A 72,089-nucleotide genomic window follows, 5' to 3' on the forward strand; every position below is an offset into this window, starting at 1 on the left:
ACATTCTTATATATTTGCAATCATAGGGTAGTTTCAGTATCCTCTCAAAACATGCCAAAATTTTGTGCTGCAAATCTAAGTTAATAGTCTTACAAGCACCACATCATGAAACATTTAGGCTTCTCAAAGAACCAGACAAACGCGAACGAAGCATGTTCATGTTCGCTCATGTAACTCAAACGACAACAAACAATCGAAGAGGAAAAACTAAATGAACAAGAGTTTCTTGTTCGTGTAGAAGATGAATCAAATTATTCTCTTTTTGGCCAATATTGTTGTCTAAAATTTCAATTTTTGGTATCGTAAACTAAACGAAATCCAAATTTTACTATCGCAAATGTCGGTAACATAACGAGTCACTACTAACTGAATCACAATTGTATTCCCGCCGCAACGCGCGGGCACTCTTACTAGTGTAGAAAATCAGGAAATGATACCTCACTTGGATTTTTGTTATATGGCTAGCTAAGGCCGTCTTCGTGCGTGTATTGTTTAGCCTACACAACCAAAAAAATCTTATGAGTTTAACATTCTAATCCCTATCATTTAGCTGAGTATGAACAACATGGCAAATAATCCTGGTTTTGAGGTTGAAGTGAGGAATCCTTTAATTTAATTTCATTTCTGATCCGCATAGATTATGGACGCTTCAAACCGAAAAAATGGATATGAAAATATAACCAAAAGGCCCAATTTTAAGCAAAACTTACACAACATAGATTTGAAATGCATGAGGCAAGTACAAAAAACTTTGAACCATGTTTGTCTGTCGAGTATAACTCCTTGTAAAGTGAATTTACAGAAAATTAACAACATCATGAAGAGTGTGTCCATAAATTCAAATTTAAGGAGATAACGATAATCGGTTTATGGGAATCTAAAATCTTTCTAATACCACATCAATGGTGACCAGATTGATGACCCATATTGAAAACTAGAGATGCTGTTGGCAGATTGAAACTCAATAGAACACATCAACATAACACACATATAGTAGCGATGATACTAACATGTCTTGTAACATCCCGAAATTTCTAAGAATAATATTATATATATTATTTGTTTATGATGGAAAAGTTTACTGGAATTAGTAGAGAAATAATAAAAGATTAAGGATAGGTGGAATAGGCTAATTATATGAAATTAAATATGGACCAAAAATGAAAAAATGGGCCTTAGGTTCATGGGTTTAAGGGAGTTTAAATACCCCTTAAACCCTAATCCTTTCCATTATTATCCATCTCTACACCATAGCTTACACTTTGAAAAACACACACAAACACTATCCTATAACCCGAGCCAAGATCCGAAGGTGGAAACCCGAACCCGTTGGTGCTAGATTGTTGTGACGAACCAAAACGACATCAAAACTAGACCATGTTCGTAAACCTACTCGTTTAAGGTACGTTTATATCGAGAACTTGTTCGTTTAAGTTCGGATTTAGGTTGTGTTTGTTTTTGCTTATAAGGTCTGCAAGGAGCCTATGTCTGCGGGCACACAGACATAAGCTCTTGAAGACAGTTTGTTTTAAAAAAAAAAATCTGAAAACTGCTTTTATGGTCTTAAAAAATAAGTTTTTTTCACCATCTTCACACTTCTTAACATCATACCAAGTACCAACACCCAATGTCCAACACCACCACCACCCACCGTCCGCCACCACCACCACCATCCACCGTCCGCCACCACCACCACCCACCGTCTGCCGCCACCACCACCGTCCACCACCACCATCACCACCACCCACCGTCTGCCGCCACCACCACCGTCCACCACCACCATCACCACCACCCACCGTCCGCCACCATCACCATCAACCAATCACCACCACCACCGTCAACCATCCATCACCACCACCACCACCACCCCCGTCGGCCACAACCACCGTCCACTACCACCACCACCGTCCGCCGCCGCCACCACCCACCACCACCGTCCGCCGCCACCACCACCACCCACCGTCTGCCACCAGCCGCCACCGTCCACCACCACTACCACCACCCACCGTCCGCCGCCACCACCATCAACCACTCACCACCACCACCGTTAACCACCCACCACCACCGTCCATTACTACCACCACCCCCGTCGGCCACAACCACCCTCCACTACCATCACCACCCCCCCCCCCCCGTCCGTCGCCACCACCACCCACCACCACCTGCCACCACCCACTGTCTGCCGCTACCACCACCCCCGCCACAACCATCCACCACCACCCACCACCACCGTTCATCACCACAACCACCCATTGTCAGCCACCATCACGGTCCACCACCCAACACCACAATCGTCCATCACCACCACCCACCGTTCACCGCCTACCATAATTGTCTACCACCACCACTTCCATAGTTCGTACACCACTACCAATTATTTTAGCAGTCTACAAATGTTAAATGGCTTTTATCTACTGTAATATATATGATAGGTAACTACTTTTCAGCTTATGCAGACGAATCCAGTTTATAAAACAAACAGTATTATATTTTCAGATTGCAGACCTTCAGACCACATCTTCAGTTGCAGATATTAAATCAGATGAAATCAGATTGCAGAAAATTTTTGTCTTCAAAAACAAACAGCACCTTAGTCTAGAAATCGTAGATCTGTTTTAGTATGGTAAAAACAAATCCAATGAAGCAAAACTTACTGAAATTGATTAACGTTTGATAGGTTAATTGTTAACCTAAAGAAACCCGTATTATAGAGGCTTAAATCACACCCTATAAAACGTTATAATGAGATAATTGAATGGTTAGGGTTTGTAGGTGCTGGGATTCCGAATCCAACGATACCAGATTCATGAGTTTTCGTTAAGTATAGAAGGTTTAATTGCGGATCTGGTATGAGTTGACTTTTCTGTGTTCATATCGATTTTGACTTTGACCTCAGGGTCAAAGTCTGGATAAGACTGACGTGATTCGTTAAGGTAAAGTAACGAACTAATTAGCTAATTCTTTCTGGCAAGATAACGAATCATTTCACCAATTCGTTACGGCAAGATAACGAATTAGTTCACCCATTCATTATGTCCAGATAACGAATCAGCTTAACCAATTCGTTATGTTTAAATAACGAATCTAGTCATGTCCAGATAACGAATCAGGTGATTCGTCACTTGCCAATTCGTTATGAAAAGATAACGAACAAGACGGCGAATCAAGTTGTGATGAGATAACGAACCAGAATAACGAATTAAGCTAACAAATCAGGACATCGAAGCAGATAACGAATTGGACTGTGATCGGTAACGAATTAGACTTAATTCATTATAGTAAGTGAGATGGCGAATTAGATAGTAATTTCAAAGCCTAATGGAAAATGTGTTAAGACAGTTATTGAAAATAAAATTTTTCCATGCTGACATGGCAGCTCGACCCCAGCCAGGGGCTCTGCCCCTTGGACCCTGCAAGGGGCTGCCGCCCCTAGAACCCCGCTGTCAGGGGCGCTTCCCCCAAACCCCTGTTCGATGAGGGTTATAATTAGACCAGGAACGTGTTATGGGTAGTGATAGTTAATTGATACGTATAATTGTTATACAGTTAGTCGCGCACAGCTAAAGAGAAGGACAACCATTAACAGTGAACTTAACCGAGTTCAGGTGAGTTTCTAGCCCCATTCCTTGTTATGTTTTCGGGGCTGTGTGCATACTCGTTGTGATTAGTTAATACACTTGCATTAAGTGGTAAGTGTATGCTATATATGATATGTGATAGATATGAATGATTATTTGTCAGAACGTGAATGATATTCGGATATTGCGAGTACTGTCAGGTTATAAATAAAGGTATGAATGCTATATGTAATGTAGGGGTGATGTATGAGCGTTATAGATGAATGCTTGTCGGGGCGTGAACGATATTCGGATATTGCACGTATCGACAAGGAGTATGATTGTTAAATGAATGATGTGAAGAACGTCTAGAGTGTTCTTATGCTACGATGTGATTATTGTATATGCAAGTAAGTGTATGCAGGTACGGGAATGGCAAATGAGTTCTATATCTTACTTAGTAGGTTAGGATGGCAAATCCCTCTAACTTCCGTGGACATAGACTTGGCATGTGATGGCGTAATTAAGGACGGCGGGCCTTATCGAGTTATATACGATAGATGAGAACATAGTTAAGGACTGTGGACCTTATACGTGCTTATGAAATATGAGTCAGCATAGGAAAGGACTGCGGACCTTATACTTGCTGTAATTGTGTTGTGATAGCATAGGGGGGGGGGGACTGCGGACCTCTTACGTGCTAAGAAATAAGTTGCAACACAGGGAAGGACTGCGGACCTTGCACGTGTTGTTAATATAGGACGGTACAAGGAAGAACTGCGGACTTTGTACGTACCATAAATGGTGAACATAGGTAAGGACGGCGGACCTTTTTCATGTTCACGGCCTTGAGTATAGGTATAGACGGCGGATTATGAACATACTCTCGGTGGATTGAGGTAGATAGTAGTAAGTATGTATGTAGAACAGAAGGTTAACTGGTTAAGTATGAATATGTATCTTCGGATACGTAAGTATGTATGATATGTGTATGTATTGTATGTTACCTGATTAACTAGAACTCACTCAGCGTAGCTGACTTTTAGTATGCACGCAGGTATATATGTTTATCGAGATGGCATGAGGATGGCACATGGCATGGATTGAACGGCTGACATTTGTAGATGGAAGAAATGATGTTTTAAATAAGATGTTTTATGTTATGGTTTTAAAAGAAAGATTAAATGTTTTGTAATGAATGATTGATGTTTTATATTCCGCGAAATACTCTGATTTGTAGAACTTTGTTTATGAGTAAATCCGACGTTAAAGTAGGGCTACCGGGAACGGAGCCTTACATGTCTCCAATCACGATAATGATGATGATGATGATGACGACGATGATGACACAAGCGATGATGATAATGAGAGCATTGTAGCCATGTCGATGCAGACAGATGACGATGGGGGTGCCCTAGTATGTATGTGTGTGTAGCTGCATAGATAGAGTTGGAGGGAACAGGTTTATTCAGGGTTGTAGTTAATTTGAATTAAATAAAAAAATATCTATTATTAAGTGACTTGTACGTTGATGCGTCTATAATTTGTACATTGTTATCGGTATATCAATATTCAACAAAATTTATATCATAACGTAAAAAAAATAAGCACATCGTAATGGTATGCTTAAAATTTATAAAAAATTAATATATTACAAGATATAAAAGGAAAACAAAATAAAAAGAAAATAGAGGAATATGTGGGGAAACTTAGAGGGGGAGAAGAGTATTTATTATTGATATTTACAAAATTTGAGTATAGTATAGGGGTAAAAGTTATAACTATAATTTAACAATGGAAAGTTTCGTGAAAATGCATGGACCAAAAGACTCTAATACCCTCCTAACTTCTTTATTACATGCAATAAGGGTAGTACTTTGAACATAAAGTCTTGTACCTCTTAAATTTTAAGAGGTCCCCGACTCCTTCATTATATATAGTAAAGATAAAGATATAACGAGTAAATAATTAAATTCTAAACAAGAAGAAACTATAATTTAATTCTTAGGTTTACAAGGGAACGTGAAACGTAATAAAAGAGTATTGGATGAACGTCTAGTAAGGTGAGTTTCTAACATTTTCAAAATTGAGATGTGTGTGTGTGTGTGTTTTAACTATTATTATTTAAATTTATTGAGTTTACTTGAAATGAATTATTAATATGTTGATATAAATCTGGTTTAATTCCACGGGAATAGCATATATATATATATATATATATATATATATATATATATATATATATATATATATATATATATATATATATATATAATTAGCGCTATTATTATTCCGGGACGAACAGAACTAGGTAATGGATAAATTTCCATTTATTGTTTTACAACGCGGGATAAAAGTTTTTGTTATATATATGACTTACGATCCGCATGATGTTCTGTGTGAACTAAGAATTTGGAATTTTTTATCTGCATTAATATGTAAATTTTAAGTTAAGGATTTGTCATATTTTGAACTATGTTTGTTTATGAACTCACCATTGTAAAATGACGTTATTTTATTTTGAGCACATCTCAGGGAACAAGTAGTAAGAGATTCGAGAAACCAAAGGACGAAAGTTGTAAAAAATACTCTTACTTAATATAAGGTGGAAAAGAAGAAATGAAAGTTATATATTTGTCATCTAAGTTTAAGTAGACTCTGTTCATATTCAGTCTAGGTTTCTAAACTAACCTTAAGGGTGTGAATATATAATGTTTTACTCCTCTGTAAATTATCTTATATCAATCAGTTATGATAACCCGGCTTGAGCGGGTGTGATAAGTCGGTATCAGAGCCAAAGATTTTAGCAAATTATAAATTTACTAAAAATGTATTGACAATACAATAGTATATGATATAGGAGATGTCAGGCTCAAGAGGTAGTCAAGGAAGTCGAAGAAATCGAGAAACTAGGAATAAAGAAATGGCTCATGACGAAGAATCGGTCATTTATATGCAATGACCTGAATTAAATATACCACAACCACCCCGATAAAATTTAGGATATGATCCAAACATAGGATTTAATCAAGAGTCATGATTTGGGACAAAAAAAAATAGGAATAGAATATGACCCTTCCAATTACTTACCTGAAACAAGTTTCCAACCTGACTTTCTTTCTGACACCACCACCTGAGATAAATCCTACACCAAACACTCAACAAGATGCCGAAAAGGCAGAATACCTTCCTGAACATTTTTCTAGCTCTCCATGTGAACAATATCTTGATTTTAGCAGCCAAAGAGCCGTAGAAGAATCCAACCTAAAATTTTACCAACTCATGCCTATATATGAACCCTCTGAACATTCATCAATACACCCTTTTGTGAATCAACATAGGATTATCCAGGAATCTAAGCAACCTGGTGAAGGGCCAAGTTGACCGAACATTGATGAAATCCAAGGACCCCTTAATGAGAGAGAGAGAAAAGGAGGAATTAATAAGATTAAGAGAATACACTAGAAATCTAGAAAAGAGATTAGCAATGGTTGAGAAAGAACTTACATTAATAGTAAATAAACAATTACATCTGTTTAGCTTCGCTTATATTTCTTGTCTGAATAAATAAATAAGTATTTTTGGACATATTTGATTATTACAACTACTTTGATAGTTTATTTATGCTTATAGAATGGAAGAAATTTCTTTACATAATAAATCATTGCAACGATCACAAAATGAACAACTTGGAGCAAACTATTATGTTATGAGATGTTGGATGGCAGACAAGATCGCCAACGCAATTCCCAAAATAACATGATTCGAAGAAGCTAAGAAAGCTGATAAAGAGGAAAATCGACGTGAAGAAAAGAACATTTACCCCCCCCCCCCCCAACACACACACAATACACAGAAGAAAGCAGTTACCAAAGAGAAGGAAGTAGCCGCTGACGAACTCCTGAACACAAAGAAACTATATATATGAAAAGAAAAAGTGTTCTTACAAAACATTGAAAACATGCAAACCTCCATCTTTCGATGGAAAAGGGGATGCTATGACCACATATCAATGGATACGAGAAATGGAAGTAGTTATTAAGGTCAGTGAATGTGCTAAAGATCAAAAGATAAAACTTGCAATAAGTTCATTAAAATCAGAAGCTTTATTTTGGTGGGATATAGTAGTTCAGGCCATGGGAGAAGAAGCAGTTGACAAAATGAAGTGTGATGAATTCAAAAAACTAGTATTTGAAAAGTTTTGTTCAAAAAATGAAATAGATAAGGTTGGAAAAGAATTTTTGAAATTTGAAGCTGGGATAATGATACACGATGAGGACACAACAAAGTTCAATTAAATGGCCGTTTAGTACTGTAGTCTGCAAGAAGTCTGTATGAGAAAAGGTGGACCAAACCACTGTAGTCTGCAAAAAGAAGATTGTTTGTTTTTTTTACGTCTGCAGACTATTAAAATAAACCGTTTTTTTTTAACTTAAACACGCCAAAATCATGATCCTGATACAACTCCGTATACCCTAATAATTATTATATCATTCTACTACTTAATTAACTAATAACAAAACACATATAATCAACACATTACTTAACATAAGAAACAAAATTGTTACCTTCTAAGTTCTAAGCATTATGATATAAGAAACAGAAACACATTTTCCAAAAGAAAACCTAAATTCATTGAAACTCAAATCTCACTCCTTAGTAAAGAGAATCCTCAGTAAAGAGAAATTTGAAACATGTAGCGTAATACATGATTTTGTCAAACTGGCCAAAATGTTTTCCAAACTCTAATAAAATAACAAAAAATAAAATAAATAAAAATATATATAGAGCTTGTCATGGTCTTCATCATTATCACCTCTTCCTCCGTTAAAACAACCATAATAATATGGTAGCAAACAACCACCACTTCTTTAAGCTTCTCATCATACTCCTCTTTCTCGTCCAACTGATTATCAGCCCGTCGTAATGGAAAATCAAATGATTCTTGTTTAAGGTTAATAGAAACCTGGATTGGTGGTAGGGGCGGCAACAGAACTGTGCGGGAGCGGCAGAGGAGGAGTGGGGTGGCCGGCGTGGAGCTGTGTGGTGGCCGGCATAAGCGGGGGTGGAGGGGCAGCGGGGTGTGACGGGAAGAGAAGGGGTGGTTGTGTTTGAAAATAATGAAATAAAATATGAGAGGAGGGCAGAAAATGTGAAAAGAGGTTAGTCCATCAGACTTTTTTTTAATGAAATGTTTTTTGAAAAACAAACAGTAGATCTTCTCTAAAAAAGCAAACACCCCCTTAGGCTCTCTTCCATAGACTCATTTAGCAATAGAAAGGAAAAGAAAGTGGATGACATAAGGAAGTGAAGGTGTTCCACGTATTTTTTAAGGAGAAAAAGCATGATAAAAGAAAAGAAAGTGATAAAAATTTATGCCAATTTCTTTCATTCCAAATCGGAAGGAACAGGTGAGAAAGGAAAAGTTGACATCCTGATCAAACTTAAATTACTATCAAACTTAAAATTACTATGTTGTCCTCTTCTTTTTGTATTAGGTCATGCATTTGTTTCATATTTCTCTAAACCTAAGCTGCCGTCACAATGTCTTCTACTCAACACTCCGAGCAACCCTTCCTTAATCAGGTATTATCATTTGTTTTATAACACTTTGTTTTGATTTTTACATGTTATTCGATTGTAGCAGTCGAGTTAGTAATGATTTCTCTTGTGTTGAATTAATTAAGCTTGCTAAAGAATTTTCAAGCAACTGATAATAATGTTATGCACCAAAACAACTTCAAATCTTTATTTGTTGCATATACTTACTTTCTATTGATCAAATCTGTTACAATTTTTTTTTTGAAAATGTATAAAAATAATTAAAAACTTGTATAAATTGATTAATAGATATTAAACGAGCCGAACCCGAGCTAAAAAAACAACTCACGAGCCGAGCTAGAGCTTTAAAAGAGTAACTCGAATCGGCCGAGCTCGAGTCGAGCTCGGGCTCGGCTCGTATGCGCCCCTATTATCACGTTAACCGCTAAATGAGCATTTATTATTGATGTTATTTAGTATTATTTATATATCATAGTTATAATTTTAGCATTTGCAGTTCAATTTTTTTAGCAATGTATCCTTTTATTTTTGTTATAATGTAGGAAGTTATCATGAGCAAACAAGAAGGCATTAAAAACATTGGTAAGAAGGAACACTTCAAATGGACAGAGATGATGGATGATGCATTCGTTCAAGCGATGATAACACAAAAAGATAAGGGCAATAGGATAAACGGAACATTCACCCCACAAGCATACACTAGTATGATTGAGGAGCTAACTACAAAGCTTCAAATACAGTTTACCAAAAGTCATTTAATGAATCGTTTGAAAACATTGAAAGGCCATTTTTCTCAATGGTACGATATGTTTCAAGGAACTTCATTGAGTGGGTTCTCTTGGAATTATGAGACTCGACTAATTGAGGCTGAGGACGAAGTTTGGGCTAAATTAATAGATGTAAGCTTTCTAGTTGTTTTCTTAAACAATTACTTAATCGATTATAATAATACTAATTATCTTTTTTTTTGTAAACAGTCAAAGCCTGAGGCTATAACGTTGAAGACGAAAAAAGTGTCAAACTACAATGAAATGCTAGAACTATTTGGAAGAGATAGGGCATCCGGTGCACATGCTGAAATTGCTAAAGAACGAAATGCTCGATTGCTGAAAAATGACAACATTAAAGTAGAAACAATTTTTGAATTGGATGACTTACTAGCTTCCAAAGAAGTGACTCTAGAGAACCAATGCAACTTTGATGATGATATTCAAGTGTTAGATTATGTGGTTGCTCCACCTAAGCCGTCTTTAAATGCAAAAAAATGTAAAAGTAAAAAAAGGAAACTAGAATAAGAAGATGAAGCTGGAGCGTTTAACTCGAAGCTTGTGAATTGCCTTGACAGTGTGGCTTATGCTATTTCAGAAGGCAATAAAATATTTGCAGAAACGAACGAAATATTTGATCGAGCTTATCATCGTGAGTTTACATGTGAGGAAATTTGTAACGAATTGGAGCCAATGGGTTTGGAACCTAATGAAATACCGGACACTTTAATTTATTTAACTAACAATCAAGCAAAAGCAAGGACATTATTTAGTTGTCCTCTTCAAATGCGTGTGGGTATTTTGAAAGGTATGATGAAGGATGGTAAGTAGTAAGCAAGTTTAGGAAATGGTGTCATCTTCATATGCCGTGTGTTTTTTTGGTAATTCAGGAAAAAAATGACACTGTTAGTAGATGTTGGTTATGTATTTGATAATGTTATTAGTTGCCATCTTTAGATGCCATGTGTTTTTTTGTTATTCATGCAAAGATGACATTGTAAGTTGTTATGGATCTTGTGAACAATTATCTTTTGGTTATGGTGAAGTGATTACTTTTATGCATTTATTGATTCTTGGCTTTGCTATGTTTAGTGTTAACAAGAACATACTGTAATTTCTGTTTCTTGTGAATTGTGATACTAGTGCAGCTAATTTTGGCCCATAAATGGGTTAACTTGGGTCAAACTAAAGTTGAAACTAAACATGTAGTGTATTTTCTTAATGTTGTTTTAGTAGTAAAAACTAATAATTATGCATTAATTATAGTGTGCAGCAGAGGTTATGATTTAGCATATAATGGAGTGTGCAGCAGACATAGTCTGCTGATCTCATGGATAAATTTAAGTTTTTGTGTAGTAATATTATCAATATGACATGTTATTTTAGTGATCCTAGTAGCACTGTGCAACAACCAGCAGGTATTAGTGCATAAAAAATGCAAACGGTTCTTGCCACAAAAACTTGGGCCCGTTCCCGCATAACCGTGAAAAAAAGTCATTACTAGTCTTCAAATTTCAGAATTTGTTCGTAGCATCCATTTGTCTAGTTATTAAAGCTATAAACTGTTATATGCTTGTTACAACTATAAACTGGTATATGCTTGATCAAAAATACATAATGTGTTATTCCAGAATGTGGATGTGTGATCTGTCTTTGTTTGTTGCAGGGTATAAAGCCTGCTGATCTTTTGAAAGTCAAAGATCCAAAAGTTGTGAAAGAGTTCATAGAGAAGTGTTTGGTCCATTACTAAAAGGGTATAATAGTAAAAATGTAATTTTCTTTTCCTTTCCTTCAATCCCAGGAACACATAAAATGCTTAAAAATTTTTCTTTTCCTTTCAGTTTCATTAAACTCGAGAACATGAAAGAAAATCTTAACTTTTCCTTCCTTTTCCTTTCCTTTGTATTCTAATTTTATTTCCTTTATTTTCTCGTGTTAAATGAAACTCGGGGTTACTTTAGAAAATGTTACATGCTTATTCGTAGGGGTGTTCTTCAGGTTAGTTTTTCGGATCGGGTTCTTCGGGTTTTAAAGTTTTAAATCCAAACCCAAAACCGAGCCCAAATCTCTCACGGTCTCTTAGGGTTCGGATAATCTGGGTTTTGGTTTCTTCGGGTTGGATTAATCAGGTTTCAAGTGTCCTAGGAAAAAAAACTACATTGCTAAATTTAAATGTATCATGTCTTCTTTTGTAATATACGAGAATTTGAAAGCCTAAAACATTAAATATCGAATTAATATAACGCATCGGTAAAAAAAAAAGTGATCGAATATCAATGATAACTAACCGAATATGATATATTAATTAATGTTACTCAATCGATATGCTATAACAATAAGTTTAGGGTGTTTAAAAATCTATTCTAGACTAGAAGGGCTATTCTTGCCAATTAACTAAAGTAAAATTTGAAAACCATGCTTATCTTCTTCTTCCCGACTTTTCCGACGAGAGAACGTGGTAGACTCAACAACAAACTATTGTTGATTTCGCGAATTCAGGGGGTCGACTAACATAAATACAAAGAACGATTATTGTTTTCTTTTAAAAACCATTTATCTGTATATCTCCTTGCCATATTCACACCGCCGACGCCACCTATAAGTTGCCGGAAACCACCACCAGCGCCGTTGGTTGTCTGAAGAAAGCCGCCCTATTCGTCGGAGCCGAAGCTAGCCATCGCTACGCGAGTCCTCTCCGGCGCCACTGCTATCTTTGTCACCGGAGACGCCGCCGCCACTTCTAGCTCTACTTATTTTGAGCCGCCGCCACCGGGAAACTTGACTGAGTACCGCCGCCACGAATCTGCCACAAAGGTAACAGCCTAACACGTGATTGAATTATGTTCTCTGTTTTGTTTCTACCGTTTTGAACGAATTACCCAAAATATAAAGTTAATGTGTTAAAAGATGCATGGGGCAAGGTTTAATAATTTTTGGAAACAGTTTTCACCCCATGATCATTTGTTAATTCATTTGTTTTCAAACTGAATGCTACATGTTAAAACCACACTTCTCGAACCAAACTGATTGTCTCTAAAAATAAATAAAGAGTCTTGGACTCTATAACCAACCTTTAAATGTTTTGGAAAAGTTGACAAAGCACCAGTGATAATATAGATAAATGGAAAAGTTGACAAAGCACCAGTGATAATATAGATAATATAGAAGGGGGGGTTCCTCCTTGTGACCACCCTCCTTCTCAGTGACAAGCTTACGGTGTCTGTTTTGCAGGTTATCAGAAGAACCATCTTCTCAGGGTCTAACCCCTCGTGGGAAACATCTATCTAACCCCCAGGTTACTCGTAATCTGTCGTGGGTCCGGTTAGTGTTTCTTCATTGGCGCCATCCGTGCATAAAGCTAGAACTTTATTCTTCTCCAGTTTTTTCAAACTTCCAAGATGGTTAAAGAAACTCCGGTAACCACAACCCCAGCTACTGGGGGGAATACCGGCAACACAGTTTTTACAAACACTACCCCGGCTACCCAAGCCGGGGCAAGTGAAGTAAACTTTACGAACACTACCCCAGCTACACAAGCTGGGGCAAGTGCAGTAAATAATCGCTCACTGGGATTCACGAATACCCAGTTAGAGAAACGAACAAGACTCCCCCGCCAAACACTCGATGAAGTAAAGGCATGGGCGGAGGCACGTCAGAGGGAATTCCAAGCCGAGTTGGACGAACGCTTGCGCAACGTCCAACAGGCTGACGAATTCGAAGATTACTTGGATGACTCGACGCGAACCCGACTCCGACGCGAACCCTCGCCATAGGGCAAAAGGGAAGCGTAAGGAAACGGATTCCCAACCGAGAAGGCATTTTGGACAAGCCTTCAAACCAAAAAGCACAGGTGGAAGTCCACGAGACTTCTCCAAAACATTCAGACCAAACGTTGCAAATGCGGGAACGTCCAAATTTGCAAGGGACATTGCGGAAGCAATCGCCCCAAAAAGTGCTAAACAAATGTCCAGCATAGGCACATATGATGGTATATCTGATCCAGACGATCATTTGAACAGGTTCATAGCGGGGGCAACCGTCAGTAGTTGGACGGAACCTACATGGTGTTACATGTTCCAAATGACGCTGGTCGGGGCTGCTAGAGCATGGTTCGACCGTCTACCGGTCAACCACATCTACGACTGGGCTGACTTCCAACAGAAGTTTAGCCAACACTTCAGCAAGCAAAGAAAGTATACCGAGGAGCAATGGACAATCCTCAAGTGCATTCGAGAAAAAGATGAATCTTTGCTGGACTTCATCACTCGCTTCAACTCGAAGAAGCTAAGTCTGGGTAATATCAGCGAAGATCTTGTTCGCGCTGCCTTTATCCAGGGCGCGAACGACCCAGAGCTCATCCGCACCTTAACGGGTAAAGATGGCATGCCATCCACATGGGATGCCATCATGACAGCAGCTAAACGCTTTGCGGAAACGGAAAAGCAACTGGGTAGAGATCTCCCACAGAGCACAAACCTCTACACCCAGAAAACAAGGGAAGAGAATGTCCTGACCGCCCGATTAAACAAAAAGCGGAAGCTAGGCATTTGGCAGTCAAGGGTAAACTTTGACACCTCATCCGGCTTGCAGCATCGGTTAGGCGGAAGGGATAACGTACAGTCCAACAAGAACTCCAGATGGACGCCGCTCACCAAAAGCGTCACCGAGATATTCGCCACCGAGGAGCTCCCATGGCCAAAGCCTCAAATAATCCGACATCGCCACAATGCTGATCGGAGCAAGTACTGTGACTTTCACAAGACAAAAGGCCACAACACCGAAGAATGCATAGACGTGAAGGACATGGTCGAAGCATTCGTCAGAGATGGGACGCTCGCGCACCTCGTGGCGCAATGAACGCTGAGCAGGCTGATGCGTGTAGAACCCCAGCTGGGGAAAACACGAATAAAATTCCAGCTACAATGTAGAGACTACATGCTGCGTAAAGAACGAGATCCCGAACCAGGTGCGTATCGGCTCGATGGCACTCCCATCCCAACAACATGGAAGGGAGCTCATTTACACAGTTTGCATGTAAATCAATTCCAAATTTGTAAAGAAAAGGCCAAGAGCCACTTCTAATGGAAACGATTCTCCTTAAAACATTGACGCTGATGATTTTACATTTTTATGAACTATCAACACGGATATGCCGGTTTTCACCGCATAAATACGTGGAAGGTCGTTGCGTGGGGAAGGCGGCAAAACCCGCATAAACCCAAAAAACGACAAACCTTCACGCAGGTCAGTCGAAGGGGAAAAGTTCAGTCCTCCCATTAAATGAAAGTGCTGGTCTATCCGCATGAATCATGAAAAAGGGAACTGAACACTAACCTATTGACAACTGCGCGTCGAACGGTTTAAAACAGAATTTTTAATAAAAGATAAGGAAAACCTACACGCAGGTCAGATGGTAAAGTTTAGCCATCCTACTACGTGCAAGTGACGGTCCTACCCGCACAATCACGGAAGAGGAAGCAAAACTTCACACCTATCTACCACGTTCAAAGGTTAACTTATCCTAAAAAGATAAGGAAAACCAACACGCAGGTCAGATGGTAAAGTTTAGCCATCCTACTACGTGCAAGTGACGGTCCTACCCTCACAATCACGGAAGAGGAAGCAAAACTTCAACCTATTATCTACCACGTTCAAAGGTTAACTTATTCTAAAACACTTGGAAAATTGCTAATTTAAACTAAAGTATGCAAGTCATACAACGTTTACAAAGCAAGGAACCCAACGAAAGTAGCGGTCTTACCCGCAAAAAGATTTATATTTCACAATGGTTGATTACAAGAATGGCCGGGTAACTACCCGCCTACAAGAAAATAAATCTATACAAGCTAAATCTATCCTAGCAGCGGGAAGGGATCTTCAGGATCAGGCTTCAGGGCCACCTCCACTTGGACCAGCCCCATCAGCAGAGCGTGGCAGTTCAAGGAAAGCTTTGAGGATAGCTAGCCCATCATCAGCAGCAGCAACTTCGTTTACCTTCTCCACCACCGGATGCGGGAAGGCGGCGTATTGATTTACTGCTTGGTCATATATGGCTTCAGTATCTACATCGAATAAAGGGAAGTTGGAAGGCGGGATGCCTTTCTCAACGAACCCTAGACCAAGCAGGAAGCCGGCCTTTTCCCCATCCTCGTGAGAAGCGTTGAGGGCTGCGCTCATAGCATCGTCGTAAGATGTCTCTGAGAAGACCCGATGCACAACCTACAAAGAAAAATACAAGTGTCAGAACCTTTTCTATTTATAAGGAAAAGCGTGAAGACATGAAGTTAGACTTACCTGAGACAACGCTTCTCGAAGAAGCCATTCCTTGGCAACCAGAGCCTCTTGAAGGGCAGCTTGGGCTTTGTTACGGGCGCGTTCGGCTTCATTCTTGTTGAGGTTGGCAAGCAACACTTCTTTAGCCGCAGCCTCTTCGACGCCCTTTAGCTTACGCTCGGTATGGTCAAGCACCCCCCTCTGGTCCAAGATTTCTTGAAGCTTCTTAGCATCCTCCATCGCCAAGGCATCATGAGCCTGCTGGAGAGCCTCTAATTTGGCTTTAAGTTCTTCATTCTCCACGCGCAGAGGCTCAGCAACAGCTTCAGCCTTGGTGGCCCTCTCGGTTGCGTTCCTCGCAGTTTCCTTAGCCAGCCGAAGCTGTTCATTAACAGCTTGGGCAGCCTTGGAACGGGCCTCGAGTCGTGCCTGAACTTCAACCTCAAGGGCCTTGAAGGCCTTCTCCTTTTCCGCAGCTATAGCGGAAAGCCTTTGGTTCTCCTCCCGGATGGCCCGCGCCTGAGCAACTTCTTTAAGGCGAGCTGCTTTTAACTTGTCGTTTTCACGACAAAGCAGCTCGACGCGCGGCTGCATCCGAGCAAGGAGAACCCGAAGCTCATTGGTTAGCCTACCCTCCTGGTAGCTAGCCATGGCTTCCCCCAACGCACCACTAGGAGCAGCGTGACGAGCCCATTCCACGCACTCCACAGGGGTGCGAAGGGTTGTTCCTCGGCGAATGTTCCATCGTGGAACATACACTTCATTGGAATCCGACACTGTAAAAAACAAAAAGCAGTTAGGAAAAGATGATAAAAAATATATGTAAAAAAATGGGCCAAAAGAACCCTACGCACCTGTAGGGTCAATTACAGGCCGATAGCCGCCGAACCCATCACCTGAACCCAACGGAAATCCATCCAAGAGGTCAGGCAGATGGGAAGGTGGCGGAGAGATGCGAGAACCCCCATGCGTACCTGATGGATCGGCCGTCGTTGCCGATGGCGGGGGCATCGTAGCAGCCGCCGCGGAATCCGCAGCAATAGTAACCGCCGGCTCGGTGAAGGATGCTGTAAAAATCGCACTCACGGCCGGCGGTGACGTCATCTCGGCTGGAACAGTCGGCTCAAAGGAGTGAGCAACTGAACCAGCGGGCGCATGCGCAGCCGCCTGGGTCGTCGCCTCAGGTAGGCTGACCGGGCCTACCGTCATTGGCGTGGAGGTACCACTCTGCGCTCCACCCTGGAATGCGTCAACATCCACGCCTGCGTAAAGAAGATAAGTGTTAACGATATTAAGCTATGAATAAAAGCAAAAGAAAATTGTACTTACGGGTTTTCTTGAGCCTGAAGGTACGGAGAGGCGGGGACGAACCCGATGGAGCCGGCCTCTTTGCGCCGGTTACCGTCGTCTTCTTGGGCTCTCCGGAGGTGACAGTCACAGCCTCCGGAGCAGTGGTCTTATCACCACCGGGATTCCCCGCCACCTCTTCGCTCTCGGTCTCCGAATCAGACCGAGGCGCTGGATCGGCAGTGGAGGCCTTCTCCTTCCCCTTCCCGCCGACAGCCTTCTTCTTCCGCACCAACGGAGGACCATCTGCGGATTCCTCATCAGAACATACGATTAGAGGAATTCCAGCAGAGGTTTCAACATTGAGGGGTTGAGGGTCGAAGAGCGCCTTACCTGGCCGACGGGCGCTAAGGATCTCATGGCCTAGCGGATAGACCTCCACGAACCGATCCGCCGTTTGTTCTAGGATGGGCAACTCGTTCTCATCTAGAGCACGAGTACCCATCCGTGCGGGACCGTCAGCCTCCCGCGGGTTTAGGAGCGACTGCAGGTCGTTCCCCTCTGAAATAAACAGGAAAGAAGTTAGAAGAAATCAATAATCAACAAAAGGGAAAAAGGCATACCGTAAGGAACAGAGTTCGAACCGTATTCGAGGACGATCGGAATCTTGCGCGCATCAGCCTCCTTCCACACCCGGCTCATCCCCAGCATCACCATCCCGGACTCCGCAAACCGGTAAACCGGAGATTGGACCCGAGATATCTTCGCAAACCATTCTGCCTCCTGGTAGCTGGAGGCGTGAAGGCTTGGGAGAGCTTGCCCATTCTTAAACTTCATGGCAATGGGGATAGCGCGAGCGGATATGAAGAAGAACTCCCTCTTCCACGAGCGAAGGCTGCGCTCGGTCGCGCAAATCTTCAAACCCTTAATCCGGGTTGTCAACGTGTACCACCCCTGGATGCACCTCCAAGTGTAGAAGGTCATCAGGCGGTCAACGTAGGGCTCAACGCCCAGTATCCGGCACACCCACTCAAAGTGGCGAATCTTGGCGATCGCCATGGGGTGCAACTCGGTCAAATGAACACCGTGCCTCTCAAGGACACGGTAAACAAACTTTGTCAATGGGAACCTAAGATTCCCATAAACAAAGAATGCTGCATAAACCCCGATCTTGCCTCTGGGGGCATCGTACACAGTATGATGGGGTTCAGGAAACTCAGGCTCGAGAGACTCGAGCATGAACTTCCTGACGACATACCGGTACAGATCGCCAGGCAGAGCACACTGGCACTCACCAGCAGTACTCTTGTCATCGGCTGTGGATTCAACGTCACGAGACGACATCTTGTGAAGGAAAGAAGAAAACGATTTCGGGAGAATGCTTGCCTGAAAAGGGGAGTATTCGCCGGAAATCGCTTAAAGAGATGAAGAGGAGTGAAAGTGTGGATTACAAAGAACCCTCTCCCCCTTTATATACTAATCGCAATTAATGCGATGAAATTAATGCGGAGGAGAGAGAAATCGAAGGTGCAATGAAACTATGACACGTGGCAAAAAGCAAGCTGGCAACAGCTGTTGACAGGACGCGTACCATTAATTTCGCGGCCACGCGCCCGAAAAATCGCGCCCACGCGCCTGAAAAAGCGTCTGGAATGACCATGTACTGTCACGTCACCATAACTTCCTGCACGATCTGACACAGTCAGAAGAAACCGTCGCACGACGTTTCAGATGTTTGGACTGTTCTTATCTTTCCACCAACTCTTCGAATTTCAAAATTCAAAATTCAAAAAGATCAAATAATAGGCGGGAAAATACCCCTTACCTTGGCAAACAAGTAACCGTAAGACGGGTGCGGGTACAGTGTTAAGGCAAAACCCTTCACATACCTAACACCCGCAGGGAATTGAAGCCAAGAAAACCTTGGCAAACAAGTAACCGTAAGACGGATGCGGGTACAGTGTTAAGGCAAAACCCTTCACATACCTAGCACCCGCAGGGAATTGAAGCCAAGTATACCTCGGCAACCAAGTAACTATAAGACGGGTGCGGATACAGTGTAAAGGCAAAACCCTTCACATACCTAGCACCCGCAGGGAATTGACGCCAGGAATACCTTGGAAGTAAAGTAACCGTAAGACGAGCGCGGGTACAGTGTTAAGGCAAAACCCTTCACATACCTAGCGCTCCGCTGGGAATTGAAACCAAGAAGGATCTTCTGGGCAATGCTTGCGGAAACGGAAATAACATCCCCGCATAGCGGGAACGTCGAGAACTACGTTGTTTGAAGCTCCAGGATGGAATTGGTGGTTTTAACATAATTGATCACTATGTTCAAAACTACCAAAACCTCATGGAGAATCTACACAAGTGGGACTCAACGCTCCTGACTTGCGAGGAGGTTACAGACCTACCCGCATCATACCCAAAGACCAAGCAGGAAACTCGGGAATTTCTGCAAGTGACAATGACTTCCGCGGGAGGAATCCCCATGGAAAACCTTAAAAAACCCTTTTCAAAACCCTTTGCTTAAGTCCAAAAGTTCACCTCACTTTATTAAACACTCATGAGAAGAACATTGGACTGGGGGGACTTGAAGAGGTAGGTCCCAGCAGAGACCAGTTGGACCCGAAAGACTCACCTTGAAGAGGAACGTCTGCGCAGAAACCAACTGGATCCGCAGGACCAACCATGCTCAGAGACGTGACGTCCTTACGCGCAGTACGCAAGCTGTTCCCGCAGGAAATGCCTCCCAGTGGTGAAGGACTCCGCCTGTCCCCGCAGCCTCGGATACAAGCCATCAGGGAAGGCCACCCGCGCAGCAAGGCTACACGCACAAGGCACTTAGCTCTCAATCACTCAGTGTCACCTGAAGGAATGAGCAAAGCCGGGAACAATCCCGCACAAGGGCGGGAGGGGGAATACTCCCGCCCAAATAAGCCAGTCCGTACGATACGGGAAGATCTTCTGTACTGTACCTGACGAGGTATGGGAAAAAGATCTGACTAAAGATACAACAGCTTATTGACAACAGTATGGCGAGCAGCATGCTCCTGTACTGTATGTCACTATTAGCCGCTGCCTACTCACCAACTACTGCCATACCACGTGCGTAGCCGGCAGTTGGTGGAAAAGGAATAGTACACAGCAGGCCTGGTCACTATTAGCCGCTCCCTACCCACCAACTACCAGCAGGGCACGTGCGTAGGCCACTGTTGGTAGAACAGGAACACTGTTGCAGCCGGCCACACCTCCTTGGAAACCTACCTTCGGCTATAAATACCACAAATGGTATGACCATCTCATCTTATCTTATATCATCATATTATACCTGATATATGCTCTAGCAATCTCTTAATATACATTTATATTTAAAGAGCAATCTAGTCTGATTCTCACACCGGAGGGTGGTCACAAGGAGGAACCCCCCCCTTCTCAGTGACAAGCTCACGGTGTCTGTTTTGCAGGTTATCAGAAGAACCATCTTCTCAGGGTCTAACCCCTCGTGGGAAACATCTATCTAACCCCCAGGTTACTCGTAATCTGTCGTGGGTCCGGTTAGTGTTTCTTCACGAACCAAACTGATTGTCTCTAAAAATAAATAAAGAGTCTTGGACTCTATAACCAACCTTTAAATGTTTTGGAAAAGTTGACAAAGCACCAGTGATAATATAGTGCTTAATTTTATGTAAAAATATACAAATGAAGTATTAAATAAACAGTTTCTAAAATATCTTTTGAAAACTCAAAGATGCAATCCCAGTTAAACTGTATAACATAACTACTAGATTGATTAGCTATAGTGTAAATCGATACATATACAGTAAACATCACCAAATATTTAATTAGTACATGAATGCCAAAATATAATCTAAGTTGCAATGAAATATTGTAGGATCGCGTGTCAGTTAAGAAGTACTTATTCACTGTGTTTGTACTCATCGTATAAGGTATGGATTCCGTGTTTCTCTTCTTTTAGCTTTATTTGTTTTCACCGTTCTCGTAGTGTACGGATTCTGTGGTCTTTTACTTGTAGCGTAAACATTGTTTTCATCATTCTCATAGTGTACGGGTTTCGTAGCCTTGCACTAGTAGTGTCATATTGTGTCTTCGTTTTCATAGTATATGGTTCTTGGTTCATTAATCATATCGTAATATTGTGGATTTGTTTCATAGTATCGTGTCACCGTTATATATTGCTAATTGTCTTATTGGTCATTGTTTATTTGATAAGTGAAATTGCCATGCATGCTATATAATATATTTATTGCAATCATTATCGCAGGTTCCTAATAGTCCATTGTATATTGACTTATTGTTATTGAGACATATTATATCGATATTAACCATTGTTATTGTATTTTATTGACCTCAATACCCGAGCATTTATCCACCTATGGGGACGTAGGGCGTCAATCGAGGTACCTTTGAAGTGCTCTATCTGTGGCGGAGCGATTAGTCCACAGCGTCTCTATTTTATTGTGCGATGAGAGCATATACTGATTATTGAGAGGCGTATGGATCGATCCTAGGTAAACTGTTACTGGAATGAGATGGTTAGGTATGTGTCCACATTCCTATCTCACTTAATTACTGGTGCATTAGTCTGCAGCTAATGTACATGCTGTTACTGTTACTGGCTCACATGGGTATTTCCAATATATTGTTATTGTACTGATTCATAACTGATCGTTCAGCGTATTGTTAGTGTTATCGGCTCGTAGACTGTACTTGTTTCTCCTGTGATCGTTTATAGTATTGCATTGTTCTTCACCGTTTGTTACTGCTATTTTCCTTCGTTACTGGGCAATTTTTGGCTCATCCGTGTTTATTTGTTTTGTGTTTTCTATAATTTGTTACAGGTACTCAAGGGAATCCGGGGAACGTGTTATAAGAGATTAAAAGTAAAAGTCTTAAGTTGGAATATGAGGAACTTAAATAATTTCTTTTGAGTGAAACAACTTTATTTATTTTCGTTGTCAATGATATTTAACCTTTTTAGTATTAAATGATTTTGAACTTTTGAATTTGGATTTTTAATTATCGTATCAAGTGACACGTCGACCCTAACCGAGCCGGGATGTTACATCTTTACTCGTATTGTAAATATGAATTTTTACATATATCCCCTCCCCCTCCTCCTCCTTTGGTTAAATCTTTATTACATATTATTTCTCATATTTACATGCTAAAATACCCAGTCGTCTGCCTCAAATCCCCAAATCCTTTGCTGATCAATTCATCCCCTCCGTTTGATTCATCACCGACGTCCAAACAAGAACATCACCTGCCGTTCGATTCTTCCGGCAGCACAACATCACCTTTGCCATTCGATTTAGGGCCACTTTGTTAGTTTGGTATGTAATCAACCACTGTAATTGATCTTTTGTGTCGTTCAATTAAGGGCCTATTTGTTAGGTTAGATTATAACCACTGTTATTTAATAATTATTTGTTTCAACTCTCGTATGCCATATACTTTGAACAAACTTACAGAATATGAACTTCAATATTGCAAGTAAAGAACCAAAGATTCAAAGGCAGCATATTATATCCAAGATATTGTGAGGCCATTGGGACTGTCTGTAACCAATAAACCAATAACAAAACAAAATTAAAACGATAAAACATAAGAATAAAATTTAACAAAGTTCAACCATAATAAACAAGACCGACATTACTCATAAATTGAACCATTAATAAACATTAAGCAATTGATTCATAATAGGTGGAATTCGATTTGGACTACTGTATAAGGCTTAGTTTTCATCATCGGAGAGTTGTTCTTTCTTCTCTTCTCTTCTCTTGTTGATTAATCAGTCAGTCAGTCAGTCAGAAGAGAATATGATCAAACGACGAGCAGCGCCTGATCCCGTGGCTGTACTGAGAGGCCACCGTGCTTCCGTCATGGATGTTTGCTTCCACCCTTGTCACAACCTGCTCTTCTCAGGGTAAAATTAACACAACTCCATACCAACTTCAATTATTATATAATAATCTTATTCAAAAACTTCAGATCCTCAGATGGTGAGTTAAGAATCTGGGACAGTCTCCAACATAGAACTATCTCATCAGCATGGTATGTATGCCTGCAAATTCTTCATTTTTTTTCATCTTTTTTTTTATTTAACATTTAATGCAGGGTGCATAGTGCCGCACATGGGATTATAACTGTTTCAACCAGCCCTTCAATTGGGGACAACAGAGTTATCAGGTTTTTTTATATTTTCTTATATCCTAGTGTGTGTGATTTATTTAATAAATAAGTAAATACTGAAAATTCCTATAACTGCAGCCAGGGCAAGGACGGAACCGTTAGGTGTTGGGATATTGAACACGGGGAGCTATCGAGGTATATATTCAGTTCTATACGAGTTATGATCATCATCGTAGTTAAGAATTATACGAATGACTCACTAAAGATACAAATTTAAGTCTCACTGATATTAATGAAAAACACCTATGTAGAATATGATGGTTTTTTTTTGTCTAAACAGGATACCTTCGGTTTCAATTGATGCAAATTTCTATCACTTTTGCAAGCTTTCATTAGTGAAGAGGCAACCGACATCTAATCGTGTGAAAGAAGTCATAGAAGCTACCAGTGAAGAAATTTCTCATGGCAACCAAGAGGCAGAAAATTGTGAAACATTGAAAAGTAATTTTTTAATTTTCTTGACCACTTGTAGATGGTTTAATAGAGGTGTCAAGATGGGCCGGTTGGGCAAGTTGGGTGATGGGTCAAAATGAGCTAGGGTTGAAATGGGCTATTCTTACTTCTTAGTATAGGTCGAAACGGGCTGGGTTGGGTTTGCCCTGTGTGAGATAAACCACAACCCAAACCAAACCATTCATAAGTCCCAATTCGGTCCAAAAATTGGACCTTATAATTTAATGCTATTCAATTTTGTTTTAATTTTTTGAATCGCAATCGGACCTTGGTTTTCTCATTGATTTATTATGTTTACGTTTAATCATTTGTGTTTGACGTTACGTATAAAGTTTCCATTCTGAATAATCCCGATTAATCTCCAGTCTGTACCCAACGCCCGACTAGTGAGTTCCACAACGTTGATAAGTACCAACGACAGATGCCATTTTTATAGTTTATTTTATATTAACGTCTAATAATGGCATATCGAGGCTTACTGATCAGCATTTCATATAATTTTTGATATCAGATGATGTCTGTCAGGAAGGACGTCCGTATGTGGCCATGGCTGGTGGTGAGCGCTCAGAGGTATGCACATCACCATCATTCATAATTTAATTTTTATTTTTTAATATGTTTTCTATATTCGTTTTACCTCATGGTTCTTACTTGAAATATTAATTAAAAGGTTGAAATATGGGATCTCAATGCTGCAGAAAGAATTGCAACATTACCGCATTCTTCTGTTTCCTCTACAAATGATTTTACCAAAGGAAAAGGTACTTGCGTGTTACATTATTTTGTTAATAGCCCCTTATTAATCGAAACAATAGTGTCTTTTTTGGTCATTATACTTATTAATTCCAATTACAAAATATTTGACCTTTTCCACAATAGTGTCTTTTTGGTCATTATACTTATCAATTCCATATATATTAAAAAAACGCAGTGCGCTGAAGTATCTGATTATTTGATTATTGCAATTACAAATGCATATAAGTATATTATTTCACAGGTATGTGCATGGCAGTTCAAGCGTTTTTGCCTTACGAATCACAGGGATTTCTGCATGTCTTAGCGGGGTTTGTTCTTAATCCCGTTTATCCTAATGGTTTTATTATTATTTTTTCAATTATCAAAGCAATTTCACTTCATGTAGAATTTCAATATCAAATAATCAAAATTTGTTCATTTTGCACATAAATCACTCCTGATGAGATCTCTATAGGTGACCCACAACCCATATATGAATATGCTACTTGTATATCTAAAAAAATGAGCGGGTTGCGTCCCGAATCAATTTGTTAATATTTATACAAGACATCTTTTGTCTGTAATTTTGAAATTTGTAACAAATAAGCAGTGTGTATAATACGATATCCCAGTTATATTTTCTCAACAGATATTGTTTTGATAAAATGAAACCGGGGATTTTATGCAGGCCTGCAACGAACCAGACGTTCAGTAATCATTCAACTAGAAGTCCGTGTATTTAGTAAATGAACAAACATGAACAATTTTTTTGTCCATTTAGTTAAACGAACCAACGCCGGTCTCGTTCGTTCATTTATGTTCATGAATGTTCGTGTAAGTTCATTCATTTATCCTCTTTTGTTTACGTTTATTTATGTTCTTACGTTTTTTAAATTTGTTTGGTTACATATTCGTCTAAATTTTTACGCTCGTAACAATTTAGTTTAGTTTCAAAATTGCCTATTGCAGTTTTGTCTAGTTTTAATAAATCTTAGGCCCAACACATTTATAGTCATGCTCATGTTTACTTTTAATTGGTGTTCACTTTGTTATGTTTGTTTCATTCGGTTATGTCTATGAACCTTTCATTTATATTGTTAACAGACTAACATAAACGAACACAAGACAAATACACTCATTTTCTTTGCTTTACCGAATTTAATTAATTTACTCTAATCTCTGTATATAATTATCGATTATTCTGGTTCTGATTGTTTATCTGATTTTGTTATTGTTTACTATTATAATATGTTTCTTATATTATGTTTTTGCTTTGCTTTGGATATTTTGGGGTTTTGTACTTTTGGTATTGGTTAATATTTGGTAATTGAACTTTGTTATTCAAGTTGTAGGATATATAATATATTTAAAAAAAAAAATTCATTGTGCACATTTTTTTTTCTGGCCCTAGCTCTTTTTGCGCCTAGGCCCGTCTTGAGTGCGCCTAGCACATTTGATAACTATGGAATAAACACGGACAAGAAAACATTGTTCGTTTACTTGTTCGTGTTTAATCAATTGTTCGTGTTTAACATGAACATGCTTCGTTTGTGTTTTCTCGGTTCGTTTACAGGCCTAATTATTAAAAAAAAATACACTTTGGCCCATTTTTGGTTGTTTGGTGTGTTTCCTTTTTATCTTATATTTTTACAACTTCATCTATTTGACCTGTTAGAAATAAAACATAAACGAGTTGACCGTTTTGTATGCAGTTATGAGGATGGAACAATGGGGTGGTGGGATTTAAGGAATCCCGCGTTCCCGTTAACTTCTGTAAGGTTTCATTCAGAACCAGGTTTGTAATAAGATTACCAATTTGATAACCAAATGCTCGTTTTTGTGGCCATATTGTTTTATATGATTATACTAATATAAGGGTTTCTTTGTTGTATCAGTTTTAAGTCTGTCTATTGATGGGATGTTCAACGGGGGCGTTTCAGGAGGCGCAGATGACAAAATCTCCATGTTTACTTTGGATCATTCGTTGGTATGAAAGCACGTATTTATTATATTTTTCTCTAACATGTGACACGAGTAAAATAAACTTTTTTGAAAGGAAGCATGTTAAATGGATTAAAAATTAGTGTCTTATCTGGATCATGTTTTCAGTTTTTTAAAATAATATAAATTTGGTACACTGTTTGTAAAATATTGAAGTTGAACAAATAATGTTATTGGTAAATCCAACCTGTTTTGACTGGTACCAAAAGAAACAACTTACATTTTGCCACCTCTACTAGTATATTATTCTGTTTCTATTGATTTATGAAAATATGAACATATTACTGTATAAACATGTTTATATTAGTCTCACCTTTTGGCATAGGTCAAAGCAAAGTTACTTATTTGCCCATTTGTCATGATTACAACTTTTTCTTTTTCTTTTTGAGTTGTAATATGATAAATCTATATTCATCTTTAATATCATGGGGTTGAAAAGTTTCTATCCATGCCAAATTCTCAACTTATAATATTGTAAACATACGTGTTAGGGTTCTTGTGTGGTGAAGAAAGAAATCAGCTTGGAGCGACCTGGCATAGCTGGAACTTCAATCCGCACAGATGGCAAAATTTTTGGGACTGCTGGTTGGGATCACAGGTTAGTACTAGAGTACAAAATTTTTACTTGTTTATATGAAAACAGGTCAATTTGGGTTGTGAAGTTGTGATTAATCAATAACCGGTCAAGCGAGTAAATTGGAAAACTACTTGAATGAAAACTCTCAAATGTGTCAAACTCACGTAAAGTGCGTCCGAATTATTACAAAACCCTTCATTGTTTCATTTTAAAATGTTAGATAATTATTTTAATAATGCGGTTTTTCATCATCTTTATTTATAGAATAATAAAAACCCTGATGGGTCAACCGGAGTACCGGACTGTCACGTTTTGGTCCATATATACAACTACTAAGTTTTACATCGATTGAAAATTGTAAAAGCGAATACTGATACCAATGTTGTTCGGTCGGTATTGGTTCGGTTCGTCACGCTACCGGTATGTAATGACACTTTGTATGGTTTACGATACTAAAATAACTGCTGCAATATTTCAAATAAAACTTTGTTTTTTAATAATATTTTTATTGGAATGTTGAGAAAAAAAATGACAACCGCGCATGTAGTGTATTTAAATAGTTAATGAATGTGATAAGATCTAATATTCAAGCAGGCAACTTTTATTCAAAATGAGATAAAACAGCCCTATTCGAGAGGGGCAATGTCTCCAATTACAAACTACTTTTTGATAATGAAAAACTAGAATGAGAAATACACAAATAAGAAGCCTGCTTTTATTAACCCAAATCGTGTAACTGCTGGCATAGGAACAACTCTTCACTCTTTTATCTTCCTGTTAATAAAGGCCATATTAACTGCTCCCCACTCTTCCAACTTACCATTAACTCCTTGACCAAATGGATCCAATTTAAACCCAAAAACCATAGTTGTCAATAGCGGTGATAGCGGGCGCTATAGCGCGCTACGTAGCGATGCGGCTATAGGCCGCTATATACTAAATATCGGTCATTTAGCGTGATTATAGCGGTATTTAGGGTTTTTTATATTTTTATTTTATTTTTTAATGTAAAAAATTGTAGAAACCTATTTTTTAGGCTTGTTTATCGACCAAACAGCTGCACCTTCCACAAGTTCCATCGTAAAAGCTTATTTTGTGAATATAAACCCTAATTATTTGCTTAAAATTTTTCTAGTCCTTTATCGCTAAATATGAAATAGCGGTCACTATTTACCGCTATTCGCTACGTAGCATATAGGTGACACATCGCTATTTACCGCTATTCGCTATTGACAACTATGCCAAAAACAGAATTCAGCTGACCCGTATTGGCAGTTGTGGCCCGTTTCCTTCTTCTCGAGTATACTTTAATCGGGCCTTTATCATTACTTCCTCTCGGTAAAACGCCTTGTCCTGAAGGCGGAATGTGGGAAACTGTTCTGCCAAAAGATCATAGGATTCCCAGGTAGCTTCTTCCACCGGTAGCTTCTTCCATCGGGCGATTACACCAAGATACTAACAATTCCAGAACCAAATGATCAGCCTTGGAAATCCAACGATGAGCTATAATAGATCTTGGTTGTAAGTCAATTTCCCAGTCTTTAGTGATGGGTAATGGAGGTTGTTGGCCAGAAGAATCTATGGGCGGGTTTAAGCATGGACACATGGAACACCGGGTGAATTCTGGCAGTAGGTGGGAGCTCCAATTCATAAGCAACTGGGCCCACTACACGTTTAATACGATACGGACCAAAAAAGCGTGGAGAAAGCTTTTCAGAGCGACGTTTGGCTAAACCTTTTTACGGCGAGTTTGAATTTTTAGGAAAACAAAATCCCCAACCTGAAATATTAGATCTCGTCGTTTGTGGTTAGCTTGATTCTTCATCCGGTCTTGGGCCCTTTTGAGATTGTTTCTAAGAAGCTTTAACATATCATCTCGGTCTATTAACTGTTGCTCCAATTCTGCATTTTTTTTGTCTCTCCCATGGCATAAGGCAATAAGGAAGGAGGCTCCCTACCATAAATGATAGTAAAGGGGGTGGTGCCTGTTGCCGTTTGATACCCCGTGTTATATGAATATTCAGCCCATGGTAAATATGTACTCCACTTTGTAGGTTGTTCACTAGCAAAACATCGTAGATAGGCTTCAAGACAACGGTTCAGCACTTCAGTCTGCCCATCCGTCTATCCGTCTGGGGATGGTAACTTGTACTCAATTGGAGCTTAGTTTGGCTTAAGCGAAATAGTTCCTGCCAAAAGTGGCTAAGAAAAACCACATCTCTGTCAGATACGATGGATCTCGGGAATCCATGCAAGCGAATTACTTCCCTACAAAAAATTGCAGCCACCTCTTTTGCAGTGAATGGATGCGAGAGGCAGAGAAAATGAGCTTATTTGCTCAAACGATCGACCACCGCTAAAATAGTATCATAAGGACCTGAAGGAGGTAAGCCGACTATAAAATCCATTGACAGATCCTCCCAAATCTGATTGGGAATAGGTAAGGGCTGAAGTAAACCAGCAGGAGATAGTGTTTGGTATTTCTGTTGTTGACAGATTACACACTGCTGCACAAAAACTCGAACATCTTGTTTCAACTTAGGCCAAAAATACCTTGTTGAAAGACGCTTTAAAGTCTTTAACAATCCCCCATGACCACCGTTTGGGGTGTCATGTGCCTCTTGTAACAACTTCTTGAGATCAGGCACTTGAGCACTTCAGGTATCACTAAGCGTCCTTTATAAAATAGAAATTGATCAATGATGGAGAAGCCAGCAACCGATGATGGATCAGCTTGTAATTTGTTGACAATATAGTAACTGGATCATTTTGGAGTCCGAGTTTGATGTCAGCCACCTCTACACAATAGGGCACCATTAGTGTGAATAACTCACCCAAATGGGGTCGGCGTGATAATGCATCTGCTCCTCTATTTTCTTTCCCTGCTTTGTGAATAATAGAGAAGTCATAAGGCATAAGTTTAAATAGTAGACGTTGTTGCTCGGTAGTTGTAATACGCTGCTGAAGTAAGAACTTCAAGGTGTAATGATCGGTACGGATGAGAAAATGTCGGACAAGCAGGTAATGACTCCACTTTTGTACTGCCAATACTAAAGCCAGCAGCTCTCGGTCATAAGCTGATTTAAATCGATTAGAAGGGGAAAAACCCTCGCTAAAATAGGCCACAGGGTGTTCTGCTTGAGACAATATCGCCCCCACACCATCAGACGAAGCGTCACATTCAACGACAAATGGTTATGAGAAGTTGTAACCTCAAAATATGTGTGGACAGCAGTGCTTGTTTCAGTTTATTAAAGGCGTTTAGTGCTTCTTCTGACCACACAAACCCATCTTTCTTAGTCAACATTGTGAGAGGTGAGAGGTCGTGTTATCAAACCATAGTTCTGAACGAAACGTCTATAGTATCCCGTTAGACCAAGGAAACCTCACTTCCTTGATTGTTGAAGGTATCGGCCAAGATTGCACTGCTGACATTTTTTCTTCCTCAACTTTAACACCTACCGAATTAACCACATGCCCAAGAAACACCACTGGTGGCTGCCTAAAACAACACTTCGACATCTTAGCAAAAAATTGATTGCCGTATAGCAACTTTAGGGCCTGTTCCAAATGAGATCGGTGTTGCTCCATGGTATGGCTGTAAATCAGGATATCATCAGAAAATATGAGTATAAAACGGCGTAAAAAGGGGCGAAATAAATCGTTCATAATGGCTTGAAAAGTGGAAGGCACATTTGTCGATCCAAATGGCATAACCTTGAACTCGTAGTGCCCTAAGTGAGTACGAAAAGCTGTTTTTGCAACATCTTGAGCAGTTACTCTAATCTGTGGTAATACCCAGATCGTAAATCAAGCTTTGAAAATACTCGTGCACCATACAACTCATCCAGTAACTCGTCAATATTCGGAATGGGGTACTTGTCGGCTAAGGTTATCTTGTTAAGGCCTCGATAATCGACACACAGTCTCCAAGTTTTATCTTTCTTTTTTACTAGTAATATCGGACTCGAAAACGGGCTAGTACTTGCTTGAATAAATCCAGCTGTCAAAAGTTGGTCGAATTGTTTTTCGATTTCGGTTTTTTGCTAATGCGGATATCGGTAGGGTCGGATATTAGGTGGTGGTGCGTTGGGAATTAAGTGGATTGAGTGGGTCTGAGTTCTAACAGGTGGTAGGGTTTTGGGTTCATCAAAAACAATAGAGTATTGGTTGATAATAGGTTTTAGTGGAGTTGGAATTTGTGGGCTGCTTACTGGTTCGATAGCCAAGTGTTGGAAGCTAGACGATTTCTGGTCCCGTTGCAATACATTTCAGCTTATATCGCTTCCCATCGATTGCGAAAATCATGAATAGTTCTTTCCAATTTGCTTGAACTGTATTCAAGGTGGATAGCCATTGAACACCCAGAACTAAATCAGCCCCTCCAATTGAAAAAGGGTGGAAGTCTTGAATAATCTTCAAAACATTAATCTGTACGGAAAGACTTTTGCAAATATGGTGACATCGGATCACATCTCCATTGCCAATTTGAACCCCGAAAGGTGGTATCATTTGGGTCTCCAGACTAATCTCTTTCACCAAACAGTCTGAGATAAAATTATGGGTGGAACCCCCATCAATTAAAATAAGAACCTCGGTAGAATTTAACATACCATGGACTTTCATCATTGTGGGATGCGATTTCCCGAGAATAGCATGTAAACTAATCTCCGCGGTCTCTTCTTTTGTCTCATCATTATTAGGAATTTCAGTTTCATGCTGCTCCTCCGCGTCCTCATCGGCTTCTAACATTTTCAATGTACCCACTTTACATCTATGTGCGGGACTATATTTCTCCCAACATCTGTAGCACTCACCTCTTAATTGACGGTTTTGTCTTTCGGTGTCTGAAATTATGAAGGGAGTTTTTTGTTGGTTAGAGGGTTGAGGGATGTGAGGGGTAATGGTTTTAGAATCAAGTGGCTTGGAATTTGATGCCCCGGTAGAACTTTTTCCGGGTCGAAGCTGGTTGGATTTGGCCTCAAATTCCAAAGCAAGACTCATGGCATTGTAAACGGTTCGTGGTTTGTGTATCCTCACATCAGCTTTTAGTTCTTCCTTCAATCCGTTGAGGAAAATCCCTAATAAACAATGTTCCGGCCAATTCGAAACCCGCGCAGATCGCTTAGCAAATTCTTGACGGTATTCCTGGACTGATCCAGTTTGATTGATACTGCATAGGTGCTCATCTGGATTTTGAAACTCGGCTGGACCGAAGTTTTTTGTGAAGGCTTGCACTAATTCTTCACAGAAAGTTAAAGGCTGATCGTCTGAAAGGAATAGAAGTCTAAGGCGTCTCCTTCTAGGTGCATGGAGGCTATTTCTACCTTCTCTTCATCTGGTATCTGATAATACCGAAAATACTTTTCCGCCTTTCGTATCCACCCACGTGGATCCCCTCCACTAAAAGCAGGAAAATCAATTTTGTTGTAGGGTTTGTATCCAGCTCGTCCCCTCCACGAGCTCTCCCCATCATCAAACCTATTGTTTTTAGAACGGTCTCTTTTCAAGGCTACAATGTCTTCCTTCATTGAATCCATAGACTCCAACTTTGCAGCAATAGCAGCCAATTGAACAACTATTTGCTGTGTTGGATCCGCCACCCTCAGAACTGTTCCGGGTTTGAACCATCTTCATTTCCCGGCAATGGAACCAAATGATAAGATCTAATATTCAAGCAGGCACTTTTATTCAAAATGAGATAAAACAGCCCGATTCGAGAGAGGCAATGTCTCCAATTACAAAATACTTTTTGATAATGAAAAACTAGAATGAGAAATACACAAATAAGAAGCCTGCTTTTATTAACCCAAAACGTGACTGCTGGCATAGGAACAGCTCTTCACTCTTTTATCTTCCTGTTAATAAAGGCCATATTAACTGCTCCCCACTCTTCCAACTTACCACTAACTCCTTGACCAAATGGATCCAGTTTAAACCCAAAAACAAAATTCAGCTGACCCGTATTGGCAGTTGTGGCCCGTTTCCTTCTTCTCGAGTATACTTTAATCGGGCCTTTATCAGAATGCAAGTTATTAGAGAAAATAAATTTACTAAAATGTTCAATGGGTTAAAGACGTATATTGTATAAGGGGTGAAATTATAATATTATTTTGCTGTACAGTAGGCATTATAGTTTGTAATCTTCTACTGTTCAATGAATAGTAGAAACTCTCACGTTACCTAATTTGCTTTTTACTATTTATATAATTAAGTTGTGTTTAAGTTGATTATTATTGCATTTGAATTATATATATATACACTATAAATAACCAAATTTTGTTTGACGTAAGGAGTAATTCGGTTTTAAGGAAAAGGAAAAAAAATCAATTTTTTTATTCTTTATGTTATTTGTAGTGTCTTGATTTTAATATGATTTGTCTTGTGTTATAATCATATATGTAGTTAAGATGTTTAATTTGTATATAAATTCAAGTTAATTGCAGAGATGATATGTGGTATGTTTAAATCACATATTTGGTACCAACTGTTTGCCAGACCATAACGGTTTTGGTCCTTCACATGAACAAGCATTAAAACTGGCTATTAAGTCGATTTAAAATGATCATTTTACCCTTTTTTACATAATTGATCAATGATCTAATTCTCATTTATTATTATGTATGACAGGATCAGGATTTATAATTACAAAAATGGAAATCCTTTGGCAATTTTGAAGTATCACCGTGCCACGGTATGTACATAGTCACTTAGGACGCCACTAGGACCGTAAACTAACTGAACGGGCAATGAGCAGTTCGTGTACTTTTGGCAGGAAGTCCGTCTATTTATTAAATGAACAAACATGAAGAAAAAAGTTTGTCATTCAGTTAAACAAACGAGCATGAACCCATGTCCGGTTCGTCTATGTTTGTTCATTTAGTTTCGTTTATGTTTGATTGTTTACATTCATTTATGTTCGTTAGTTTACGTTCATTAATATACTCATTGTCCCGTTAAAACTTACTCTCCTTTTTATAATTTTTGCATGCCCAACACATTATTTTTTACATTACTTTTAATTGGTTTTAGCTGATTATGTCTAGTTATGTTCGTTTGTTTACCTTGTTGAACTGTTCGTTTATATTATTAACGAACAAACACGAACATGCTCATTATCTTAGCGAACGAACACGAACAAGAAAACTCAATTAGTTTAACTGTTCGTGTTCGATCATTTGTTTGGTTAAACTTAAAGTTAAACAAACGAACACAAAAATGCTCCACTCATGTTCGTTCAGTTCGTTTACAATCCTATACACCGCAGTTGACCCATTTACTTATGCATGGGTCAAATTAGATTACGTTTTATCCTAACGGGTCAGACATCTTATGGCTTTGAACGGATCAAAAGTTGTCCAATTTGAATTTTCTAATTGTTCTTTATTGAATTTTTTTAATTTTAATATTTTGCATATTTATTATTTGTTAAAAACAGACATTATTATGTACGCCTGATTATCCTCTATTCATGTTTTATTGTATTTATTATTTTTCTTTTTTTGCAGTGTAATGCAATTTCATTTGCTGCGGATTGTAAAACCATGGCCTCGGCATCTGAAGACACTACTGTGGCACTTTGGGAACTTTATCCTCCCCGGTCTTCTACTTAATTTAATTTATTTTATTATATATTGGTCGAATTTGTATATAAAGGAAAACGTGTTTGAACTATAAGATAATTCGCTTCGGTTGGGCTCTCTTTTTTGTTTGGGTTAATTTTACAGGTGACAAAATGGGCGGGTTGGTTTGTTAGAGGTCGAATTGGTCAGTGATGACCGTCGTTCGAGTCATGAAAAAACCTAAATAACCTAAGTAGATAGGGTAAATAAGGTATCGTATCCACCAGGAGTATGTGGTCAATGTAATCGTGTAACAGATTTATAATATTATGAAGTAGCAGATTTTAGTGCTGATCACACAAGCAATTAGTTTTAGTTTAGAATTAAGCAACGAACAAGTGAACAAGTTTCAATCAATTAATAAAAGCAAATCACACCCGGGACTTCAAGTAAGTAACTTACAGTAATCTCATGCAACCTAACAGATTAATCATTAACGGTTAACTGCAAACTGATCAACTAGACAAAACCTTAGACATCAATAATCGCTTTACACACGGCACTGGTTATCAAACAATCCCTGCCAGTGTGACTCAGTTAAGGACAATCATATGTTTTATCGTATTCAACCTAATCAAGCAACCCATTGATCAATTATTATAGCAACTGGTAACTAATCATTCAGATCAACGTAAACCTAAACCGATTGAACACACAGAAATACTAAACATCAATAATCATAGATTAACCATAAACAATTATACATAAACATTCTTAGTTACATGAGAAAACTGAAAATAATACAAACTTTACATCCCGGGTATGATTCGGAGAAGTTAGCCGAGCATCGACATCATGGAATCTTCAATTATGATGATATGGAACATGTATGTGATCTCGGTATGAATCGAAATGGTGGAATAGCCCTCTTGTAGCTCTGGTAACTGCCACCAGAAGTTTCTAATGAAACCCTAACTTTATCCTTATATAGGGTTTTAAAATAGCGACTCCCGTAGTTTTACTTTGGTCCAACATATGATACTCTAGCTTCAGCAAATGGTACTCTGGCTCAACAAATGGTACTCTAACTTTAGAGTATGATACTCTAATTCAGCAAACCATACTTTAAAACTTACTGATGTGCGTTGCTTCTCTACATAGCATAAGATACTCTGATTTCAACAAATGATATGCTAAACCAACTTTTACCCAGATCCTCCAGTTTTGATCATACACTATCACACATCATCCCGGGTCTTCATCTCGTGCTCGTACAGGTCCAAATTAGGTACTTTAACGTCTATGACATGAAATACAATAAACACGTATGAAGTATCGAAGTTCCCACAATAACAGTTAAAACTAATAAATAAACGAACTTAATTATATACAAATTAACCAACAATCACATCCCCACACTTATCTTTTGCTTTCCCTCAAGCAAACTCTAAAGCAAACATCAACCTCCATCATATGTATGTAGATTATCGCCATTAATACTAGTAAGGTTTAAGGTCATACCCAGTTTCCCAGAATGACACTGTTTTTAGATTGACATCTCACAAATACGGTTAAGTGCTATAATAAAAACAATAGAGCCGTCCAGACAAGTGTACTTTGTTTCCGGTTAAGGCACACATGCTCATACCCCTCGTAATATAATATCTCTCCTCTCGGTTTAATATATGGACTAGCAAAAGATGTGCCAATATCACTCTGCTCTCAGTATCGCTCATTAGCAAATATTCATCCATCAAGCTGCTTTGACACAAATGCAAATCAAGAGGTCTTAAAAGGGTTGTAACGGGGCCAGATGTAAGGATATGGAAGGGAAATATTTAAGTAGCTCAAAAGATCCGACCCGGCTTATTACAAAACATATAAATAAACGAAACTACTATACAACTGACTGACTTATTATATAACCTCTAAATAAGCAAACTAATATACATATTGATTTCATTTTTTTTCTTTTTTTTTTTTACCATAAACGAACTTAAACGAACTACTGAATACATAATTGAATATAAACAGACATGTTTTTGGCTTTTTCCTTTTTTTTAAGAATAACAACGTGATGCATAATAATGGAACAAATACAAAAACAAATACAAATACAATTACAAATAAACCTAGTAAGCCGGATCGTCTCGTAACATCATGTCGGGGTTAAACAAATGAAAAATAAGTCCAAGAAAGGTTTTCTAAGGGACCCAACCCCCCGCCCCTCACATTAACCATCCTCATATGTATAATGTATGAGGCCCCAACCCCTAGTACCCACACTCGCGCTCATCCAGACGAGGCTTAACCTAATTGCCTCCTCTATCACTTTTGCATTTTGCCAACTATGATCCCGTAATCCATGAACATCAATGAAAGCACTCAAATGACATGTGTGTACTATATATTATGTGTGTATTATATATATTTGGGTCAACTCACACACGTACCGGAGGAATAGGGTTGACGATATAAACATGTGTACCTGTCCCCATGACTCGTTATCCCCGCCTAAACGACCCCATTTTCAACTTCTCGTTATGAAAACATTTGTGAGTAAGACTATTGAGAAGCTGAAAAACCAACCGTGACCAGAAACCTATAACTTGGCATTAATGGCAATAATTAACAGTTAACAACTTTGGTTTCTGAACACTTTTCGAGGTACTATCGGGCTAAAATTTTCAAATTTCCCCATCCCCACACTTGAGGTTTACATTGTCCTCAATGTTAGAATAATGAAACGTTGTCCTCAAAGTTAAAATAGATAAAACGATTAATGAACATTTGAGGGACGGGGTTGAAATTGACTTTTTGACTATTAAGCAATTTTAAAACTCGGGGCTCAAATGTGGTGGTTCAACTAGCAATTATACAATTACACTTTTAACATTTAAAGTAATAACACCAAAATAAATTATGAAACTGAAATCACCTGATATCAACGGGACTGGAAGAGGACCAGTCGGCTCGCGAACCCTCATAAACACTCGTATACTCTCGTCTCATCCAATTACCAAACTGACAATCGAACCTGCAAAATCTCGAGACGTGTAAAAGCAAGCTTCTCACAAGTGTAAGACATAGCTCTTTTAAGAGTTATGAAAATGAATTTTTGTTAATTTTATTAAAACAATTACCGAGTCAAATTAAGTCGTTTCATAATAAATTATGTTAAATTCGTTAAACGTTAAAAAACCTAGGTCACTTTCGTAGGAATCACGATTGCATTTAGCGTATGCAACAAGCCCTTTAAACCTCCTGGTAGCCCGGGAGGACGAGTGGGGTCTCGTGAGGGTTTATAGTGAACTACACGCACAAAGTTCGGTTACAACATAATATACACGTACCTGGATTAACCACAACAAAATGAACATGAAAGCACTCTGAGTCGCTTAACTGAAACCTCATTTTCGAAAAAAAAACTTTACCGAAACCATCAAAATCCCAACTTTTCTGGTGGTGTGGTATCCCCACACATAGCTTTTTCTATGATGGTACGCTTGAAATACAATTAGTAATATAAAAAAAATGCAAACTAAAAAAAAATACAAAATGTACAAATACCACCCTTTTGACAATTTTATGACATTCAAGGTGGGCGTCTGGCCTGCCCCCGTGCAGCCTTCTCGTTACATGCACGCTCCTCAAGAGATTCCTCCCAACCTTTTGGCACGCAATGATCCTGCCATTGTTCATTTACTTCTGGCGGTTTCTTTACCTCTTTCTTTTTTGTATTCTTTCCATTTCTTGTAGTTGCTTCCTCACCATCTCTAACTCCATGCAACATCTCATTCCATCCTTTCACATTCATGCTACTCCTTAGCTTATTCCTGTCAGTCACAAAACATTTCTCTTTTGTGTGATCCTTGCTCAAGGATTCACACTTGTCAACAACATGGTTAGTAGCATTTTCAAACAATGGCAACCGTTTATCACGATCTCCACACTTAATTTCCAATATCCCATTAGCACAATTAATCACCGCATGTGCTGTGGCAAGGAATGGCCTACCCAATATGACTTGTGATTGTTTATTATTCAAACGTTTAGTATAGTCAAGTACAAGAAAGTCAACTGGGTAGAAAAATTCCTCCACTTGAACCATTACATTAGTCACCATGCCCCGGGGAAGTGTATGAGTTTGGTCCGCCAACACCACGGTGGTGTTTACCCTTTCTAATGGGCCAAATTCATACTGATCATATAAACTACCGAGCATGATACTAACACATGCTCCAAGATCTAGAAGTGCCCGATTAGTTTTAAATTTCCCAATTTGAATTGATAAAAGCGGCACTCCTGGGTCTTGGAGTTTACTTGAGGTGGTATTATTCTCCACCTCCTCATTTCTCATTTTGGTCAATTTACCATTTAAACATTTTTCACATGTGCAATATTCACAAAAAGACATTTCATATGTTTTTGGTTCTGATTCATTTTGGAAAAGTGATTCATTTTGACCGACACAATCACTCTCACCACTAATATCTTCCACCACCTCCTCAACAAACTGTGGTGGTGAATCCACTTCAACACTAGAAATTTCAAAATGAGGTAAAAGACTTACAGCATTCATGTGCATATTGTTTCCCTTCTTGGAGCTTGAGCAGTAATGGTTCGGGTTGACTGTAGTATAACTCGGGAGTTGACCTGCACTCTTTTGCAACTTTGCCATATCTGCTGCGAGCTGACCAATCTTCTTTGACATTGCCCCTACTGACTTATCATGTAACTCAAAGTGTTTTTTCGTTTCAACCTTATGATCTGTCATAAACTTCATCAATGCATCCAAATTTGAGTGCACCGACTCATCCGCATTTCCCGAGGACCCCCTCTACTGGTCCTGATTACCCGATGAATTTCCACCCCGGTTACCGTCTCTATTATACCCCCGATTCTGATCATACGAACCTTGCTGCTGCTGATAACCGCCCTGGCGGTAATTACCCTGCGATCTGTTCTGGCTCGATCCTTGAAAGTTCGGGTTCAACTGAGAAGACGCATTCCCATAACGAAAGTTCGGGTGGTTCCTTAGGCCCGGGTGATATGTGTTCGAATTGAACCCTTGGCCATTGGAATCCCCGTAAGCATAATTAACTTCCTCGGTGTCATCCTCCTCATCATCATAATACTCGGGGCAATTTTCTGCCTTATGCCCGAGTTCACCACAATCTTCACAAACCGGAAATTTAACACCAACTTTCCTGACTTCTTTATTTTACCATTTTTCAACTCAGCCAATTCACGTTCCAACTCAGTAATTCTCTCAGATTCACTCGCAACTGACTTAACTGACCTTGATGAATTACCCCGTCTTCGTCGTTCAGCTGCTGCTTCAGATTTCAAATATTCACACATAAACTCTAGAAACTCCCAATCATCTTCCTCAGGCTGATTCAGCAAATGACCATTACACGAGGCCTTAAGATGCTTTCGGTCCTCGTATGTCAACCCATCAACAAAACACTTTACTAGTTCCCACAGTTCGATTTGGTGATGTGGGCATTTCCTGATCATGTCTTTATACCTGGTAAAGGTTTCATGAAATAACTCACCAGATAATTGTGAAAAATTGCGAATGTCTGAACGGGCCTCGGTAGTCTTCGACTGTGAGTATAAATCGTTTAGGAACAACTGCTGCAACTCGGCCCAATTTCTGATACTATGCATCGGCAGCGAATTAAACCATAGTTTTGCTTTGTCTTTTAACGAGAACTGGAATAACCGCAGCCGGACTTCGTCCTGATCAAATGTGCCATCACCAATAGATCCGCAAATAGCCGAAAAATCGGTCAAGTGCGAATACGGGTCTTCCGAAGCCATCCCGTGGAAATGAGGAACGGTGTTGATGTAAGATGGTCGGGACTTGAAAGTTTGCCGTCCCGGCACTCGTTCCTGTGGGACCAACGGGGATTCTCCGTCTGAGATAGTCGGTCTGAACCGACTGTTAACACCATGAACCGGGGCCATATAATTCCTCCTTGGTCCCCCGGGGTTCGCCAAACCGCCTCGGTTTACTGGAATACCACGAACTCTTTCGGGACGTTTCGCCCGATTCACCCTTTCTCGACCTCTTCCGTTTCTGTTAACTGGTTCAGCCCGTCTCCGAATGACTGACTCTTCTACCTCTTCATCCCAATTATCATCACCCACATCTTACTGCTCAAAACCCTCATTCTCGGGCTCAACTGCCCGATTACCTCTAACCCATCTGTCTACCTCGTCATCGATCTCCAAACCTTCATTTCCATTATTATTTTCCCCCTCGTCTTCATCTTCTGTCGGAATACTCGGTTGAACATCATCGAGATTTATCCGAACTCGGCGATTGGGGTTATATTTGGAGCAGATGGCCCGGCTTGGTCAAATAGGTTTCGGTTATGTTTCGGCTTCGGTTTTGATTTCAGGTTCTGGAAGCACGAGCTGAGTGATTTTGGTTATTGAGATTTGGTGGGTCAGGTATGTTTTCGGGGTGAAACGCGTTATTCTGTGGAAGTGGGTCTTGGTTTTGGTTTCGTTTTGGTTCTGGTTCTGGTCTTACATTTCTGAGTTTCTGTTTTGTACTCGGTTCTACCGAGCTAACCTCTCAATTTCGGGCTCGTAAATTGACGGAGACTGTCGGCCCGAATGGCGGGTGCGCATAAACCTGTAATCTGCACAACTAACACAACCCGCGTAAAATACAAATAAATAAAAAAAAATAAAAACTAAAATTAAAACTAAAATAAACACAACAATCAATTAACACGAAAGACACTAAGCGCACTAACTTCCAGGCAGCGGCGCCATTTTGATGACCATCGTTCGAGTCATGCAAAAACATAAATAACCTAAGTAGATAGGGTAAATAAGGTATCGTATCCACCAGGAGTATGTGGTCAATGTAATCGTGTAACAGATTTATAATACTATGAAGTAGCAGATTTTAGTGCTGATCACACAAGCAATTAATTTTAGTTTAGAATTAAGCAACGAACAAGTGAACAAGTTTCAATCAATTAATAAAAGCAAATCACACCCGGGACTTCAAGTAAGTAACTTACAGTAATCTCATGCAACCTAACAGATTAATCATTAACGGTTAACTACAGACTGATCAACTAGACAAAACCTTAGACATCAATAATCGCTTTATACACGGCACTGGTTATCAAACAGTCCCTGCCAGTGTGACTCAGTTAAGGGCAATCATATGTTTTATCGTATTCAACCTAATCAAGCAACCCATTGATCAATTATTATAGCAACTGGTAACTAATCATTCAGATCAACGTAAACCTAAACTGATTGAAACACAGAAATACTAAACATCAATAATCATAGATTAACCATAAACAATTATACATAAACATTCTTAGTTACATGAGAAAACTGAAATAATACAAACTTTACATCCCGGGTATGATTCGGAGAAGTTAGCCGAGCATCGACATCATGGAATCTTCAATTATGATGATATGGAACATGTATGTGATCTCGGTATGAATCGAAATGGTGGAATAGCCCTCTTGTAGCTCTGGTAACTGCCAACCAGAAGTCTCTAATGAAACCCTTACGTGCTTGATTCAAGTGTAAACCCTAATCCCATCTGCATCTCCCCTATGATACGAGCACATCGACTGCACCGTGCTACCATCACCGTCTCTACTATTCCATATGCATCTCCATCTCTACAATTCAATTTATGGTAATGAACTTGCTGCGATATTTTTCAACTACAGTAACAATTTCATCAATCAGATTACAAATATGAGGAAACTGATGCTTCATAGTTATTTAACTTCGTATTTTAATGGAACCATTAACAAACCATGTCTTCCATCGATTTAAACAATTATCCTTACTTTTGATTTTCACATTTATTCAATTCATTACATGTATCCTGCACTTTGATATTTTTGGTCTCTTCAACTCTTTTCCCCTGTTTCCTATATTTAGGGTTTTAACGTAAATTTTCATTCGGGTGCGAACGCTTGTTTTTGTTAAACTTTTGTGATTTGTGCAGGTCTTCTATTCGCACGGGATAAATCAGAGCTTTGGAAGATGTAAGTTTTATTATTTTTATTCAATTCATTGTTTTCATGGTTTTGATTACGAATTAGATTGATGTTCGAACTTTTTGAATCTCAAATCTGTTTATGATTCCCATGATTTGAAGGTAGACTTTATCATAAAAAGGTATGTTTTGTTTATAGGAACAAGGACGTGTTTATATCCGTAGCGATATAAACAAGAACGGGCTGGGGATCAGTACTAGATTGGCCATGGCCAGCTAGCCAGCCACCTTATCATTTCTAAGGTTTGTAATTCTAATTTTGTGATGGCTAATTCAGTATCATAAATTCTTGAGTAGGCGCTACAAGTGTGCATGGGTCGGTTTGGGTTGATTTTGGGCTAAAACCGAACAAAAAACCCGAAAATTTGTCTTGTAAGCTTTTGAAATTGTTCGGGTTTATTTTCTTTGGTTTTACATTTGGACTTGAATTTTGGGTCGAAGTCCAAAATAATGTATTTGGACCTAAACTTTTTTGTGTTTATAATTATTGATTAACATACATTTGGGCTTAATTTTTTGGTTACACTATTTACTAAATTCTTATAAAATATTTAAGATTTAAAAAGTTAAAATACTTTTTGCTAGTTTATAATTTGGTTATGTTTTTTCAATCTTGATTACATGTAAAACCAATACAAAAAGTAAAGCCATATAGTTGGTTTTTGGGTTCAGGTTTTGTCGGTTTTATGTTCATTCCTATATTATTGATGCTGCTTATCTCTGAATTAGGCACGATATACATGTGTTGCCAAATTCAATGGTTTATCTCTTGGTTCCAGGTTATAAATAATCTGCAGATTATTATCTGAATTAATAGTATTAATCTATTATAATCTAATATAAAATCATAATCTGTTCTGTCCAATTGTGCAGGTCATTTAGCAACCATGGACCACTTTATTTTACTGCTAAAATGGAAACTTTTTCAAAAATGGGATTAATATGTCACATTGGAAAGAATCATAGAGAGGTATTATTCTTAATCTTATTATCACCCCGTTTGTTGTAGTGGTGTATAATTGTATATGATGAAAACATGTAAAAACATTTTAGATTGAAAAGAATGAGAAATTAAAGAGTATATTGAAGAGGTTTGTTGGGGTTTCAAGAAACAGGTTTTGGGTCATAGTAGAGGGAGAGTAGATGGAGCATATGATTTATCAACGTATTGACCCGATCTTAGAGATGAAGTTGCGGGCCTGGCTTTAGCCAAAATCCCATATGGTGGTCGCCCGATTGCTCCTTATTGTCACACCCCAACCTACGGCGGAACATGGCGGGGAGCGACATTGATTGTATCATAGCTCAGAAGACACTAAGTGAAATACATGTGTCAATATCTAAATTATTCATTCATATATCAAGTTCAAAAGCACAAACATCGTTTCAAATGAAATACCGTTACAATTAAATATTCAAAACATAAATAACGTAGAATAAAAGTTTTCTTCAATCATCAAGCAACCTAAGGTTTTATCTAACTTTCAATACTTGATTCATCCGATAAAGCTACATGCGCCATGCGTGAAAATATATATTTTGTCAACATAAAGTTGAGAAAGTAAACCACAGTTTTGAGTATATATAATAATAAAAGACAATTCCATGTGATAATTTAAATCACTACAACTAGTATAACAATAAATGAAAGTTGTCTTTTTAACCGAATCGTAATGATAACGGTTTACTTCAACGGCGTATGATCATACTAATGCAGATGAGGATGAGGATTAGGTACCAACCAACATAAAATAAACACATAGTCACATTCACACATAACAACTAATCGAGAAATTACAATTATGCATATAACGGAATTGTAGTGAAAACAATAAATTGGTTTTGAACGCATAACACCCCTAAAATTGTAAGGAGGTAAAAAGGGGGATGTGAATTTACTTACCTTTAATGAGGGATAAACGCGGACGAGATAATAAAAATAAAGGCTAGGATGTAAAACGATCAAGCTTCTCGAGGTTTACCGACAAATATTCCTAGTTGTTGATGATAACAAGAATTAGATAAAATCATAGCGAAATACTAAGATTTATGACGGGTTTTGAGATTCGCTAAGGTTGTGTAAGATTAAAATATTATTAGATACATTTTCGCTAATTACAAGGGTTATATTTTTAAATGTTATTGTTGTTGTTATTATTATTATTATTATTATTATTTATGTTTTAGATCTTTTATAAAGTGATATAAAAGTTGGAAAAGTTAATACGTACATGAATCTTTAAAATGAAAACAATTTGCATTATTAAACTGGTTATCATTACATATATATAAAAGAAAAGCGACAAGTCTAGAGGTTTGGTATATTGTATTTACGTTTATTAAATGTTAATAATATACAAGAAATTGATTGAAAGTCTTTAAAAAAATTAAATAACAAAAACCGGGTTTTAGATGACGAGAACAGGACTTAAGGTTGTCGGTTTTATAATAATATTTAAATGGTTATATGGTGTAGGGAATAATTAATGTTAAAAGATATTAAGCAAATAAGGTAACAGAGAAAGAAAAAAGAAAAAAAAGAGCTAAAAACGGGATGGGTCGGGCTCGAACCCGCGACCCAGCCATGGTTATTTGTGTGCTAAACCAACTGAGCCAAGTTATAAATTTGTTAACATTACAAGAACGAAAATATATAAACATAATTAAAAAAGGATATGAACCCTAGATTATCCAATTGGGTAATATGATCCATGTTTGATTAAACCAAGTTGGGGCTATTTATCTATCACAAATCGCAATTCTAGCCATACCTTTTAATTGATTATAACGCTTGGTACGATGGTGAAATTGATCCAAAATGTTGCGGCCAAGGGAGGGGTAATTTGAGTGACGGGATGATAGTGTACATAAAATTGGGTTTAGGGGGAAAGTTGGCGACGAGGAGAAGAGGGTTTTTGCGAGTTTAATTGATTCGTAACGAGGGGCTTATATAGGATCATGAGATAGGGTTTGTTCGTGGCTTAATTAGGTTAATTGATCAATTTACGGACTAATTAACACGCTTATACTATAATTGAATGTCGGTTACGCGTTTATTCGATGGAATATGCCAAATGCGTAAATTAATCGATCATAAACGAGCGGGAATTGGAGGTTTTGAAGGATTTTGGGTGCGCGAGTCGGTTTTTTGGGTCAACTGGTTGGACCAAGAGGTGGTTTGGGTTATAATATATTGTTTTAATATCAGAATTTACATATTGGGTCCCCGGAGTTTATAGATGGAACGAGAATGGGTTATAGTTTGAGTTTGGGTGGAAAATGTCAAGTTTTGTAAGTTTGAATATTTAAACCATTTAATAATAAAACTAAAACTTTTTAGAAGAAAATATACTCAATAAATGCGTCGGTTTTATTAAATGAGTGACCCGAACCTTTAAACGGGTCGGGTATGATTACAAGGATACTTAAACGAAAACCCGAAATGTTACAGCATTCACTACTTTAGGAAATTTCATCCCGAAATTAGGAATTAAGCCGTAACGAAGAGGTGCGGGTACTTGGACTCCATTTGGTCTTTACGTTCCCAAGTGAACTCGGGACCACGTTTAGATTCCCAACAAACTTTGACAAGCGGAATACGACTACGCTTGGTCTCTTTGTCCATATTATCCACGATTTCAACGGGTTTCTCGATAGCACACATAGATTCATCAACTTGTACTTCATTGAGGGGTATGTGGAGATTCCCCTCGGCTAAGCACTTCTTGAGATTGGAAACATGAAAAGTTGGATGAACGTTAGAGAGCTCTTCGGGGAGATTGAGAGGATACGCAACTTAACAACCCTTTCAACGATAAAAAACAGGCCAACAAAACGAGGAGATAATTTGTTCCTTTTGCCGAAACGAACTACCCCTTTCCAAGGAGATACTTTGAGGAGAACTTGATCACCAACATTGAACTCGAGAGGTTTACATCGCTTATCGGCGTAGCTCTTTTGACGGCTACGAGCGGCAATAAGATTTTTATGACAAACTGAAATTTTTCTTACTTTTCAGACACTCATCACGACTTGACTCAAATTTTCGGGACGAAAATTCTTTAACATGGGAATGATGTGACACTCGTCAATTTCAGGTTAACTCCGTTAACTCAAACTCCGTCAATTCAAACTTAAGATCACTGGATCTATAACGCACATCTCATTACATTTAAACTAAGGTTTTAAATGACGCTTGACAATTACTACATGTGTAGTCTTTCGAGATTTGCACAGAAACGCAAACGAGTTGACGCAAACCATTGGTGAATAAACGAAAAACATCAAAACAATAATTATGTGATAATTATGTGTTAGACTTATGTGTTATGTGATAACATTGTATGGAACGTTAACTCAATATGCAAACTAGTTAAAATAAGCTAGAAAAGTGCAAATTAGAAGTTGAGGGACCTAGATGTAACATGCATTATAAATATAATATTAATCTAAACCCTAACACTCCCTCTTCCTCTCTCAAAACCGACGGCATCCCCCCACTTCTCCCTTGCGATCGGCGGCCATACACCACCCCCATACCACCCTTAATCGACCTCGTTTTTCACAATTGAAGCATCCCACACCCGTTTCTAGTCATCTCTCACCTTCCTCTTGCTTGTTTTTGTGCTTTTGAAGGTTTAATTCTAAACCCTAGATTCGAAAATTATATATATGGTGCTCATATGCTTTGTTTTGATTAGATGATGTTTAATTATGTATTGATTGTTGATTTGATAACTAGAATTGATGTTATTGCATGTTAATCGCTTGTTTCTTTGATTTTTAGTTCAAGTAAAACCCTAATCATGTATGTAGTGTGTAATTGATGTGCATGGATAGTGATTATGATGTCTAGAATGTCATATGAACGGATTGTGGTCTATAGATGATTAATATGTTGAGTTTAGATGCAAACTGTTTCTGGACAGATTGTGTTGTTGAGGTTCAATTGACTGTAACGGGGTGTGAATGTGAGAATTGGTCGAGATTATTAATACTACAGTGTACTATGTTGAGTCTAGTTTCTATAAGTCCAATTTTGTAATTTTTGGACGAGTAAAAGTTAATCTTTATGATTTTACAAAACTGAAGTGCAAATATGAGTTATGAGACCTGCTGTTAAGTTGTTTTGTAATTAGCATATCTCATGAACTACAAGACCAAATAGGTTGGTTCCACTTCTGGAAGTTAACTTGTTGAGTTAAGAACCTAACCCAATTGGTCTTGCACTAGTTGGATTTTTCATTTGACGGGAATAACAAATAACATTCTGTTGCGCATGAATTTGATTGTTGTGAGGTTGCTGTAATGTGTTGATCATTGTGAGAAATTTATGAGGAATAAAAGTACAATAAAATATGTTTTGGAAACCTAATTCATGTATGCTTTTGTGATGATTTTTGGTGAATTAATTGAGATGCTATGACCTGTTGAATAGAGTAATCTTTCAAGTAGAATTCTGTCTTGATGAAACTAGCTGCTGAACTTGGTGAAAATACATGAAACGTGCTAATTGCTAGATAATTGTTATGTTTTGACCAATTTGCCCTTGCGGGGAATAATTGCTAGTAATGTACATTATTAATACTTGACACGCAAATAGTTGTTCACAACATGTAACGTATCACAAATGTGCTTGTTAAGTCACACACGATTCACGAACGAAACACGAAACATATCTTGTGCATAGGTATTATGTGCTGAGTCTAGAGACTCGATAATAGTTCCGACACTTAGAAAATCTCCTTGTTGTTTTAGAACGCTAGTGAGAGTTTTCTGCGACGCGCATCACTTGGGTGACTTGTTTTTGGGAATTCTTCGCAAACAGTGAGTTTCACTTTCCCCTTTTAAACTTTTTAAACGCTTTTCACTTGGGGGAGATAACATACTTCGAAACGCTTTTAGATTTTGTTATGAAATTATACATCACTTGTAAAGGCTAAGTGGCAAACGAAACAATTGAAGTCCTTCACACATCGAACCGTTTAGTATTGGAAAATAGCGAGTCACTGTTGAGTAGTACTACTGGGTTTGACAAACCCCACCCAACGCTAAGCTCGACTGGAGGTCGAGTGGGTGTAATTTTGGCTAACACATTACCATGGTCGGGATAGACCTGGTGGCAAGGCACATGATAAACATCAGCTTCGGTGTCGAACACTTAGTAATACTTGTTGTATAGGCTAGCTACCTATCGATATATAATTGATTTAACACTATCTGGTAACGCAAAACGCAAAACGCTGAACGCTTTATTTTATATAAACTCGTGAACTCACCAACCTCGTGTTGACACTTTTAGTATGTTATTCTCAGGTAGCCGAGGCGGGCGCGCGGTATAGGATCATGCATTATTTGATACGCTATTGTTTATGCAAACTTGTTTTAAACTGTTATCAATTGGGTTTTAAGTCGTCCTGCGTGACGCAACATTTGTCTTATGGTTTTTACGCTTCCGCATTTATTTACACTTAAACGTTTCCGTGGCTTGAAAAACTTTATTTATGGTTTGATTATAACTAATGATTCCGATCCTGTTAGTTCACACCCTCTGACGGCAAAACTCCGTTAGTGTATTTGAGGGTGTGACAGATTGGTATCAAAGCCATTGGTTATAGCGAACTTGAAACCGCATGCATACTAGACTATAACCGCAACGACCCATTAGTTATAATTATACACACTGCATATGTATTTTGCTTAGTCTCTCGCTATCTTATCTCTTTACCTCATTCACTCATACGCGCGCAAACACGGCTTACCTGTAGGAATGTCGACGCTACCATCATCATCATCCAAACAGATGACTCATGCTCATGGGAAGGAACCGCAGTTACCTACCTCATCGCCACCCCGAGTAGTCCCGGAGCTAGAAGCCCCTGCACCGAAGAGGTATCGCCTGTCTGGAGGCATGTACGACGACGACGTTAGCTGGGATTGGTACCCGAGTCTGATCAGACGTATGGTTTATCGCGAACAAGTTCCCCCGCTACCTCACCCGAGTCGTCCTGCTTACCCCAACACTCTACCACCCATAACCAAACCAACGGAGCGAGTTCTCGCGGCTGTTGTCTCTTGTTTAGAGCGTGACGTGGGTTTTATGCGCTCGGCGAGAGCGGACATTCCCGGATTGATAAGAGATGGAACCGAGGCTAGGGAGGAAATTTCCCGCCTGAAAACGACTGTGAAGGGAATGCAAGATGCTAGTGATCAACAGATGAAGATTATGAGAAAAATGCAAGCCGAGATGATAGACTTGCAAGAGCAACTCCATGTGGCAAGGACCCGAACCGAGATAGCTTTAGAGCGTTGCGATGTCTTACAAATGCAAATTGCTCAGAACACAGTGGAACCTGAGGCAGAGCCTGAGGAGGAACCCGAGGAAGATCCCGAAGAGGAGCTTGAGGAAGAACCGGCTGAGCCAGAGGCACACTCAGAGGTGTCCTCAGACGATGACATCTAAGGATGATAACACCTAGATGGAGTGGTTGTCTCCATCCAAACTATTATTTTCCATGATTTTAAGGATTGGTTTTAAATACTTTGTAGCGAATACAATGGTTTTAATCATGAATTATTATTTGGATTAATATATGGCTGTGATGTGATGTTTGTTCCTTTTATTTCTTTCTTACCTATCTTTTTATTACATGCATGGTGTGTTGCATATGAAACCGAGAATTCGTGTCTGACATTTTATGCTGTGATTCTAGGAAATGGCAGGAAGAAACGCTGGACACGGTCGCGGTAACATCAACTTAACCGCAACAGAACTCCAAACCCTGCTGAATGACCATGCGGCGGCAGCTCTAGCCGCACATGTTCAGAATCAAGCTGGAGGTCCAACTGGAACGTGTACTTTCAAGAACTACCTGGATTGAAAGCCCAGTTCGTTTAAGGGCACTGAGGGAGCTATAGGCTTCCTGCGTTGGGCTGAGAAGGCCGAATCAGCGTTTGAGATGTGTAATTGTCCACCTGCCAGTAGGGTCAAATTTGCTGCTGGGACACTTGAAGATTCTGCTCTCACTTGGTGGAACTCAAATGTGCAAATTCTTGGATTAGAATTGGCGAACAATATGAACTGGGAGGAGTTCAAGAATATGATGCGGGAAGAGTATTGTCCTAGAGAGGAGATTGCAAAGTTGGAATCCGAGTTTTGGTCGTTGAAGATGGTGGGTTCCGAAATTGAAGCCTACACCACCCGTTCTCACGAGTTAGCTGTGATGTGTCCACGGATGGTAGACCCGCTGAGTAAGAGGATCGAGATGTATATTGATGGGTTAGCACCGCAAATTCAGGGCATGGTGACGTCTTCCAGACCCGCTACGATTCAACAAGCGATCCGGTTAGCTCACAAACTGACGGATCAAGCAGTGACCCAAGGTGCGTTACCACCTAGAGGTTCAACCACTAAAGCCCGTGACAACTCGAGCACTGACAACAACAACAACAACCCGTGTAATGAAAAGAGAAAGTTCGACAACGTCAGGTCCTCATCCTCGAACCCCCCACAGCAACAACACTACCGTAAGCCCGAACTCACTCGGAGCTTCAATAATCAGGGTCATAACAATAACAACAACGGTAGCGGGCAGGGTTCGAGTAGCTATGCTGGGAAACACCTAAAATGCAACAGGTGCAACTATCATCATGCTGGCCCGTATGACCGTGTCAAGTGTCTGAGATGCGGGAAAATGGGTCATCAGGCCATAGAATGTAGGGGAGACCTAGCGGCAAAGGGTGCTCCTAAACCACCTATGACGACTAAAGGGTGTTTCGAGTGCGGTCAAGAGGGTCATTTTAGGAAGGATTGCCCCAAACTAAAGAAGAACAAGAATAATGGAGGCAGCAGCGGTGGCGGAAGCAGTGGTAAAGGAAGAGCTTTCGTCATTGGGTCGGGTCAAGCCCGCAATGACCCGTATGTGGTGACCGGTAAGTTTCCTGTAAACGACTGTTTTGCTTCTATTTTGTTTGACACTGGAGCTGATAGGAGTTTTGTATCGAAAGCCTTTAATAAACTCTTAGACTTAATTCCAACCCCGTTAGATGCTAAGTTTCCTGTTGAATTAGCTGACGGAAAGTCTATAGAAACAACTCATGTTCTTGCGGGATGTAAGTTGAAACTGTCAGGTCATATTTTTGATATCGACCTTATACCTTTTACGCTTGGTAGTTTCGATGTCGTTGTCGGCATGGACTGGTTATGCGAGAACCGAGCGGAGATTATATGTCACGACAAGATAGTCCACATCACTACCCCTTCTGGCGAGATCATTTCGATTCAGGGCGAGAAAAACGGCATGACCACCAGCGTCATCACCCTCATGAAGGCGCAGAAGTATCTACGAAAGGGTCATCCGACAATTTTAGCGCATATTGTCGAGAAACCCGCGGAGGAGAAGCGAATCGAAGATATACCGATTGTGCGAGATTTTCCGGAAGTTTTCCCGGAGGATTTGCCTGGACTCCCTCCTATTCGACAAGTCTAATTCCAAATCGAATTGACCCCCGGTGCAGCACCCATAGCACGAGCCCCGTATCGGCTCGCACCGGCGGAGCTTCAGGAGTTGTCCACCCAATTGCAAGATTTGTTGGATAAAGGTTTTATCCGACCTAGCTCATCACCATGGGGAGCCCCTGTCTTATTTGTCCGAAAGAAGGACGGGACTTTCCGCATGTGCATCGACTACAGAGAACTGAACAAGGTGACGGTCAAGAACCGTTATCCCTTACCCCGAATTGATGATCTGTTTGACTAGCTTCAAAGATCGAGATACTACTCGAAGATCGATCTGAGATCTGGTTACCATCAATTAAGAGTGCGCGAAGAAGATATTTCAAAGACGGCTTTCAGAACTCGGTACGGTCACTACGAGTTTTCAGTTATGCCTTTTGTCTTAACCAACGCACCAGCCGTATTTATGGATCTCATGAATCGAGTATGCAAGGCGTACCTCGACAAGTTTGTGATTGTTTTTATTGATGATATTCTCGTCTACTCCAAGGACAAGGCTGACCACGAAGAACACCTGAGATTGATTCTGGAATTACTAAAGAAGGAACAACTGTATGCTAAACTCTCGAAATGCGAATTTTGGCTTCGCGAGGTTCACTTCTTAGGACATGTGATTAACGAGAATGGTATCCATGTCGATCCCGGTAAGGTAGAGGCTATCAAAAACTGGGAAGCACCTAAGACTCCGACTGAGGTGCGGCAATTCCTAGGACTAGCCGGCTACTACCGACGTTTCATCGAGGGATTTTCAAAGATTGCTCAACCCCTCACCGCTTTGACTCACAAGGGTACTAAGTACAATTGGGGTGACGCACAAGAATCCGCTTTTCAACTGTTGAAAACCAAACTCTGTAGCGCCCCTATTTTAGCCCTCCCCGAGGGAACAGAAAATTTTGAGGTACATTGTGACGCATCGATACAAGGTCTCGGTTGCATGTTGATGCAACTCGAGAAGGTTATAGCCTATGCCTCTCGACAACTACGGATTCACGAGAAGAACTACACGACCCATGACTTGGAACTCGGAGCTGTGGTGTTTGCTCTTAAGATATGGAGGCATTACTTGTACGGTACCAAGTTTACCATTTACACCGACCACAAGAGTCTCCAACATATCTACGATCAGAAGGAGCTGAACATGCGACAGCGTCGTTGGGTCGAGCTGCTTAAGGATTATGATTGTGCCATCAAGTACCACCCTGGAAAGGCCAATGTAGTGGCCGACGCTCTCAGCAGAAAAGAAAACGATAAACCCAGGCGAGTGCGAGCATTGCAACTTACGATTCATGCCAACTTACCCGATCAGATTCGCGATACGCAACTCAAAGCTTTGAAAGATGAAAATATTCCGTCAGAACTCATGCGGGGCATGAACAAGCAACTTGAAACCAAATCGGACGGGGTCCGATATTTCGAAAACCGGATTTGGGTCCCTCGATACGGAGAGTTGAGAACTCTAGTGATGGACGAAGCACACAAGTCCCGATATTCTATCCACCCTGGCTCAGATAAAATGTACCATGACTTAAAGGCACTTTACTGGTGGCCAAACATGAAAGCCGACATTGCCACCTACGTGAGCAAATGCTTGACTTGTGCAAGAGTCAAAATAGAATATCAGAAACCATCTGGCCTGCTACAGCAACCGGAACTTCCAATGTGGAAATGGGAACACATTTCAATGGATTTCACCACGGGACTACCAAAAACACCGACGGGATGCAATACCATCTGGGTGATCGTTGACCGGTTGACTAAGTCTGCACACTTCTTAGCAATCAAAGAATCGGACAAAATGGAAAGACTGACTCGCGTCTACATGAAGGAAGTAGTGTCTAGACACGGAGTTCCTGTCTCAATCATTTCTGATCGAGATTCCCGTTTCACTTCGCACTTTTGGAAGTCACTACAAAGCGCACTAGATACCCGCCTTGATATGAGTACAGCATACCATCCTCAGACGGATGGGCAAAGTGAGCGCACCATTTAGACCTTGGAGGACATGTTGCGTGCATGCGTGTTGGATTTCGGAAAAAGTTGGGAACCCCACTTACCTTTGGTAGAGTTTTCGTATAATAACAGCTACCACGCAAGTATTAAAGCAACGCCGTTTGAAGCGTTGTACGGATGGGAGTGTCGATCACCTCTCTGCTGGGCAGAGGTGGGTGACAGCCAAATCACTGGTCCAGAACTGGTACTTGAAACCTCTGAAAAGATTGTTCAAATCCGAAACCGCATGGCAGCAGCACGAGATCGCCAAAAGAGTTACGCTGACAAACGCCGAAAGCCTCTTGAATTTCAAGTGAACGACCAAGTATTACTCAAAGTCTCACCTTGGAAAGGTGTGGTTTGCTTTGGGAAGCGAAACAAACTCAATCCACGATACGTTGGTCCTTACCGAATTACTGAGCGCATTGGTCCGGTGGCGTACCGACTGGACTTACCAACAGAACTCAGTGGCGTACACAATGTATTCCACGTATCCAATTTGGAGAAATTCCTTTCCGATGAAACCCAAGCAGTTCCTTTGGACGAATTGCATGTTGATGAACAGTTACGCTTCATTGAAGAACCAGTCGAAGTTTTAGATCGGGAAACCAAAACACTCAAGCACAGCAAGATTCCAATCGTTAAGGTTCGTTGGAACTCGAGACGTGGACCGGAGTTCACATGGGAACGCGAGGATCAAATGATGAAAAAGTATCCTCACCTTTTTGAAGGGTTGACCAAACTCAGAAAACCGCGAAACCCGGCAAACCGTCAGAAATCACCGGAGGTATGAATTAAATTTCAGGACGAAATTTCTTTCTACTAGGGGATGATATGACAAACTGAAATTTTTCTCACTTTTCAGACACTCATCACGACTTGACTCAAATTTTCGGGACGAAAATTCTTTAACATGGGAATGATGTGACACTCGTCAATTTCAGGTTAACTCCGTTAACTCAAACTCCGTCAATTCAAACTTAAGATCACTGGATCTATAACGCACATCTCATTACATTTAAACTAAGGTTTTAAATGACGCTTGACAATTACTACATGTGTAGTCTTTCAGGATTTGCACCGAAACGCAAACGAGTTGACGCAAACCATTGGTGAATAAACGAAAAACATCAAAACAATAATTATGTGATAATTATGTGTTAGACTTATGTGTTATGTGATAACATTGTATGGAACGTTAACTCAATATGCAAACTAGTTAAAATAAGCTAGAAAAGTGCAAATTAGAAGTTGAGGGACCTAGATGTAACATGTATTATAAATATAATATTAATCTAAACCCTAACACTTCCTCTCCCTCTCTCAAAACCGAAGGCAGCCCCCCACTTCTCCCTTGCGATCGGTGGCCATACACCACCCCCATACCACCCTTAATCGACCTCATTTTTCACAATTGAAGCATCCCACACCCTTAATCGATCAATAAGGGTACCCAAAGCGGTTTGCAATGATTTCCAAAAATGAGAGATAAACCGACCATCACGATCAGAAATAATGGTCAAAGGGTTCCATGGCGGCAAATGATGTTCTTGACATAGGGTTGGGCTAATTCGCTTACGTATGACTTTTCATGGAACGGTATGAAGTGAGCTGACTTGGTCAAACGATCAACAATCACCCAAATACTATCATTGCGACTTTGAGTAGTGGGGAGTTTGGTAACAAAATCCATGGCTATGTCTTCCAATTTCCAAACGGGGATCGGAGGTTGCTCGAGCAAACCAAAGACTTTTGATGCTCGGCTTTTTACCTTAGATCAAGTGAGGCATTTAGATACATACACCGCGTCATCTTTCTTCATTTCCGGCCACCAAAACATGGTACGAAGATCGGCATACATTTTTTCCGCACCGGGATGAATAGAGTACTGTGACTTATGAGCTTAATCGAGGATGAACATGCGAAGACCGTCGCGATTGGGAACCCATAAGTGGTCTAAATAATAGAGTAAGCCATTAAGTTTGGTTTCAAGTTGGAGTTCGGCGCCACACGACATCTCGTCGTGCAAGTTACCCTCGGTGACAGAGACGTGTTGTGCGTCGAAGATGCGGTATTGGAGGTCAGATTGGATGGTGACACAATGGAGCAAGACGGATTTTACATGACTCTTACGAATAAGAGCATCGGCCACGACATTCGCTTTTCCGGGGTGGTAGAGAATTTCGCAATCATAATCGCTTAACAATTCTGCTCATCGTCTTTGTCTCAGATTGAGGTCCTTTTGGTTGAAAATGTGTTGTAAACTTTTATGGTCGGTGAAGACCAAACATTTCATGCCGTAAAGGTAGTGTCTACAAATTTTCAAGGCGAACACGACCGCGCCAAGTTCGAGGTCGTGCGTCGTGTAATTTTTCTCGTGCACCTTGAGTTGACGCGAAGCATACGCAATGACCTTGTCTCGTTGCATAAGAACACAAGCAAGACCTTAAATAGAAGCGTCACAAAAGACAACAAAATCGTCGCTGCCCTTGGGAAGAGCAAGGGTTGGGGCATTGCAAAGCATGTCCTTAAGAGTTTGAAATGCTTCCTCTTGATCGGAACCCCATTCGTAAACTTTCCCTTTGTGGGTTAGTGTGGTAAGGGGTGAAGCAATGTTCGAAAAGTTGCGGATAAAACGACGGTAATACCCCACTAAACAAAGAAATGAACGAACCTCCGTTGGAGAGGACGGGGTCATCCAATTTTTAACGGCCTCAATTATAGCGGGATCAACGTGAATACCCTTGTCGTTAACGATGTGGCCCAAGAATTGAACTTGCTTTAGCCAAAATTCGCATTTGGAGAACTTAGCATAAAGTTGTTCCTTTAGTAACAAGTCGAGAATGGCACGCAAATGGTCTTTGTGCTCGGTCTCGGATTTAGAGTATATCAAGATATCGTCAATGAAAACAGTCATGAATTTGTCGAGGTAGGGTTTACAAACACGATTCATAAGATCCATGAAAACGGCAGGAGCATTAGTCAAACCAAAAGGCATAACTCAGAATTCAAAGTGGCCATATCGAGTATGGAAGGCGGCTTTGGGTATGTCACCTTCATGGAAACGGAGTTGGTGATAACCCGAACATAGATCAACTTAGAGAAACATGCGGCTCCTTGGAGTTGATCGAAAAGATCATCAATACGCGGAAGGGGATAACGATTCTTGATAGTAAGCTTGTTGAGCTCACGATAATCGATACACATACTTCTTCTTAACAAACAAGACGGGTGCGCCCCATGGAGACGAACTCGGGCGAATAAAACCCTTTTCCGTGAGTTGTTGGATTTGGTTGGAGAGTTCTTGCATCTCGGAAGGTGCAAGGCGGTAAGGTGCTTTGGCTACGGGGTTTGCTGCGGGTACAAGATCAATACAGAACTCCACTTGACGAATGGGAGGGAGTCCGGAAACGTCATCGGGAAAGACTTCGGGGAAGTCGCGGACAATTGGGATGTCGAAAAGTTTCTATTCTTCATCGGATTTTGTGGTGACGTGGGCTAAAAAGGCGACATACTTCTTGCGTAAGTAACGTTGGGCTTCGAGACACGACATGAGATTTAGCTTTGAGAAGGGTCTTTCTCCAAGAACGTTTAGAATCGCGCCTCCATCGATAGGGATTCGAATGAGTTTCTCGAAACATAAAATTTCGGCACGGTGGAGAGAGAGCCAATCCATACCAATGATAACGACGAAGCTACCCATTTGCATAGGGATAAGGTCGATAGAGAAATTTTGCCCATTGAGAGTAATCGTGCAATTTCGAATGATGGAGTCAATAGTGATCGAACTACCATTTGCTATCTCTACTGTGAAGGGCTTAGATAATTTACTACGAGGCACATCAAGTATGTATTCATAATCAAAAGAAATAAAGCTCCTATCGGCTCCTGAATCAAATAATATCGAGGTATGATGCTTATTGACTAGAAACGTACCGTTCACCACATCATTCGAGTTTCGGGCTTGATGAGCATTGATGGAGAAATCTTGGCCTTGAGTTCTTTGAGGTGCTTGGATTTGAGAAGTTGAAGCTTGAGAGGTTGGAGCTTGATAAGCTTGCATGACCATGGGTTGAGCCTGAAGAGTTGGAGGAGCCATGAGTTGGGGTATTTGGGGTTTATAAGCTTGCACTTGATAGGCTTGGGAGGTGTAGTAAGGTTGTGATGCAACATAGGCTTGGTGAACTTGGGCGAGTCGAGGACACACGTTGCGAAGGTGATTTGGGTCACCACAATTGTAGCAAGCCCTAACAGGGTTAATGCTTGAAGCACGAGGGTTGGCTCGGTTGGGTTGGTTTATTGGTGCGAACTGTGGTGGAGCGGCTTGCACACGAGGTGCTTCTCCACAATATTGGGTGAGATGGCCGAATCGGTGGCAGTTGGTGCACACCCGACAAGTGGCATGGGCCTGGTGGTGGCGTTGGAAAGTGTTGCAATATGGGTGTGGGCCAGTGTGGGGCTTCTTGTTAGGAGGGGCTTGTTGGGCTTGTTGGGCTTGTGGTTGGGAGTTGGGTTTTCTCTTGTTGTTGCGGTAGTGAGATGAGTTGTTGTGGTTGTTATTCTTGGAGGATTCAGGCTTTGAGGATTCGGGCTTAGATTCCTTAGTGGGATCAGGTGTGGGCTTATCATTGGGCTTCTTGGAATTCTTCCGCGTCAAGGTCTCGGCCTTAATGTGGTTCTCGGTGAGGGTATCGGCTAGGGTGATGGCATCATGGAGGGTTTGAGGGTCACAACTTAGAACGAAATCTTGGATTTGCATAGGCAAACCCTAGATGTACTTATCGATTGCACGTTCAAGGGGAGTGACCATGTGAGGGATGAGAAGGCTTAGTTCACGGAAACGATCGTTGTAGATGGCGTCATTTCCACTGTCTTGTTTCAAATTCCAAAATTCCTCTTCCAACTTCCGAAGCTCTTGTTTCGGGCAAAACTTCTTGAGCTTGAGTTTCTTGAGGTCATCCTATGGCAAGGCCATGGCAACCTCAGCGCCAAGCGTGCGCTTCTCACCGTTCCACCAACTGAGGGCATTCTTCTTGAGCATGCTCGAGGCGTAAGTGGTTTTCTTGTCCTCGGGACATTCATAATGGAGGAATATGCTCTCCATTTATTCTAACCATTGGAGGAGAATGGTAGCACCGTCGATACCGTAGTATTCGGGCGGGTTGGCACTCTTGAATTGTTTGAGGGGGTAAGCAATTGGGTTCGGAGTTGTGGATGATGAAGATGCATTCACAGTTTGCAATTGAGAGATGATCGCTGGGAGGGCTTCCACGATGCCCTTAGCAATGCAGGACGACATGCTGCGGCCAGAGTTGCCGGTGCGACGGCTACGGTTGATGTGGTGAGAAGACATACTGCAAGGGTAAAAGGTGTAAAGTTCGTAAGACTCGGGTGAATGTTGCAAGTATAATTAATTGGCGAAATATAGTACTCGTGCATTGAGGTTGGGATTGTGTTTGAGGTTGAGAATTTCATTACTTATGAGACTTGATTATATAACATTTTATCATCTTTAATATTTTGAGAAAAATAGATATATATAACAACATAACTTGAATTAAAATACATGGGTTCATTTGTCTTTTTGAGATTACAAGTGTTTCCAGGAAAACCTTGTTTACCGGGCACACTTTATATTTCCGGTAAACTTTTAATTCCCTCAATATACTTGGTAATTTCAAAACTTGACTTTCCAAGTATGCTAGAAGTTCTTTTCCGGGCACACTTTGTACTCGAGGGAGGTTATTCGGGTATACTTGGCACAACAAGGTTGTTCGGCCACATTAAACATTGTGAATGTTGCTCAGGCATACTGTGCAACCAAGTATGCTTGATTGAATATGATTCTTATTCTGATAGGGTTTATGCTAAATTAAGCCATTTAATTTGAATTTAAGAAATTTATACGGGTGTCTTAATTGATTCCTAGCAAGGATGTTTATCTGATATTTTATGCTTGATTATTTGTCTTGTGATTAAGTTCTCAAGAAATATGGTATTTCGGGTAAGCTTTCTTCATAATGTCTTGACTTTAAACTACTTTGCTTGACCAAGCAATGTTTGTGAGTGAAAGGAATCGGGCAAACTTTATAAAGTTAAATGAAAATGTTACCAAGCAAGGTTTGATATTTTTAACGGGTAAGCTTTGTGTAAGTGGAAGTATACAGAGTAGACTTTGCAAAGGTTTACTTTTCCGAGTAAAGTTTTCTAAGCCTAAAATGTTAAAGAGTTATATGTTTTACAAATGTTTTAAAATATCAAGTGGATAATGTTATCGTTTGACAGCTAATAAAAAAAGCATTTAAAACCCACTTTCAAAAGGTATATAAGAGGGAGTTAGGCATAATTTTTCCATATTACTTTTCCCTCTCTCTCCTTCCAATGCAATTGCTTACTCACAAAGAAACCTAAACCGACTTATCGCATTCATTCCTAATCCAAACCCTTACTTGAATTAGCCCTCTAATTCCGACTCGGTAAGCAATAATAATGTGTTTTCCGATTACGATTAGACTATAATGGGCTATGATTATGTATTTGATTACTAATACTCTGTTTATGTGTTTAGGTTATAAACTTGTCGAAGAACAGGTTCTTGATGATATTTCTCTCTTTCTTCTTCATTTTTATAACTTGAAATTACTTAAAGTAGTGAACTTTATAACTAATTTCATTTTGAATATGCTTGATTGGGTTGTTCAGAAATGGCAGAAGAAGAAGAAGAAGTTCAACCGAAATACTTCTTTGAAAAGAAATACAATATGTGTGCACTTCTGCAAGTCACACCTGATAACGAGCCGGTGGCTAGAATGATTACATGGATGGCTACATCGAATGTCAGATTTGCTTTTACAGAATGCCCAATCATCTACAGAAATCATTCACTAGATTTCTAGAGATCTGCAAGATTTGTTGCTGACATTAATGGGAAAAAAATCGAAGCAACAGTCGCAAGCCATGAAATTCAAGTGACAGAAAGAATGATAAGAAGATGCTTGCGGTTGAATGATGATGACCATAACCCAATAAACTTCAATACAGCACACCTGATGAGGATATTTGAAGAGACGATGGGTTATCAGGGAACTCTACATGATGGGTAGTTTCAAAAAGGGATGTTTTCTATGCTGTATAGATTCCTTATTCATCATGTGATACAGGGGTTTGCTCCACGAAAAGGATCATGGACTCTGATGAGTCGTGATTTAGCAAATGCCACTGTGGGGATTATATATGATTTACCATTTAATTTCTCAAAGATGATCTTTGAGGGATTGGTATCAAATTTGAAGAAGCAGATAGATTTCTGCAGTACCCAAGATTCCTACAGATAATCTTTAACCATGAATTACAAGATCTACCCACTATTGGCATTACACACCTACTGCAGAATCCTGACACATACAGAAGAATCAGAAATCCAGGTGTTGCCAATAGATTTGACTCAGACATTCCGTTTGAGATATTGCCATGGTTGTTAGACCATGACTTGAATGTGATGCCAGTGCCTGAGTTGAGCTCAGAGGAGGAAGGAGGGGAAGATGATTCTGGAAGTGATAGTGATGACACAAATCACAAAGCTTACTTGGTGTACTAAATTAAGTTCACAAAGTTTGCTAGGTGTAACAATCAGCATACAAAGCTTGCTCGGAATAAGAATTTCTTGTTAAGAGCTAGCTATAACACATATTCATCTCAAGACTTCAAGCTTTCTCGGGAAATTAGTACAACAGTGTACTCTACCCGGAAAGTGTAAACACTTCAAAGCATACCCGAAAATCATAAACTTAGCCAAAAAAATGACTAAGCTTGCCCGGAAAGGTCATAAAGCATCAAACCTTACCCGAAAATACATATTCAAACATATTCAAATGTTTTGTGCTCGGAAAGGCTAAAAAACATCAAACCTTACCCGAACTCACATATTCAACCTATTAAAGGCAAAATGCAACACTTTTTGACTTAAACCACTTGTCAAATTATATTTTTCATTAAAGATCATAGTTTAAGAGCAAATGGTGCATTTAGAGATCAAATTTCAGTCGTATTTCTCTTCAAAACAGTTTCTTCCATTTTCTGAAAAGATCTCAAGAATGAGATCATATTGACTAAATAGCTTTCTCAATACTTCATTCTCAGCATTATTATGACAACATAGATAGGTTAACCGTAGGTATAATCTTAGTATGAATTTCATCTCTTTGGTGATAAGATTAAGGTTCATTTAGTAGCATAATGCATTAATGGTCAACACTGTGCTATGATGCCTCATATCTCTTCTCAAAGCTTATTTGGCTTTCCCCAGATCACCCCAATTTGAATCCAACCTCCTGTATTTGGTCAAAAATTGTTTTTGTATGACAGAACTTATTGAATCTTTTTGTAATTTTTTTTAATATTCAAACATATATAGAGGTTGAACGTTGGACTTACTGTTAAATAAAAGGCCTTTCATTCGAGATGAGACAGATTTTGTCAACATCTATGTAGTTCTTGTTGTAACCCTCTTGTTTGATAAAATTTAAAACACATATCAACTTTTGGCTGATTTATTCATTCTTCCCCTTGTTTTTGATATTTTCTCAAATTTTCTAACACATGTTCTTTGTCATATTTAAAGATGTTTCATTTTTGGTTGACCAAATAACAACAGGCTTGTGTATGACTGGGTAATCACTTTTCTGCCTATCATTTGGAGAGATTTATCTTGAGACATGCAAAGAAAACTATGTATCTCCACATAAAGATTTGCATATTCATTATGTTTATATCACCTTAGATTTTACATTATCATGAGAAAGCAACCATACATGTTAATTACTACACTAAGGTCCTTTTAGCCTATTAAATCCATATGATTGGCTAAGTAGTCAATGTACTATCATTTCCCATATCAGTTCAGTTTAGTATTCAATCACCCCAATGTCTCTTAATTGGCAGGTAAATGGCTATCCTGTTTGACCACAAGTGGTCAACAGGACCAAACATACATGTGAATATATGTCCTTTCAAAGTCAGGACTATTGACATAGTTTTAATTGAAGGAATAAGAAACAAGTCATAATTGCCCCAAATGCATTCAGTTTTCAGGTCAATGGCTATCCTATGAATCTGTTAGAGATTTAAGGACCAAACATACACAAGTGCATGTCCTTTCAACTGGGCAAATGACATTATTTTCAGCAAAAACAACTACTTGAGACTTTTCTTTAAAAAATCCTTCTTTTAAGCTTCTTTAAAGCTTAAACTGAATAATCTTAACATATCTCAGCACCATTAATCAACTTGCTCATGTTTTGACCAAAATAAAGTATTTATGCAAAATTCATTAGAAAACTTCATTTTATCACTTAATTTTGACATAAGACTCATTTTGACACAAACAGTTGTAACATAATCAAATCTTAATCAAACATGATATCATTAAGAAAAGTAGACAGTACTAACATTCAAGGTCTATTCTATCTTAATAACATCAGAAGATCAGATAAAGCACATATTCAACCAATTAAGCAATGATGTCAGATAAGCTTACATTAACAAGTAATTCATAACAAGAACACTTACCCTAACATCACACATGCACATCAACTGATAAACATGCAAACATATCAATCAAATCAATCATGTCAAATTTTGCACACCATAATCAGTTAAATCACATAACAATTAACATATCAAGCAACATAATCAAGCATATTCAATAAACATTCATTATGTGTGACCTCTAACAAAATAGTCAGTTAGCACATAGAGGTACACAACTAGGCACACATCCTTAATCAGATTTCATCAGAGTTGATCATTCCCAGGACATTCAGAAGAAAGTTAAACCTGGTTCTGTCAAGTGGTTTGGTGAATAGGTCAGCCAAATTGTCACTGGTATCAACTCTTTGCATTTCAATCAAACCTTTTTCACTGCAATCTCTTATGAAGTGATGTCTGATTTCAATGTGCTTAGTTTTATAATGTTGAACTGGATTCTTGACAGTAAAATATGCAGCAGTATTGTCAATAAGAATAGGGGTGTTCAGAAAATTCAAACCATAGTCCAGCATCTGATTTTGAATCCATAGAACTTGTGCACAGCATGCAGATGCAGCAATGTATTCAGCTTCTGCAGTGGAGATTAAGACAGTAGTCTGCTTTTTGCATTGCCATGACACTAGCCTTTCACCCAAAAATTGACATCCTCCTGAGGTTGACTTTTTGCTCATGCTGCAGCCATCATAATCACTGTATGTGTAGGCAATCAGATCAAAAGATTTATTCTTTGGATACCAAATTCCCAAGTCTGGTCTTCCCTTTAAATATCTAAAAGTTCTCTTCACAACATTCATGTGGGAGACTTTTGGATTTGATTGGAATCTTGCACACACGCATACAACAAACATGATATCTGGTCTTGTTGCAGTAAGGTACATGAGGGATCCAATTTTGGCTCTATATTCATGTTCATCTACATGCTCCCCTTTTTCATCAGCAATCATCTTTTCTTTAGTGTCCATTGGAGTTGAAGCAGTTTTGTATTCATGACAATTGAACTTGTTCAAAATGTCCTGCACATATTTGGTCTGGTAAATGAAGATCCCTTCAGCTTTCTGTTGAACTTGCAATCCAAGGAAGAAGTTCATTTCTCCCATAGAGTTCATGCTGTATTTGGACTTCATTACCCCTTCAAACTCCATGCACATTTGTAGATCCAAAGATGATGTCATCCACATACACTTGTAACAGAAGCAAGTCTGATCCCTTTCTTTTGTAGAAGAGTGTCTTGTCAATGGCTCCTCTTTTAAAACCATTTTCAAGAAGATGATTTGAAAGCTCATCATACCAAGCTCTAGGAGCTTGATGCAATCCATATAGGGCTTTGTTCAACTTATACACCCTGTTTGGATACAAAGGATCCTCAAAACCTGTAAGTTGAGCTACATACACCTCTTCATCAATCTTTCCATTTAGGAATGCAGACTTAACATCAAGCTGGAACACCTTAATGTTCTTTGAGGCAGCATATGCAAGAATGATCCTGATAGCTTCAAGTCTTGCAACAGGTGCAAAGACTTCTTCAAAGTCTATTCCTTCTTGTTGAAGACATCCCAGTGCCACAAGTCTAGCTTTATTCTTAATCACCAAATCCCTCTCATCCCTTTTGTTTCTAAAAACCCATTTGTTCCTATTGCATATCTGTCTATTGGCCTATCAACAAGATCCCACACATGTAGGTCTCTGAACTGTGCCAATTCTTCCTGCATTGCTTCCACCCAACTATTGTCTTTTAGTGCTCGAGTAATGTTCTTTGGCTCTATTTGGGATAGAAAGCATGAGTAAAGACAGATATTTGCAATTTCAGAATGACTTCTTGTGACTCTTTCATGCAAATCTCCAATGATGTTTTCAGAAGGATGATTCTTTTCCATATAAGGAGTTTGAAAAATCATATCTGTAGACACATTTGTGTCAAGATTTGTTTCATTGAGATCTGGTTCTTCAATGATCAAATCAGTTTCTGCATCATGAAATTCTGGTGCTTCTTCATTATGTTGTCCTGAAGTAGATGCACCATTGTTTTCTAAATTCAGTCTTTGAAATAGATCTTGAGATCTTGCAGTAGATGCAGCTTCTTCTTCATTTTCTTGGTTGCTTGTGTTTCCCTCATTCTGAAGTTGATCATTCTGTACTTCTTGAATGTCTTGATTAATTTCAGGATGATCATGTTCAGGACTGTGATTGTTTTCTTGATTATTCTCTTGATCTTGTTCAACCACACACTTGAGGATTTCTTCACAAAAATACATTCCTTTTCTTTTCTAGCAACCTTTTTCCATAACTCTTCTAAATCCAATGTTTTCTTCTTCTTCTCTTCAATTACACTGGTCTTGTAGAATGAGTCATCAAAGTCTTCAGGATAAATTTTGAAGGACCTTATCAACTTTTCATGATCAAACAACGATGCTGCACCATAAACGGTGTTGAATTGATTCTCATTAAAGATGATGTCAGATGATTCTATAACACTCAAATGGTCTTTCACATATACTCTGTATACTTTTGAGTGTGTAGAATATCCAACAAAGAAACAATCTAGGAATTTTGTTGAAACTTTTTCAAATAGTCCCTTGTGTTCAGAAGAAAACATTTGCATCCAAAGGGCTTGAAAAACTTGATATAAGGCTTTCTGTTATGGAATATTTCATATGGAGTTTTGTTAAGCCTTTTGTTGACAAGTACCCTGTTCTGAACATAACAGGCAGTATTTATGGCTTCAGCCCAAAATGTAACAGGTAAATTAGCATCTGCTAACATGGTTCTTGCAGCTTCAATCAAAGTTGTACTCCTTCTTTCTGCAACACCATTTTGTTTAGGAGTTCTAGGAGCTGAGAATTGTTGAATGATTCCTTTTGCTATACAAAATTCTTTCATAACTCCATTCTTGAACTCTGTACCATTGTCACTTCTAATCATTTTAACCTTCTTATTCAATTTGTTCTCAATCATTGTTACACAACCCTTAATCAACTCTACAGTCTCATCCTTAGTACTTAGGAAATAAACCCAAGTATATCTTGAATAGTCATCAATGAGCACAAGACAATATCTTTTCTTTCCTATACTTGGCACACTCACAGGACCAAAGAGATCCATGTGAAGTAATTCAAGTACTTGATCAATTGAGTTGATGAGTTTTGGCTTATGAGTAGATTTGTGTTGTTTTCCTTTTTGGCATGAACTACAATGATCTTCCAATTTGAACTCTCTTGTAGGTAGGCCTATTACATGCTCACCTTTGACAAGTCTATTCATGTTCTTTAAGTTCACATGACAAAGTTTCCTATGCCACAACTTTGACTCATTTTCAGTGGCTTTGGACACAAAACATGCACCACCTCTTGAAATAGCTTCTTTCATATTCAATTCATATAAGTTGCCATTTCTTGGTGCCATCATCATAATCATTTCAGGTGGAATTACAATTTCAGGTTTTTGAATGAAACAGTCATCAAAACTGACTTTGTATCCCTTATCACACATTTGTGAAATACTCAGTAGATTATACTGAAGACCTTCTACATGAAATACATTATCAAATGAAATCTTTCCATTTGTTAAGATTCCTTTCCCAACAATCTTTCCACCATTTTCATCACTTCCAAATGCTACAGGACCTTCAAACTTTTCTTCATAATTGACAAGAGATCTCTTGTCACAAGTCATGTGCCTAGAACAGCCACTATCCATATACCATATGTCATTCAGAGGAGTGGACTGTCCCTGCACAAAAGAAAGAGTTTGATTAGTTGAGTGATGAAGTGCAAGCTAGATCAACTTGCAGCTCATCATATTCAGTTTCAGAGGCAGCTTGGGAAGTGAGTGTTGTTGATTCAGGATCTTCATGAGTGACTTCTATATTGTCTGAATTGTCTGTTTCATAACTACACTCTCTTGGGGTTTTAACAAATGAGGTTGAACTTAGACAGTCTTCTGATGCAGTGTTACATTCCTTCACCACATAGTCTTTCTTTTCAGAGTAGTTTCTTACATCAGGAACTGTCTCAACCTTAGTTTCAGTCTTAGGTTTCCAAAGGAATCCTTCAGGTTCAAACCCATGTTTCAAGAGAAACTTTTCATCACCAGTGAGTTCTGTTGGTTTCTTTCTAGGAAATGCACCTCTTTTTCTTGTCTTCTCACTAATTGATGATCCTTGAGAACTATCAGATTTGACAGATTGAGTATTCTTTTTAGGGATGATTCTCAAGGGTTGAGAGTTCTGTTTGACAATTCTCTCATGCTTTACAGGAGATTTACTCCTTTGAGCATGCTTAGCCACATGTTTCTTGGCTTTCATTGAAGGATTGTGGCTTTCTTTCTTCAGAACTTCCTTTTCACAAGCTTTTCCTTTTCCCAGGTATTCATCATATTTTTGCTTGTACACAACTAAGTCTTGTCCATACTTTGTTTCATCTGGGACATGAAAATGCTTGAATTTGAGTCTTTCATTACAAGAGTCTGTATGATGACCATACTCATCACACTTCTTGCACCAAACCTTTCCTTTGTATTTTTCATGTTCCTTTTCTTTCTTGAATATTTCACTTGGTCTGGGTTCTTTGACTCCAATGGTCTTCTGATTCTTTAGACTATCAAAGTTGATTGAGAAAGGGACAAACTCCTCAATCTTGATGTCTTGTCTTTCAGTCTTGCTTTACAAACACAATTTTTTTTGCATATTCAGTGGTTCTTCATCTTGACTCTCTCTACGTCTTGATTGTCTCTTCTCATATTCTTCCATTGTTTCCACTTCTCCAATATCAAGGACTTCATGATTAGAGAAAATAGGATAAACAGAGATAAATTTTTCAACATCCACATTTTCTTTTACCCGATTTTTGTTGTTCTCCTTTATCTTTTCCAATACTTCTTGGCTTGGAGGCCTTACAGCATTATAATTTACCTTCTTCTTTTCACATATGTCAAAGGACACATGCTCTCTCTTTGTTCTTTCATTCTGTTTCTTCATTCTTGTTGTGACAGGTGGATACATTGGAAGTTTGTCAATGGATTCTGATTTCTTGTATTTTCTTCCTCTTTCAGCAGCTTTGATTTCCTCATCAGTGATTTGATCACTTAAATCACTCAAGTCATCTTGATTCAAATCAATTGAATCAAAGTCATCTTCAGAGACTTGAACTCCAATTGACTTTTCTTCTTTCATATCTTTCTTCACAACAAAGTCTCCTTCTTCACTCACCTCAACATTCTTATACAAATCCACAAGTTCTTCTTTGTCTTGAAAAACATCTTTGAATTGTTGTAGATATGCATTTCTTTTTTCTTTATCAACTTTTGGCATAAAGTTGTTATTGAAAGGTGGTGGTACTGCTTTGTACTTGTCTTCTTCCTTAACTTTGTTTAAAATTCCACAGATGTTTCCAGTGGAAACCAAGTTCTTCAAGAATTCATTGTCAACTTGCAACTTAGTGCTTTACACCTTCTCTTCAATAATCATTTTCTTCAACCTATCTATTTCAGTTGTGAACCTTTTCTGAGCTCTGTAACTGTTTACACAGTCTTCTTCCAAACTTTTCATCCTTTCTTCACTTATCAGTTCACTTGCCTCATATGCAATTATGATACTTTGTTTCTTAAAACACTCACTTTCCAGCTTTCCTAATTTCATTTCCAAATCATTGTTAACTTCAGTTAAATCAATAGTAGAAGCAGAATGTACCTGAGATGATGATCCGGTTTCTTTCTCAATTATGGCCATGAATTCCACATTTGCTTTCTTAATATCATTTGAAATGTCTTCTTCATGGTTGCTCCAATTAAAGTTACCCTCATGCTGTGTAGTTACAGCAACATTTCCTTGATTTCTGATCTAATTTTGTTTGGCTGGAATAGTGTTGTCTGGAGCAGTTTGAAGGTTTTGGTTGTTGTTTCTTTGAAAACCTTGATTATGAGGCATTCCTTGATTATGATTGTTCATTTGTGGCTGAAAGTTGTTGAAGTTGGGATTGTTGTTAAAGGTGTTGTTGTTGGGTCTCTGCTGATTCTGTTGATATTGAGGCTGCTGATTTCTTGGTTGGTTTTGAAATTGGTTCATTTGAAAGTTTCTTGGCATGTTACACTCTCTTTTAAAATGACCAGGCTGTTGACAATTATAGCAAATGGCTTTTGACTTATCAAAACTATTTCTTTCATTAGGCCCTGATAGGAGTGACCTACCAGTCCTGTTGTAAAGCCTCTTGCTTCTAAGAGCCAACATGGCTGCTTGCCACTTCAAATCCATGTCCTCCAAATCATCAACATCTATTTGCTCAAGATTATCTTGTACCACAATTGTGTGAATCAAATTCTTTGCAACAAATGCATTATATGATTCTGTAAAGCAAGGCCTGTGTTTCACTGCCTTGACCATGTCCACCACTAGTATGAGGTACATTTCCACTTTCCATTGAGGCAGAATCAATGTCATCAATCAGTTGTACATTGAATCTTTGCTGGTTTCCAAGATTACTTGTGCTACCACCAACAAAGGATTTTGGAGTGTCAGTACTATGCTCAACTGGTTCTTCAATAATAGGAATCTGCTGTTGATTCTTGGGGGTCAAATTACCCATAGGTGCAATCAATGCATTTGAAACATTGAAGCAGGGTCTTTCCTCCTTAATCATCTCATTCTCAATCATCTCTATCTCTGCAGCTTGAAGGAAGCACACTACATCATCCAATTTCAAGTCATTGAAGTTGTGCTTCTGAAGGATGAATTTGCAGGCAGTGTACCATTCCTTTGACATAGAGTTGAGCAGCTTGGTATTCAGGTCAAAGTCAGTCATGACATAGTCTGTGGTTCTGAGATCATTCACTATTGCTAAGAAGCTTTCAAGAATATATTTCAACCTTTCTCCTTCTTTATACTTAAATATTTCTAGTTGCTGCTTCAATCTCTGCTTCTTGATGTTTTTGAGCTCAACATTTCCCTCAAACATTTCAAGTATTGCATCATACATTGCCTTGGCATTGGGATGATGTGCAACCTTGGTAAGTATTTCCCAAGACAGACCTAGCTTTAACATAGCTAAAGCCTTGTTATCTACTTTTCTCATTCTTTCTCTCACAGCAGCAGTTGCAGCTGTATTTGCACCTTCCTCTTCAGTGCCTTGTGGACCATTCTTGATGAAGTTCCACATATCAACATTATTATAGCAAACGGCTAATTCAAACAAGACCTTCCATTTTGTGAAATTTTCCTGTCCATAAGTCTAGGAATCTTGTTAGTAAACACTTCTTGTTCCTCGTAACCAGACATTTTGAGAAATCAAAAGTAGTTTCTTTGTAAAAACAGAGTTAAAAAATAATCAGATCTGAAAACCGGTTGTTCAGATCTGATGTGTCTGATTCGATTAGAACAAGATTTATATATAAAAATTAAAGCTTTAAACAGAATAAGGAAGAGAATACACTAAATGATTGTAGATCTGGATGAAAAATGAAGAACAGAGCTGCTGACGTCACTTTTCAATGGAACAGTGGTCTGCTTACGTTATCTTTCTTCAAATCTTCAATCAGCAACAATCTTTCCAAAATAGCAGCAACAAGCTCTGATACCACTTGTCAGGTCCCCGATTTTAGATAGATCTTACTCAAATCATGTCATAACTCACAGAAATAGATTTTTCGACAAGAGAGTTAATTACGGGTTGCTATATTTAGAAAGATTACCGTTTGTTAAGGGCGGAATCAATAACAAACAGGGTAGTTGCAATTAATAATCAAAGGTAACTAACACACTCATGATTCACTCAAAAGATTTCCATTTATATAACATTCATCATACAAAGGGTAATCGATTTAGGGTTTCTTGAGGGAAATTTTATCTGTACTATTCTAGGACAGCCGTCACACTCAATAATATTCTCTCTGAATTAATGAGTCTATATGCCTTTTTCGCCGCCGCGGAGGTGTGCCCTACATTATTCCTTTTATAGGCCTGATACCTCTATTACAGCTGTCATTCCTTCTAGAAACCCCAA

General features: G+C 39.2%; 2 protein-coding genes and 1 long non-coding RNA gene across 3 annotated transcripts; all 3 read left to right on the plus strand.

Annotated features, from left to right (window-relative positions):
• Positions 1 to 9,216: 9,216 nt before the first annotated feature.
• On the plus strand, positions 9,217 to 10,960 carry LOC143599540 (uncharacterized). The gene is made up of 2 exons (XM_077077467.1): positions 9,217 to 10,018; positions 10,097 to 10,960. Exons 1-2 carry the CDS (start codon positions 9,671 to 9,673, stop codon positions 10,412 to 10,414), a joined length of 666 nt encoding a protein of 221 aa, XP_076933582.1. The 5' UTR covers positions 9,217 to 9,670; the 3' UTR covers positions 10,415 to 10,960.
• A 12,266-nt stretch (positions 10,961 to 23,226) lies between these two features.
• On the plus strand, positions 23,227 to 35,194 carry LOC143599542 (protein DECREASED SIZE EXCLUSION LIMIT 1-like). Its single transcript, XM_077077468.1, has 13 exons — positions 23,227 to 23,396; positions 23,462 to 23,524; positions 23,588 to 23,659; positions 23,741 to 23,797; positions 23,943 to 24,103; positions 24,627 to 24,685; positions 24,786 to 24,876; positions 25,113 to 25,179; positions 26,563 to 26,645; positions 26,746 to 26,837; positions 27,343 to 27,449; positions 34,059 to 34,122; positions 34,937 to 35,194. The coding sequence occupies exons 1-13, from the start codon at positions 23,290 to 23,292 to the stop codon at positions 35,039 to 35,041; spliced, it is 1,128 nt and encodes a 375-aa protein (XP_076933583.1). The 5' UTR covers positions 23,227 to 23,289; the 3' UTR covers positions 35,042 to 35,194.
• A 7,866-nt stretch (positions 35,195 to 43,060) lies between these two features.
• On the plus strand, positions 43,061 to 44,207 carry LOC143599541 (uncharacterized). Its single transcript, XR_013147313.1, has 3 exons — positions 43,061 to 43,295; positions 43,926 to 44,065; positions 44,130 to 44,207. It is a non-coding gene; the product is annotated as an uncharacterized LOC143599541 (long non-coding RNA).
• Positions 44,208 to 72,089: the final 27,882 nt, after the last annotated feature.

Source organism: Bidens hawaiensis, unplaced genomic scaffold, assembly GCF_021521415.1.
Source record: "Bidens hawaiensis isolate Kalapana, Puna unplaced genomic scaffold, B.hawaiensis_p1.1 tig00052333_1, whole genome shotgun sequence".
In the NCBI taxonomy this organism is placed as follows: domain Eukaryota; kingdom Viridiplantae; phylum Streptophyta; class Magnoliopsida; order Asterales; family Asteraceae; genus Bidens; species Bidens hawaiensis.

What these genes read in the sequence shown, in the direction of transcription:
- LOC143599540 (XM_077077467.1), top strand. Translation starts at nt 9,671, where the DNA reads ATGAGCAAACAAGAAGGCATTAAAAACATTGGTAAGAAGGAACACTTC. An exon ending in TTTGGGCTAAATTAATAGAT is followed by an intron (nt 10,019 to 10,096) that starts GTAAGCTTTCTA and finishes TTTTGTAAACAG; the next exon opens with TCAAAGCCTGAGGCTATAAC.
- LOC143599542 (XM_077077468.1), top strand. Translation starts at nt 23,290, where the DNA reads ATGATCAAACGACGAGCAGCGCCTGATCCCGTGGCTGTACTGAGAGGC. An exon ending in TTTCTGCATGTCTTAGCGGG is followed by an intron (nt 25,180 to 26,562) that starts GTTTGTTCTTAA and finishes TTTTGTATGCAG; the next exon opens with TTATGAGGATGGAACAATGG. An exon ending in TGAAGTATCACCGTGCCACG is followed by an intron (nt 34,123 to 34,936) that starts GTATGTACATAG and finishes CTTTTTTTGCAG; the next exon opens with TGTAATGCAATTTCATTTGC.